We start from the raw sequence: 71,705 nt of genomic DNA, 5'->3' as shown, positions 1-71,705 counted from the left end.
TTGTTTTCTCAAGAGTTTATTTGACCAGACATTGATTTGAATAGGGCAGTGCCAAACCAAAGTGGTTAGGAACGCTCCAGACAGGGGCCAGGGTTTTTTAGAGAGAACATGCTGAAGCTGAGCAAAGCAATTATTTGATGGGTTATAGCTTAAGCAGTTGCCTTATTTAGGGAAGCCTAGTTGGCTGTGTATGATTGGTTGTTCTTAAGTTTCACTCTCTTGGACTCAAGTGCATTGACTCTGGCTTAGGTCTGGTTTGCTTACATAGGCTACCGAGGTATCAGAGTCACACCAGTCTACTTGCCTCCTCATTTAATTATTTTAAGAGTTGACTTTGGTTTTTGCTGCCTCCACTTCTGCTGCTCCTGCCTCTGACAACCACCTTCTCTCAACTCTGCTTTTCTTTGTCTTATTGCTTCTGATTACTCACAGCATCTGCTTCCTCTCAGCTGCTGCTTATTAATTACTCTCACTGCCCCATGACTTCTGCTTATTGATTTTTTCTCTCTGTGAGTATTTTGGCTTCTGCCCCATGCCACCAGCCACTCACTCTGTATGTCTTCAGTTCGGATTGTCTGAAGCCAAATGCAGGTCTAGGGTCAAGAGCACAGCTAGATGTTGAGATTTGAATTGGATGAGGGGAAACATCATCCTTTTGAGACTGAAGGGAAAAGGTGAGTTAGATACTTCTATAGGCAGGGAACAGGAAGTTGAGAGAGGTCATATCCAACGACTTATGTCTCCTTACTGGAGTAAGAGCACTGTCTGCTGAGAGTGAGGGAGAGGGTTTGCATAAGGCGCTTGTAGAGCAGTGGAGGGCTGGACTAGCTTTACAGGGCAATGGGAGAGGAACTGAACAGAAACAAGTGAAAACATTGAGAGGTGGAGCTGAGAACTGAGATTCTGAAACTAGGCAGGGAAAATCTGCAAATATCTGTGGGTTGTGTGATTTCTTCCTGATTGCATGATTTCTGCCTTGCCCAACTCTCCCACCCTCTGAGCAGGAATGATGTGAGCAGGTGAGAGGAGAGCTCAGGAGATCAACCACTTGTGCTGAGAGAGAAGAAAGGTTAGGAGGAGACTGAGAAGCTCAGGAGGTCAGGGACTAGAAGTCTTGAAGAAGCTGATGTAAATGCAGAAAGAAGGGGTGGTTGAGGTTAGAAAGTAGGACATTTGAATGACAAAAGCTGGATTTCAGAGGTGATGCCATAGAGTGGCACATGTGGTGGATTAACTCTGGCCACAACTTCTTTATCCACTCTGAATCTGCGCTGGCCTTTGGACTTGCTTTAATCAATAGAACGTAGAAGAAGTGACATAGGTGCAAGTTCTGGAATCTAGGCCTCAAGAGGCTTTAGTTTTTCTGCCTTTTCCTTCTTGAAACACTGCCTCAGGTCTGCAATGGCATGAAAAAGCCCAGATGAAAGACCATGCTCGGAACGAAAGGCCCAGATAGCTCAGCTGTCTCAGCTGAGCTCATCCTTACTTCTGCTGCCCGAATGCAGCCACAGGAGTGAGCCCAGGGGAGACCAGCAGCCGAACTGCCCAATTAGCCTATAGACTCACAAAAAATGACAAATCATTGTTTAAGCCACTAAGTTTTAGAGTGATTTATTCTAGAAATGGGTAACTGATACCCTATGGGAGTGCCATAGTGGTGTATTGCTTCCTCTGCCTAGAACGTTCTCCCCCCATCCTGGCATTCCATTCCCTTGCATTCACTCTTCATTTGGCCAACTTCTTATTTTATAAGGCTCAGGTCAGGTGTCATCTTCTCCCACCAAAGTGTATCAAGGAGGACGCAAACGAGTTGTTAGAAGCGCCTTCTCAGTCTCCAATAGTCAAGGTCAGGTGTTCTTTATGTTCTCAAGGCATCCTGTGTGTGCCCACTATAGTACTTCTACCGCATTATAAATGTTTGTATTCTTCACTAAACTGTGGTATTTTGAGAGCAGGGATTTCCTACTCTCAGTGCCTTGCACTGTGCCTGGAACATTCACATGTTTGTTGAAGGGATGACACAATATTTTACCCTTCAGCTGAAACCCTGCTTCTTCACTTACAGAGAACTGGCCCTGCCAATAATATAACATGACCATAATCACACTATCCGTACCCAAGAAGACACTCATATAGTAATGGCAGAGATGACTGCTCATAAATGCCTTTCCCCTTCTCCTTGCTCATCTAAGTCTTGTTGGTGCAGCTTAAATCTCACTCCTCCATGAAGTCTTGCCTACTATTGCTACCCCACACTGATTTCTCACTCACTCTGTTGCACTCCCATAGCGCTTACCAGCTGCCTGGTTTAGTAGTTTAGCACATGGGTTTTGAAATCAGAGAGTCTTAGGTTCAAATCCCAGCTGGGTTATTTACTAATTGGACATATCACTTGAACCCTCTAACACCCAGTTTCCTGAATCTGTAAAATGATCATAAGAATCCCTATCTCACAGGGTTGTTGTATTATATGATAAAGTATTTAGTACTTGGCACAGGCAAGTTCTTAGTAAGGGTGGCTATTATTAGTAATCCATAAAAAAAATAAAGAGTATAAGCAAAAAAGAGTATAAGCAACACTCCTCCTGGAAGGATTTAGAGAGAGGTCTGTCTATTCCATGGCTCTGAGCAGAAGCACATTCATGCCATCCTGTAGAGCTGTCTTCAGCATCTCAGAGAGGATTCTTGGCAAGATGGCACAGTTTCAGAATCCATCTCATGGGAAGTCCTTCCTAATGCATGAATAATAACGAGCCTGGGTTTGTCATTGGTTGAAGAGGTGATTCTTTAGGGACATTTACCTGGATTTCTTTAGTAGCTGCTTTGAGGAAGGGCTTCTTCTGTGCAGCTCAACAGCTATTCTCTGCTGATGTTCCATTCTGGGCTCTCATGGCTAGGAACATGGATAGCTCAATCAGTTCACATTTGCTGGTTCTAACAGCTCACATCACACCATGCTTCCATGGGGGAATGTGTGGAAATGGAGGTGAAGTGTAGTGAAAAGTAGGTCAGCCTGTACTCTCAGAGGAAGAAGCCATCATCATGAGGTCATCTGTGAGATTGAAAGGTACAGGGACTGAGGTGATAGAATGAGGGGCTCTAAGTTTTCCTTTATGAATCAAGAGGGGGAACTGAGAAGCAGAGTAGCTCTTTCCTGAATGGATTAGCCTCAATCTTTCAGATAAAGAAGAGAAAGGGCTGGGGATGGGGGACAAAGAGGAAGGATAAAGGCAAAGGAGGAGGGGAGGAGGAGAAGTTGACTAGTTGATTAAATGCTGGGCATTTTTGAGAAGGGTAATGCAGAATGATGTGGTGATGTGTCTGCAATAGAGATTCTGTGTGCTTTTATTGTTGGTGCACCTTTAAAAGGGAATGATGGGCCTGAGGAAGATCTGAGTAATAGTTCTCAACCTCAGCTGCACCAAAGAGACACCTGGGGAGCTTAAAACAACTCTGATGCCCAGGCTGCACTCCAGACCAATCAGATTAGTCTCTGCTGGTGAAACTTTCCGAGGTGATTCCAACGTGCAGTGAATAAGGGAACCACTGGCCTGGACATACAACTAAAATGATTAGGCATCATGAGGGCTACAAACAAATGTAACCCAAATAAGATATGAATAAGATATGGATCATTACCATCATCCCAGGAAGTTCTGTCTTGTCGTTTCCCAGTTAATCTTTACCTCTACTCTCCCAGAGATGACTACTGTTGTGATTTTTACCCTGTATTTATTGGTTGAAACCATTCTAAATTGTCAAATAATTACAGCATATACTCTTATGTAGGACTTCTTTCATTCAGCAAAATGCTTTTGAGATTCTCCCATGTTATTGTATGCATCATTAATTCATTTCTTTATATAGCTAATATTTCATCATATGAATATACCACAATTTAAAAATCCATTCTCATACTGATGGACACCTCGGCTGTATTCAGTTCTTTGTTATTATGAATAAAGCTGCTATGAACACTCTTGTACCAGTCTTTGTGTACATATTTTTCATTTCTCTTAGATAAATACCTATGAGTGGAAGTTCTTTGTCATAGGGTAAGTATATATTTAGTTTTTTTTTTTTCTGCGTTGGGTCTTTTTTGTTGCGCACGGGCTTTCTCTAGTTGCTGTGAGTGCGGGCTACTCTTCGTTGCAGTGCACAGGCTTCTCATTGTGGTGGCTTCTCTTTGTTGCAGAGCACAGGTTCTAGGCACTCGGGCTTCAGTAGTTGCAGCACATGGGCTCAGTAGTTGCTGTGTGGGCTTCAGTAGTTGTGCACGGGCTTAGTTCCTCTGTGGCATGTGGGATCTTTCAGGACCAGGGATTGAACCCGTGTCCCCTGCATTGCCAGGTGGATTCTTAACCGTTGAGCCACCGGGGAAGTCCTATATTTAGTTTTATAAGAAACTGCCAGACCTTTTCCTAAAGAGTTTATATCATTTTACATTCACATCAACAATGTATGAGAACTCCAGTTGCTCCACAACCTTGTCAACATTTGATGTTGTCAGTCTTTTAAAATTATAGTCATTCTGGTGGGTGTGTAGTGGTATCTCATGGTTTTAATTTGCATATCTTGATGATTAATGGTGTTGATCACTTTTTCATATGTTTCTATTTAGTGAGCAAATATTTTCATCACTCAAAAGAAAACCCTGTACCTATTAAGCAGTCTCTACCAATTCTCCCTTCCCCCTGGCCCCTAGAAGCCACCAATCCGATTTTTGTCTCTATGGGTTTGCCTATTCTAGGAATAGCATATAAATGGAATCATGCACTATGTGACCTTTTATGTCTGGCTTCTGTCACTTAACATAATGTTTTCAAGGCTCATCCATGTTGTAGCATGTGTCAGTAATTCATTTCTTCTTATGGGTGAACAATATTCCATTGTACGCTTATACCCCACTTTGTCTAATCATTCATCTGTTGATGGGCATTTGGGTTGTTTCTACCTTTTGACTATTGTAAATAGTGCTACTATGAACATTCATATACAAATATTTAAATACCTGTTTTCAATACCTTTCAGTTTACACCTAAAAGTGGAATTGACGAGTGATATGGTATTCCTATGTTTAATTTTTTGAGGAACTGCCAAACTGTTTTCCACAGTGGCTGTACCATTTTACATCCCTACCAGCACTGTACAAGAGCTCCAATTTTCCCCACATCTTCACCAACACTGTTATTTTTTAAGATTTATTTATTTTTATTTTTTTGGCTGTGTCGGTTCTTAGTTGTGGCATGCAGGATCTTCACTGAGGCATGTGGGCTCCTCTCCAGCTGTGGCGTGCAGGTTTTCTCTTCTCTAGTTGTGGCGTGTGGGCTCCAGAGCGCGTGGGCTCTATAGTTTGTGGCACACAGGCTCTCTAGTTGAGGCACCTAGGTTCAGTGGTTGTGGTGCGGAGGCCCAGTTGCCCCGCGGCGTGTGGGATCTTAGTTCCCCGACCAGGGATCGAACCCGCATCCCCTGCATTGGAAGGCAGATTTTCTACCTCGGAAGTCCACCAGGACCACCAGTTCCCGGGGACCACCAGGGAAGTCCCTCACCAACACTGTTATTGTCTGTCTTTTTGATAAGTCATCCAAGTGGGTGTGAAATGGATTTGAAGTGAATTGAGTTCATTGTGGTTTTGATTTGCATTTCCCTGTTGACTCATGATGTTGTGCCTCTTTTCTTGTGTTTATTGTGCATTTGTATATCTTCTCTGGAGAAATGTCTATTCAAATCCTTTTCTCATTTCTTTTTTTTTTTCCCCACTGTGTTTACATTTTAATGCACCCCCCCCCACCCCACCCATGATATCCCATGATATCTCAACAAGATCCACCCAACCCTTACCCCCTACCACAAAAAGGATCATCTGTAAGGTAAAGATAATCCACAACCATGCATTTCTCGAAGTCTGAGTTACTCAGTTAGAAATAATGCCATGTAGTTAGATGATGCCCAGAACAATCCAAGGGAGGTTTCATTTCTCCAGTTCTTGTTCTCTTCAGGGTCCCTCTGCCAGATGTAGTCAAGATACCCCTCCTCATTCTTCCTGTGGTCTTCTGATTGCCTGAGTAACTCTCAGATATCTCTCTCTCTCACACGTACACACACACACACACACACACACCCAAAGACAAACCATTAGTCTCAGTCCAAACCCATATTAAGGAAGGGAGGGGAGAATCTTCCTACACATAGTCCAATCTTCCAACATATTCTCCCCAACTAAATCTAAATGGGGGCATGCCTTACTTTTGTTATGCAAAGCAGCTCCAAGTCCCCTTTTCTCAGCTCCCACCTGTAGACTATGCCCGTGCACTAGAAATGCTGCCCATCATGGTGCCTTTCTAAACAGAAAGACCTCTACTCCTTACGTCATCCCCTGCTACCCAGAAACTCGGTAGATGTGCCTTTTTGATACATTGAGCCACATCACATTCCTACCTATGACTTCCTCCACTAACAGATTCCATTAGGATGTGAATCTGCACCCTCTGTCCCCCATCCATAGCAAGCCCTCAAGAGTTGAGATTTTCCTTCTAGTTATAGAAAGGAACCCCAAACTTTCCTATTTCTTATTTGGGTTATTTGTCTTTTTATTGTTGAATTGTAAGAGTGCTTCATATATTCTGGATAATCCCTTATTAGGTACATGATTTGCAAATATTTTCTCCCATTCTGTAAGCTATTTTAATTTAATTTTTTTAAACTTTTTTGATGGTATTGTCTGCAGCACAAAAGTTTGTAATTTCGATGAAGTCCAATTTACCTGTTTTTTCTTTTGTCTCTTGTGCTTTTGGTGTTGTATCCAAGGAACCATTGCCTACCCCAAGGTCATAAAGATTTACTTCTGTTTTCTTTTAAGAATTTTATTATTTTAGCTCTTTGACAGGCCACACTTCAAGTAGCACTGTCTTAGAGTACCTATCTTTCCAGGAACGTATAATACCTTAGTCAAAAGAATCACGCTAATGGTGGAATTTCATCTTCAAGTGAGGTTGGAGAGGGGAGATATTTTTGTTTAAGAGAGGTCTCCAACACCCTTCAAATTATGTCAGTCAGAGGACTCCCAATTCACCCATGTGTACAGGGGGCTCTTGCTTGGCTTACTTGGCACTGAGCAGTGGAGTTTAGTGGTTAAAAGCAGAGGTTCTAAAGTCACAATGGCAGAAAGTTCAAATTCCTGATTTTCCACTTATCAGCTGAGTGATTTAACTCCTTCCAGTTTCAATTAAATAGTTAAATACTGTAGTCCCTGCCTCGTAGGGTTGTGGAGAGAATTAAATGAAATAACGCATTAAGACACTTAGCACAATGTTCGGCTTATTGTCATCACTCCCTGAAAGTTGGCTGCTGTTATTATTATTGGCTGCCAAGTAATTGGATGATAGTGCCATGTAAGTAGAGGGATGAGAAAGCAACCACATATAAAATCACAGTTTCACCAATGATTGTTTAGTACTGAATTCAAACAGTATTTAACCATGTTTTAAAGCACACTATTTGGGGGAAATGTTGATTCTTTATAAAGTCAATCTCTAGAGGGCCATAAAAGCTATTTTAATCACTACAGCTAATTACAAGGAAGTATAAATTAATAAACTTTGCTAAATGGTCTAAAATATAATAAAGCAAGCCATCATTAACAATCATCCAGGAAGCCACTGTTCGTAATAGTGAGATGATATAAAAGTTGGATGAGAAGAATGAATTTTATTATTTGAAAACTTCAGATATTACCAATGCTTTCAGGGAAGTTCTTAATTTAGTACAGAGTCGTGAATTTTCAGAATGATTATTTACTTTAGGTAACTTGAGTTTATTACTTCTAAATTATATGTATATTAGGCCTGGTCTGGAAATTTGCAGAAAGGTAGTCTCAGCTCTTAGTGTTCTTCCCATACTTTCTCAGCTCAAAACAAGCCCTCTTTCCATTCCCCCTCCCAAAGCCGCAGCACTGTTTCAAAGCCCGAATCAAAACTGGAGTCAAGGGGCATTTAGAATGCTTTAGCTCTCTTCTAGTTTTGTGTGGCAGTTTCTGACCCATGTCCGGGAGTCCCAGGGCTACCACCTCATCTCCCAAGCTTACCTTGCTGCTCTCTGACTGGGAGAGCCAATGCCCATATGGGTTCCTGAGCCAAATTCCTCTCTGCCTGTCACATCCCTGAGTCAAGGACTGAGCTTGCTTTTTGCCACACTATTTATTCTTAGTGGTGTGTTTCCCTGAGGATGGAACCTGCCCATGAAGGCCAAGTGAGTATCAGGAGCCTGTTATCACGGATAATGATGATTGACAGCCTCCTGCTCTGGAAATGCCTGTGCTGCAGAGCTCTATTCCCTTGTGGGGTCCCAGCTACACACCTGGTCGTGGCTTTGCTCGCCTTTTGGACAGCGTACCTTTCCAACCCAGTTTCTTTCCTACTCTGGGGAGCAGACCAAATTCAGGTCCAGCCCCTCCCCCCATCTTCACCTGTCTATATTGTAGTTGGGGATATCAGAGAAGTCATAGACCTGCTCAGCTGTGATGATGAGGCCATGAGATTAAGTAGGAAAAGCTTGCCACGGCAGTAAGAACTGGATTTGAGGCTTGACTCAGCAATGAAATAGACTTCATAATCACTGACCTCCTTTAGCTAAATCAAAGGGCTAATGAGAAGGTAAGATGATGTAACCAGCATAAATATGCATTGGAAAGTTGTCACACAAATAGGAAGTTGTGTTCCTGTTGGCTGATCACAGCCCCCACATAGAGAAAAGGGTTTTGTAATGAGTTAACAGAATATCTAAAGTAACAGTGGTTAAACAAGGTAGAACCTCATTTCTCTCCTATATAAAGGCAGCTTGGAAGTGGGCACTCCAGAGTTGGCATGGGGGCTCAGTAGCTGTCAGGGACCCGGGCTTCTATTACCTTTCTGTGCCACGCTAGCATATGGTTTCTACCTTAAAAGTCACCTAACGGTTCAAGAAGATTTCTGAGGCTCCCTCCACCTTACAGACATCAGAAAAGAGGGAAAGGGAAGAGAAAAGAGAAACCCTACCTAACGAAGCCAAGCTCTTTTGAAGTGATCTTCCTGAAAGTTCTACATATTTTTACATACATCTTCTTGGCCAGAACACAGTCACACAGCCACATCTAACAGCACGTATGCCTGGGAGATGTAGTCTGATTTTTATCTAGGTGTATTGTCACCTGAGAATGGTCTGTTGGAGGGCAACCAGCAATTTGCCACATATAGTCATTGGAAACCAAATGAAATATCAACATTCTTTGAGAGAGAGTTTAAAGTGATAACAGTGAAATGAGCCGCTCTTATGATTGACCCAAATAAAATAAATGAGACTCACTCACTTATTCAATGAAAAATGTTTTGTGTAGCTACTGCATGCCAGGGACTATTCTCAGCATGAGGAAGGTGGTAGTGGGCTGAAACAAAGGTCCTTGCCCTCATAATGTTTACAGTGTATATCTTCCCACAAAGGAGTGTATAATTACAAACTGTGATGTAGGTTGTGTGTGGGGAATCTTGTAAGATGGTCACACTTGAACTCTGTGCACTCAACTCTGTAGAGGGAGACAGAGGAGCTCTCCTCATTGGGCCTGGAATTGGCTGGAAATACCCCACTGAATGACGTGGTTACACATTCTCAGCATGGCGATTGTGTCCCTCTTCTCTGACCTTCCTCACTGCTGACCAAGGCTGCTTTAAACTCTTACCCTTGAATGAAAGTGACCTTCTCTGCTTGATTATATCTCCTGTAGCTAGGAGAGAATTCTTCTCTATTTTCCAAAGAGCTGAGGCTACACTTTTTGTACAATCAAAGGAAATTGGGATATGATGTCCCACTCTCCTTGCCTGTGGCAAATAGATGAGCAATTATTCAGGCATTCTGAGGATCAAAAGCATCCGTCTGAAATGTCTAGTCTACCCCAATAGGATAGGCCTGGATTTCTGCTTTGATTTGCTATGGCCCTTTCTGATCTTATAATTTCATTTGGAATTAAAACAGAACCTTTTATTTGCATTGCTTGTATTCTTCATTAGCTAATATTTGGTTTGACCTTGGAATGATAAAATAGTCGAAGAAAAGAACACAGCATTTTTTGGCTGTCATTTTATTTGCCAAGAATTTTATTTGTCCTTCTGAAGAGTGGCTTTATTTTTAGCCTCATGCAGCACTCTAGATGGATGTCCTGTCTGTTTCCACAAGGCAGCTCAGATAACCCAATCACATCCAGTTTTAGGGACAAATTCTTTTTGTTCCAACTTTGAAGCATCAAGCATTGCTAGAATAGAGAGGAGGTATTCACTCACCTCAATGAGAAAATACATGGGTTAATGATGTTTCCATATTATATGTTGGATTTCCTCCTGAAGGTTTTGGCTTTTAGTGTATAACTTCATGGTTGCATGGAGAATTGATAGTCTCTAGTGTTTGAAAGGAATAGACTCAGTCTGATAAAATACCTCAAGAAATGGAGAGACTCTAAGGCCATGAGGGAAAGGACAACAGGAGTCTCCTAGTGCTCAGGGAAAGATGCACAGCTGGGCTTCCATGGAGCCTGGAATTTAGGTGGAGAACCAGAAGGCACTAATGTAGTTTCAGCATCCTAGCAGCAGAGGCCAACGGACTTCCACACTGAGCTCGGCTATTAACTCAATTCAGAGCTACGCCACGATGAACTCCTCTGGGGTCTAAGACATACCTGTCAAGTTATCTCGTTCTAATTTTTCTTTTGCTACAAGACCATTTGCTGATATTTTAGCACTAATAACTCTGAGACATTTAAAGTTGCAATTGGAAAGAAAAGAGCGATGTTTCAGGCTCGTTTACATGGACAGATGATGTAGCTGCAGGACAAAGACCTTAAATTCATCCACAAATCTTTAGCTCTCTCTGGAGCTGCTGCCCTTGTTCTGAGAAGCTATCTGGTCCCTGAGTTTGCGTTGGGTTCTGCAGAAAATGACCTCTGCTGTCCCCTGGTGGCTGGTCATGAAGCCAGGTTTGTGTCCTCCCTGGTCATTTTCTGTCACTTCTGGTATCACTGGCTGAGAGTACAAAGCTAAGGATGCTAGGCTTCCATCCCTATGTGTAATTTAAAGCTTGCATAGGAGAAAAAGCTCCACCAACTTGAATGACCAGCTACTCACCCCGTGCCAAGCACAGCCGTCAGTTTCAGAAGCGTGTGCCACATCTGAAGGGCTGTGTGAGCCCCATGCCCAGGCTCCTGGAAGAACGTCCTTCTCTCCGCGGTTAGTTGCAGCATCTTCACATTATTTTTTTTTCTAGTGGTCACTGGGAACCTGTCCTCAGACTCCAGGACTTGGTTTATAACCCTTCTCTGACCCATTGTCCCATCCTTCATGGGCTGGGAAGAAAATCACTAATGAGTATCCCTCTTTCGGTTTCTTAATGTGGCAGCTAAGGATAAGAAAATTTATCTCAAGGGAGAATTGTCAAAGTTTTTTTGATAGTTTATGATAATGAAGATGGTGGGTAAAAGTATCAAATATCATGGCAATGCATTTTAAACTTCTTTTGAAATCTGTCGAGGGATGCCATTGGGGAGATGCCTCTTCAGTTAGGATGGTCTTTGGCAATTCCAGGGCCGGAGATCATCCACAGCAGGCTTCTGTTCAACCCAGCATTACTCTAGAAATCCTGGCTCCAAAGGGTCACCATTTGGCCCTTCTATCTCTCTCATCTGAGAGGCAGAATTTTTGGCATACAATGATCTCATGGACTTTGATTCAACATCACAGTAAGGAGGAAGGCACACTATCGACTTCCTCACTAATGCTGTTAGAAGACCTAGCTGGAATTTAAAACCTTCCTTTTCCCATACAAAGATCCTATCATGCTGGGGAGGACTCCAGCTGCTGACAAGGGCCAAAGGCTAATTTAGACTTTAATAACCATTTTTGAAGGAATTTCATTTTCAAAAATAATTTATTCAAATATTTTATGCCAAAATAATTCTAAAAAGTATTAGTTTCTACTAGTTGCCCCCAAGCAAATGTGCATTTAACTACATGAACACAACCATTACTTCATAGTTTTTTTATTATAGACTTTTTTTATCCACATGAATGTTACTACAACAGAGTTAAATACCATTTTTGATAACATGATTATATTCTTAATTACACTCAATATTAAACTGTAAAATATTTCCAAAGGAATACAATCTTCATTCATATAGCAGGCAAAATACCAGAGAGGAAGGGGCCACACATAAGTCTGTCCACTTTGCTGGGAAAAGCAGGTTTGTACGGCTGATGCCATCCTAGCTGTCGAAACGTGATCCCCCCTCCTAGGACAGGTCTTGTGTTGTCTTTTCACCAAGAATCACTTCTTCAAACGTAAAAGATGATCTCATAGGGCTGCTTTCTCCAAGTATGTAGCACAGAGATTCCCTGGGACCGTCCATGGGTTTCCCACCCCGGTTGGCTAACAGCACTCCCGCGCTCTGGGTTCGGTTGGCCTTTAAAAACACAGACTCAAACTTTGGTTCCACCAAAAGATGCAACAAGCGTTGACTGCTCTGGTTGGCTCCCCCCTCCCCCAACTAATGAATGGCTGCTACAGTCTATTTTACATGGTTGTCCATGCTGCTTTGAGGTCACTTGTCCTTGGGTTCTCCCGAACCTAATTTTATATTTGATTCCCAAGCCCTTTCAATTTGCAGTCTCTGTGCGGGTCGGAAGTGCTCAGGGGCAGTCTGTATCTTACAAGAGAACAAGAGTAAGTGGTTCTGTGCACCTGGGATAAGACAAAAAGCACAGAATGACAACCTCAGTGTGATACAATCAGATAATTTAAAAACATTTAAAGTAATATTTAGTATATCCTTAAGAGAAGACATTTTTAGTACAGTTTGAATAAAAATGTTTAAACAGTGACCATGAAAGCATCTTCCTTTTCCCATATATTTGCCTGCTACCTTACATGATGCATCTCTGCTGACACTGAGCCAAACTAGAACTATTACATCAGAGCGTGCTGGTTTGCTATGCCTTCTTTACAGTAAAGTCATTTTGCTGGGTTCCAGAAGCTCCAATTTGTTGTTGAGCAAACATTAAGACAGCCTGTGGTAAAAGGGGCAGACCGAATTTCATGCACTGGTGCCCTGCTGGCTTTGGCTGAATGGTCCAAGTTACATCCATTTTTCTTGTCCTGGGGTGTTAGGGCAGCTACAGAGGTTTTGCGATTCAACATCAATGAAACCACTGGATTGGTTATTAACTGCATATTTATAACTGATAATGGAAGATGTGAATTAGGCCACGATTTCAGGTCACAAGTCAGGGGAGAGCAGATGAAGTGTGGGCTGCAGAGCCAGGCGGCCTGGTTCAAATTCTGCCACTTGTTAGCAGTGAGACCACACAACTTACTCATCTACGCGTTTCTGTTTGCTCAGCTGTAGAATGGTGAGAGTAGCAGTACTTCTCTCAATGGGTTGTTTTGAAGATTAAATAAGATAATTGACGTAAAGCCCTTAGAAGTGTGGCAGCACACTGTCATTCTCAACGGAGATTCTTGAAAGAACCTGGTTCTCTTTTGTTTGACAACAGAGGCTAGAAATGGACATGCCCCCCCGCCCCCCCATCTTTGATTGTTACAAAAGGAAGACACAGAATGTTCAATTACAATCCCTCCACATCCCTTTAAGACCTTTTTCTTGCTATTCTTTTCGTAGCAATTATCCCAGAATTAAAATAAAAATAACAAAATAAAAATAACCGTTTACTGAAGAGTTAGATGTTGTTAGGATAGGGGAAAAAATGATATTTTCAAACTCTCTAGAAGGACGCAAAGTAGCAATTAGTGATGAAGAAAATGAAGACCTAAGGCAAAAAGTAGGTGGGTTACACCCTCAGGTGTTATATAGGGTTTTGTATGAACAGATTTTAATAAAAGCAGGCCCTTTGTGAGAGAGAATCTGGCAGAAGACTGGCATGCAAGAGTGATAGTCAAAATTTAGAGCTGGCAGAGACTTTGATCAGGTTTGGCCATCCACAGTTCATAGATAAGAGTGAGCCTCGAAGAGATTAAGTGATATTACTTCAGATGACATAGGGAAGTAGTGTCAGGTTTAGAAACCAGACTCTCAAAACCAGCCCAATGATCCTAGAAAGACAGAGAAGGGGCTTAGAGTCAAATAGAGCTGTATTGAATCCTGGCTTTGTCACTTTCTGGCTAAGTGACTTCACTGATCCTCTGAGTTCTCATGTATAAAATGGAGATAGTAATAGGATCAACCTTATGGACTTGTAAAGATCAAAAGAGAGAATGTGGCAGCTTAACCCAGTATCTGGCATGGGTAGTGCTCAATGAATGACAGTTATCATTATCTCCAGCTTGTTCAGCAGGTTTCTGTATGACTATGAATGAGCCATATCCTATGATTCACTTTCCACTTACGTAAAATAATTGAGTTCTCTGAAAGACATAAGTATTTCACTGAGTCACAGGGACGACGTTTGCATAATGTTAAAAGGAGCTTGGGGAAAAAAGAATGTAAAGTAATATTAAACTGGTGTTAATATCATGACATTTTTATTTGGGGTGCAGATTTCACACAGATTATCCTGGAGCGTCTGTGTAGGAACTGGGGCACATTAATGACCAAAGGTAAGGAAGACCATCAGGAATAATTCTGGTGTTCAAAACAGTTCCAGATGAAAGGATAATACACGCAGCATATTGAAATATTTTTTCAAATCACTTCCATTGTACTCGTGAGCTCACGATAAAGCAAATATGCAGAGCTGCACCACGTCTAATCTACAAGGGCTTGTTTTAGAAAGTAGTTTGAAGATAAATAAAACAAACTACAATTTACACAGCTGGTAGCTAAACAAATAGAATTCATTGCCCCAAAGGGGACTATGCCTAGGTTGAAGAAAGGTTTAGATAAATCCATGGATAATGGATCTTTAAGGAGTTATCAAGGGAAAGTTAAGAGTTATTCAGTGTACACGCCTAAAGTTTGAGGTTGGTGTTGTTAAGAACAACAATTTGGCTCTTCTAACGGAATTGCACTGTTACTCCCCTGGTATGGGTGGACTTTTATTTTGATTCGACATGGAATTTCTTGTGTCCTAACGTAGGGCAAAAATGATTTGTAGAGCAGTGATACGTGGCAATACTTGCTCAGCTTATTAAGTGGATTGCCTGTGGTTTTGAAAAGCTTCCTCCTCTTAATAGTCATATTGGAATTCACTGGGTGGCAAGAACACAGCACACTACCTTAAGGGTCACTCTTGCATAAGACATTAATGTATCAGTCCCTAATTTGGAAACCTGTGGTCACTCAGCAAGACAGAACTTGTTTCTCTCCCTTGGTGTAATGATTTTTATTTTGTCATCTCTCTTGGGGTAATTCCTTGCAGGCTTGGCATGTTGAGAATCGAATACTGCCTCTCACAATATGGTTGTGATTCTCTGCTTGGCTGATTTAGCTCAGCATTTAAGTAACCACTAATCTTCTGAAAGCACCAGGGTCTACTTAGAGAAATCCCTGTTGTCTGCAAGGATGGAAACAAAATCAGCATGGAGGAAGCATTAGTTACTAAACACAAATCAATCTTTTTTTTTTTCCCACCTCACTGTACACTATGTCACCATCAAAGGCGTGGTTTCTGGGCAGTAAGTCTTCATTTCGTAGGTGCAAGAGCAGCTCATGTCTGACAAGCAGAGAAGATGAGTCAGGGAAGTGGAAGGGTAGAAAGAGAGTTTATTGAAGTTCCTAAGTATAAATCAAACTACATTCTAATGGATGAATCACAAACATGGAGTGAAAGAAGCCAGATACAAGAGAACATTCTATAAAATGTCCTTTACTAAAGTTCAAAAACAGGTAAAACCAATCTTTTGTAACTGGGTAGGGGCACAAGGTAGCTATCTGGGTGCTAGAAACCTAAGCAAGTTCACTGAGCTCTGATTTGTAGACTTCATGACTTGTATGACTTGACGATTTATAGGCTTTGGAGAATGTGTGTTATATTTCAATAAAAAGGTTACTTAAAAAAACACATCCCAATATATACTTTTTGATTTGAAAGGAAAGTAGTTTGACATTTTCAAACTTTTATACATATGGGTTTATCAGCGTTAATTTGGATGATTCTTGCTTTGATTACCTGGATATTCTGCGTTAAGATTTATTAGACTCTGAATGTTCTAAAATTATTCCTTTCACACTGCTGGGACAAATCTGGTCTACAATGATGAGAAAGAAATCACCCAAAGTCAACTTCAGACGTAAGAAACATACTTGAAGATATAGAATGAAACCAAACTCACAGGTCCATTTGTGTATGACTTCATGGGATGGAAACAGAATGACATTATCTGAGCATCCCAAAACAGAATGACTTATTATCTGAGCAACTCTGTTGCTAAACATCTGCTCACAGAAGACAAGAAGTCCCTATTTAAGGAGCAAGCAGGCAATGCATTTAAAATCAGGAGCTCTAGAATCTCTTCCTGGCTTTGTAACAGAGACATAATACATCACATCTCTCTTCACTGTACCTTGGTTCCCTGTGCGTAAAATTAAGGGAAAGCATGTGAATGAGAGACTGTCTTGGAAAGAATTTTGAGCTCCTAATGAAATGTGACATACATATAACTGTTTAAGACAAATACTGAAGATTATCACTAATAAAGATAATGGCAAGAAGTAGAACTGTCATGTGCACATAGTAGAGGAGGCTTGTGATATGCAGAAAAGAGGCATGAAGGAAAGAATAGGAACCATGACCCTGCATTGCACAGAGTTTTTTGGCCAGTAAATTCTATTGAATTGAAAATATGTTCCAGAGGGAAGGAGTGGGAAGAATCACTCTGATGGGAGCAAATAAAACTGATAAATGACCACAATCCTAGTTAGCCATGAGCACTTATAAATACCACCTCTGACATCTGAGTTTTTCCCTGATTTAGCAGTTCCAATTGCTAGGTCATCCTAACGTATTGTTAGAGAAACAACAATATCCTAGTTTTTGCATTCCTTCAATTCTAACAATTATTTATATCTTCTGCCATATAATCAAAATTTGCTTTTGAAATGTTTAGGTATATTCTGATTATAGTCATTGAATGTTTACTGTCTTCTTTTCCTTAGGAGTCCAGAATATTTGTCTTTTAAATTGCTGCCAGGTATGTGACATTGGATCTGGCTTCAGCTGTAGAGAAACAAGGATTGTTTTAGAGAAAGAATGAATGACTAATCCTGCAGCAGAAGTTCTCAAAGGTCTATGTCGCACGCAGTTATTCACAGCACCATCTGTCAGTAACTCACTGAAAGTCGGGTTTCAGGAAGACATTTTGGAAGCAAAGGAGAGACAGAGAAGAAAAAACATAATAAGCATGGCTTCTGACACTCCGGTTTCCTTCAGAGGACCAGGAATCAGGGTGTCAGGAGGAACCGGAAGGAGTAGAAAACCTCAAAACAGAATGAAGATCACATCTGCAAGACTGAATTGAGAATTTCCTTCGTTTTAGAAATTTTCCACAGAATTTATAAGATGCACTTAGCCATTTATTTAGGAAGCCCCATGCCTAGAATGAAGTTCAGCAGTGTATCGGCTTAAACAACATCATCAATCCCCTGGGCTATTTCAAGTACGTCAGTAAAGAACACAGCCAAGCAATAACAATTCAGGGAGTTAAGGAAAATCTGTTTCCTCTGGTAAGCTCACCTTTTAGCTTTTGCTGAGATGGGCACCTAGCTTTTCTTTCCTGATCAAGCTTGCTGCATAGGGAATCTGTAAGATAAAAACAAGCAAAACTATCCAGGTGAGCAAAATTTGGAGACATGTATAATGGAGAACCTTCATTGTGCCTAAATTTGAATGCTGGTGGATCTGCCCTGAGGACAAAAGGTCTCCATCTGCCCAGCAGTATGGGGCTTCTGGGGTATAGCATTTCTAAGGCCTGTTAAAAAGCATATCAGGACAGAACAGGTGATCACACTAGGTTGTTGCTACAGCTAGTCTCTGAGGTTCCTATGTGACATTTCACTTAAGAAATTTTCAAAAATTTGCACTTAGTAATATGGTATTCTTATTTTTATTTAGGTATGAAAATTAAGTTATTATGTTATAACGTATGTCCAAGGTCACAAAACAAGAGTGTGATTACAAACTAGTTCACTGTAATTTTTCATTTAATTAGAGTGAGGAAATATGCTATCATTATAAATCACAAATAAGATTAACTAAACACAAACTATTACTCTGGGTAATTTCCCAATAACTACTAAGAAGCATCAGAAATAATTGCACTGAATGGAAAATATGACCCTTGAGAATTCTACCTGGATAAACTTGAAAAGTACTTTTCAGTACTGGGGTTTTGAATGAAAGTCTATCGCATTTGATATGCTACTTTTCATTAGAGAATTCAGATTGTTGAAATTGGACTACATGTATTATTTAGATTTGCCTCTCTACTAACCCTAGTTATGTTACTTACCTTCATCATTATAAGGCTAAATTCAGGACTCTAATGATATAAATCTGTTTTACATTTAAAGAAATATTCAGCCTTCTAGAATGTAACATGAACTATGGCTGATATTATGTAAAAGCAGTGAAGGAAAGAAAATTATAGTCATTCAAGTAGGTAATATTTTGAACACTATTATATACATTCCCCATATCCCCAGCATATTTATGTTTTGCTCTCCTGATCTAGCAGTCCATAGACATGAACCTTTATTAATGGGAAGGAACTACAAATCTATAGTGATGCTTGTGGCTAAGACCAGCTGGACCATTTTGCCATAATAACTGGTTAGTTGAATCAAACTGTCTTTTTTAAAAAAAATTTATTTATTTATTTTTGGCTGCGTTGGGTCTTCATTGCTGCGCACAGGCTTTCTCTAGTTGTGGTGAGTGGGGGCTACTCTCTGTTGCGGTGAGCGGGCTTCTCATTGCGGTGGCTTCCCTTGTTGCGGAGCACAGGCTCTAGGAGCGTGGGCTTTGGTAGTTGTGGCACGCGGGCTCAGTAGTTGTAGCTCACAGGCTCTAGAGCGCAGGTTCAGTAGTTGTGGCACACGGGCTTAGTTGCTCCGCGGCATGTGGGATCTTCCTGGACCAGGGCTCGAACCCGTGTCCCCTGCACTGGCAGGCGGATTCTTAACTACTGTGTCACCAGGGAAGCCCTCAAACAGTCTTTTTAATGAAAAAAAGAGAGAAGACTAAAATAACCACCTCACTATCTTGATACACAGCCACAACATGGATGTATACGATAGAGACATATCTGATAAAGGCCTTAATAGCAGCATCGAAATTAATGGTTCATATAGGACCATAAATAGTTGTCCTAATCTCATATTTAGGATGAGAGCTGAGATTAGCTAGATAACTATGACAAGAATAGTTACACAGGGACCTACTCTAGTTACCTCTTCTTTCCACTCTGGGTTATGCTATACCTGCTATGAACAGAGACATACTTGAATCCTGATTTTCCATTATGGTGTATGAAACAATATGCCAAGACACATGGATCACCTCTTTCTTTAGATGCATGATATCAGAGAGCTTTGAATGGAATTCTATTATTTAGGATAACAAGCAGAAATGATGTAAACCTTGGCGTATACGGATTACCTAATAAAATGTATTTGTGTCACTCTCGCATTTAGAAAGCATTCTCAACATCAAGATTAGATGCCACGAAGATTTAGTAAGTGTCTGTTCTGTGCCAGGCACTGCACGAGATAAGTTAATATCACCATGCACCATCTCATCAAAGCCAGTAAACTATTCATCCTAACCCAAAGAAAACTGCCTGAAGGGCACTACTTTCAGATCTAAGTCTGAATGCCTTTTTCTTTTTTTCAGAAACAACAATGCAGCATTTCATTAAGATGGGAAGCTGATAAGGAAATTTAAGAAAAGGACTCAGGAAAAAAAGGACATTTCCAAATAAGCACATTTGATCCCCAAATCTCCAGACTGAAATTTAAGTCTGTGTGAAGAATTATTAATCTCAGGTTGTGAGCTGACAGTCATTAATTCCAAGTCTAAAATCATGAATGATTAATAAAGAATATATTAGCATATGGCCCGATTGTTCATGGAAACTATCCTATTTCATTGATTCTAAGATGCAGTGTTTTCCCTCACATTTTAACATTTCTGAAGTTGGATGTACTATAATTGATGGTATCTGAGAATAATAGTTGGAAATTTCTTTTCTTATGATACATCAAGTAATGGGCACCTTTATGATTGATGGTACTTCAGGTTCTATACTCCCCAACTGCGGGAGCTCAGGATCTTAGAGGCTCCATTAAAGATAATTATGCCATGTAAATCTCCTATAATAGAACTTATAAGAGCTTTCTTTTCATTCTGACCAGCTTGGAAATCACCAAGATTGGCATGGACAAAACTCCTCAAAGTTGCTATATAACTTCTAAGTCACCTAGTTGGCTCTAGTCTATCAAAAGTATTGAGATTTTACCAAAAAAGATAATTTCCTAGATTGTGCCGAGAGAGTTAGCCTGAGCTCAGACATTAAGGTGGGTCAACATCTCAAAAGGAGAAAGACGAGAAAAAGGATATATAATTAAGAAACGAGTCATTGCATTGTCAAGATGCAAGGCAATAGATCAATAATTGGAAAAGGACCCACTGTAGTCAAAGTCTGTCTCCTGGAGAATCTTAAGGCAGCTTCCAAGGAAGTTCAGACTTAACGTCAAGTCCTCTACTTGTTACATATTTAGTCACAAAATCAAAATCTTCTAGGGGTCCAGGGATCTTTTTCTAAAAATAAAGTGCTCTATCTACCTTTTAAAAATATGTAAAACATATTTTAAAAAGCTCTCCGTGTTCAGACGGTAGAAATCTGGGCAAGTTCCCATCCTAATGAATACTGGAGAACCTCCAAGAAAAGACCACACAGAAGAGCTGTGCCCTTGCCAAAGAGGGAGCACTCCTCCAGAAACGATAAAGACCTGTCACCGCTCCTTTCCCTGCAAGGAAGCACAGCGCTTACACCATCAGAAAGTTGTAAACTGACTCTTTACAAGTCCACGGTGAACGAAACATTAATACTAAATCTATTGGTTGAACGTTAATTTTAATTGAGGCTTTAATGAGGAACTTTGAGACTGGTTCCCTCTGGCTGCGTGTGACTGCAGTGTTCTGGAAAAACAGCAGAGGGCACTTCAAGACTAGCATATTTTAAAAGCACTTTTTCCCAATCTACGCGCCCCTTGGTAGCGATCCAGCAAGTTCAAAGGATGTGAGTCTGGGTCTAGCCATTTATCATGCGTTTTCTGTTGCAGCTTCACAGCGTCCTTCAAGAGCTATGACTAATGTCTTCAACAACTATGTCTTCAACTATGACATGCCTTCAACAAACCTACGGTAGTACCTTATATATACATGTACTTGCTTTAAAAAATTGTTGCCAAATTAGCAATAAAAGATAAAAAAAAGGTTATCAAGGCATCACAGTAGTCTCGGCTCATGTTGTAAACTACATTATATTCCAGTCCTTGGAAAAACTTTAATCAAAAGGTTATACACTGTTATAGATGTAGAAAACAAACTTATGGCTACCAGGGGATAAGGGGGGAGGGATAAATTGGGAGATTGGAATTGATATATACATACTACTATATATAAAATAGATAACTAATAAGGACCTACTATATAGCACAGGGAACTCTACTCAATATTCTGTAATGGTCTATATGGGAAAAGAATCTAAAAAAGAGTGGATATATGTATATGTATAACTGACTCACTTTGCTGTACACTTGAAACTAACACAACATTGTAAATCAACTACAGTCTAATAAAAATCTTTTAAGAATGGTTATACACTTAGTAAAATGCCTTCACTTTCTTCTTTAAAAATGTTTTAAAAATTGAGATATAATTTACATATAACATTGTAATGTTTTCTTCACCTTCTTCTCAATCCTAAGGGATGATGGTTTTGTTTTAAAAATTGAACACTTTTTTCCTAAAATCAGAGCTCACTTGTGAATGAGAAATCTTTTGCTCTTTATTATACTAAACAGTAACATCTTCATGAACGTGCTAAATTCTAAAACCTTTGTATTTGGCTCATATTGAGAGGAACATATTTCTTCGCTTGTATAAATAAATCTGGTTTGGTAATGAAAACATTTTAAGCATTTGAAAACCCAGAGCAGAGGTGGGGGACTATAACACAAACTGTGTTAAGGACTGTAAAACTCTCATTTTAAACTATTTGTAAAAAAAATATTAGCTTGTGGCCCATGTATAAATGTTAAATAAACTGCATATGCTTTAAATCTCACATTAGGTAAATGCACATTTATTTATAAACACACAAAGAGAATCAATCATTTGAGTCTATGGTCATCACAACTTTGCATTTAACAAACTGTAAAAGGAAGCAATGGTGTAGAAATTACAGTCAGCGGAGAATCTAAAAATGCAGGAACCAAAGAAATTCATAAGTTTTCTTTCTATGGCAATGATACCCAAGATGATTTCGATATCATCTTGAATAAGAACACTGTGCAACAGCATAGGATAAATGCGTTGTGGGTCTATGGGAATTGTTACAAAATATGATGGTTTTAATATATTTGAATTCTCCATGACTGCAGAATAGAGTGGGTTTTTATTTCACCTAAAGGAAAAGATGCCTATTCTGTAAGCACATGACTATTCTGTAATACATGCTTTGTAAACTTTAAATATAAAATAATTTAAACATAAAAGAATAAAATAATTTTTGGTGAATTGTTCTGTTCTCAAGGAGCAAAGCACGTAACTATATTTACTGATGAATTAGAGCATTCAACTAAAAATATTGAGAAAGTCAATAATTGTGATACCTAGCAACTTCTTGATAATCTTTAGGTATAATTTTCTAAAGACATTTTTCTCCAGTTACTTTAGCAAATACAACAAGCTGAATAAGGGACAGGATAAGTTTCTGTTCAAGTAAACTTGAGCTTGCTGCCTCAGTTCTAAAGCAGATGGTATAGTGTGAACACAGGTCCTTCCCGCACAAATATATCTCTAGCCACCAGGGCTCAAATAGTTCCACTAATAGAGGTACTACTTTGAGAAGGGGCATGCCATTAAATTGATTACTTGTATCGGCACACCATTTTATGTTTATATGTGCATTTCATGTTTATTAAACACTTGTGCCTTATCATGTCCCTATCAGGGTACTAGGTTGGACCTTACAACAGGTCCCTTTGGTTTAGAAACTGATACAATGAACTATATAGGATGAATCTTGAACTCAAGTTTGCAGACCTTAAAGCTTGTATCTGTTAGTCACAAGGACGGTGCTGTAATACATAAGTTCCCAGCAATTCACTTGTATGCCTTCTTTTAGTAGTTTTGGTAGTAGTTACCCAGCACAAAAAAAATTTGAGGAAATCAGGACCAAGCCAGGAAAATTTGGAAAAGAATTAAGAGGATTGCTACATGACAGTATCAGAGTTGGGTCAGGGGACATCCATGGGTGGTGATTAATTCAACAAATGTCTACTGATCCTTATTTGATGTTAGACACCATGCTAGGCGTTGAAGGTAGCACGAAGACCCGGGCATCTAAGGATAGGGGACACAAAAGAAGGGGGAGGAGCAGAAGGGACAAATCATGTCTATTTCACCAATTTTCATGTTGGTAGTCTGGATGTACCTTTGTGGATTTCAGGAATTATACGGTACCTACAAGGCTGGGGGAAAACATTCCAGCTCCTCCCAAAGAATTTAATTTGCAACCAGGAAAATTTACTATCTAGAGGAATATGAATTAATAACACTTGTCTAGATAAATAAATATACAAGGATAAAATATTTTGCAATACAATATAATAAAGATATTTTGTAATACCAATTTGTATCTTCCATGTATCAAATATCTCAAAAGATGAGATATTTTTTTATTAATACGGCCTGCTTATTACATGGATGCAATATCATTTCCTCTTTTACTAAAGAAACCAAATGTCAAAGAAAATTAAGACATTAAAATTACATAACTGGCCTTAAATAACTGGCACTGAAATAATTATTTAGTTTCCTTTCCTAATGCCCATTTTGCTATGCTCATCACCACCCAGCAGTCACACATTTTTGGTTGCATGTGTGGCAATTTTTGTTTTAAGAGTCTGAAAACGATATCCTAAGTAAAATAAGTAAGGTCTTAAAATTTTATATCCTTCTACCTCTGATTCTATCTTTACATTCTTCCTTTGGACAAATAAAACAATACATAAATTCACAGCAAGTAATGAGTAGCTCTTATTATCTAGGTATCAAAAGCTAAGAAGAGTAGATACTTTTTTTTAACCTCTGTGGGGGATCAGTTTTCAATTGATTAAGAAAATCCTTCTGTTGGCCAGTGAAGTTAGGTGCAAATAAAACTAACACAAACAAAACCAAAACAAGAAGAAAGATCCTGTTTAAGAGGGTCTTATGTTGAGGTGGTTTTCAGAACTGAGAGTTGTTAACCAGCACTTGAGATCCAGGAAAACCTCAGAAGGAGGGTTAAAGTTAGAAGCAGTACTTTTAATGGAGCCCCTAGAATGGGGGAAAACATCATGAAATACAAGGCTGCTTTCAAAATGACTCTCAGCAATCTCCATTAACGCAAGCATGATTTCTCCCATGCAGAAAGGAAACATCAATAACCACCTTTCTTAAATAATCCTGACAGAAAGCTAGATGCCTGGCTCTCTAGACAAGACAGGCGGGTCTGCATAGATACATGTTTCATGGTATAAGGATAACGTGGACCAGCTCAGAAACACCAAGCAACCCAAATTATAATAATCATGCTGTGAAGAACACTAAGGATCAATGTATGTCTTTACCCAGGTGATTAAAAATATCTTATAAATGGACTTCTCTTGTGGCGCAGTGGTTAAGAATCCACCTGCCAATGCAGGGGACACAAGTTCGAGCTCTGGTCAGGGAAGATCCCACATGCCGTGAAGCAACTAAGCCCGCGAGCCACAACTACTGAGCCAGCGTGCCACAACTACTGAAGCCCGCGCGCCTAGAGCTCGTGCTCCCCAACAAAGAGAAGCCACTGCAATGAGAAGCCCGGGCACCGCAACGAAGAGTAACCCTCGCTCACCGCAACTAGAGAAAGTCCGTGCACAGCAACGAAGACCCAACACAGCCGTCAAGGAATAAATAAATAAATAAAAACTCTTACAAAAACTAAGCAGAAATTATTTCCCCATTGTACTCATGAAAATGAGGAAGCTTGGGAGACTGCTTTCAAAGCACTAATAAATAATACCAGATGTATCTGCATGGGGACAAAGGGTGAGGAATTCAGGAAAAAGAAAAAAACAACTCAAAAAACGAAAAACATAAAACCTCACAACATTTATTTATCAGACATTTTCCTGTTTCCCTGTTTCTGTATAAATAGATCTTTGTCAGTGTCAACTTTCAGACATGATTAGGATAGAGTAACACACTTCATTTGGAAAGAATTCGTTTCTTTCCATCGTCCTTCAAGTGAATTTAATTGATTAATTGTATTTATACTAAGTTCTATTGACAGCAGAGGGCCTGCTCAGGTCTGGGTGGTGGAAGGAGGGGGAAGACAAAGACAATGGCCCTTCCCTGAGCTTCTGGTGCAGCCCAGCGCTGTGTTTGGAAGTTTGCACAGTGGAAGACAATGCAGGTACCTCTGGTTCGCCCTCAGAGACAATGTACACATCTGTCTATTAACACATGGTAGGTAGTTACATTTAGAGGAAATGTACTGACACATCTGTTTATCCTGCATCTAAGTAAATCTCTTGGCAATTAGCATCTAAACCAGCGGAGAGGGAAGTGGACCAAAGGATTTCAAGGCAAAAACATAAACAGCTTCATACATATTGGGTGGTTTGAAAACAAACCCATCACCTTGCATTTATTTTTAAGTAGAAATGCATCTTACAATTTGTAACTGTTGCACCATTTCTTCTCGGTAGGCTAGTTCCCGTTTCATTTGATCCTGAAAATTATCTGGTAGGAGTGAGAAACAGAGAAATAAATTAATTAAAGTGCAAAATCTACTATCGGTATATTTAGTAAAAATATTACTGACAGTCCCATAGAACCGCCTCCCCGCCCTTTGGTATTTTTAAAAGTAAATACTATAGTTGTTTGAAGAGATGTTTTCTTCAAGACTGTGATTTAATCAGAATAGACAGTAAATCCTGAGAGGCTAAGGTCTACCTCTTATATTTCACAGTATCACATAGCCCATCTAGTATAATCCCTTGCACATAATAACTACTCAGGAATGTCGAGGGCAAGCATGTTCTCTAGTCTTTGAACACTTGAGCCAGTCACAGTACTGAGAGTTTCCACTGTCTTCAGAAGTCTAGTGCTGGTGAGGGGGTGAAGCTCAGACAAAGCTGATCATAGGGAACGTGGACCCTTGTGAACGCGAATCCTTGGGTGATAAGACGTAGGTCTGTTAGATGTGCTTGCCTGGCTTCACTGCAGCTCATCTCACGTCTAAGAGAGTGAGTGATAAATGTATTCTGACTGGACTCTCCCAACCTGCAAACTCTCCCACCCGGTAGCAGCCTTATCTTACATCCTCCTTGGGCCTATGTGGTTCTACAGACCTTGCCTCAATCTGAGAAGGAAGGAACTTTAAGACATATTGTGCAAAATATCTTTGCCATTCTACATATTGATCATTTTTATTGTATTTCCAGAAAGGAATGACTTCCTAATGTGCATCTTGTTCTTTCATCCTTTCCATTGATCTTTTTTAAAGTGTGGACTTGGTTAACTTCAGCTTTTTCTGCTTTAAATGAGAAATTAGCATGATTTCATATGAATCTGTGGTGGATGGTCAGGGCAGTGGCTTGAAGAAACCAGAAACTCTGTCATCATCTCTTCTCTCCCTTTCATCTCTACAGCCAACTGGTGTGTGAGTCCTGTATATTCTACCTCCATTCTCTCCTCTCTTTGCCATTGTTACCTCCCGAATACAGACACCTCTTCCCTGAAAAGTTTCCCAACTGACCATCTGGCCTCCAAATCCCTTTCATTCTCCTGCTTAGAACTCCGTGATGGTTTCCCATCGCTTTCAAGGTAATAAACCCTTTACCACTCATGAGATTCTGGATACTTAGAAACTACAAACATTGTTCTTTTTATTTTTTTGATCTATCTTTCTACACTATTTGCATTCCTTCCCCAACTTCAAGCATGTATTTTTAACTAATTAATTTTAAAAGACCTTTTTAAAAGAGCAGTTTTAGGTTCACAACAAAATTAAGAAGAAGGTACAGAGATTTTCCATATACACTCTGTGCCTCCCCCCCACCCCACACAGCCTCCCCCATTATCAACATCACTCACCAGAATTTGTTTCCACGGATAAACCTACATTGACACCTCATTATCACCCAAAGTCCATAGTTTACCTTAGGACTCACTCTTAGCGTTGGACATTCTATGGGTTTGCACAAATATATAATAACATATGTCTGTCATCACAATATCGTACAGAGTATTTTCACTTCCCTGAAATCCTCTGTGCTCTGCTTATTCATTCCTCCCATCCACTCCACCCCTAGCAGTCATTGATCTTTTTACTGTCTCCATAGTTTTGTCTTTTATAATATACATATTTTTAAAAAGACCCATTTCCTACTCTCACCTCAGAATTTGATGTGAAAGTTACTGTAATAGAGGTAAGCCTGTGGTACTATGCAAGGATCAGGGAAGGAGCCCTCATTCCCTTGGAGGGTTAAGCAGGAGGAAAAGCTTGAGGAGGTGTGATCAACGTTCTTCGCTAAGATGTGGGGGCGGGAGTAGGGAACAGCAAGTGGCTCAGCTGGTTGCAGCAAAGGGGGCACAGGAAACTCCTTCCACCACATTGCCCACCAAACCACTCTCCAGTCCGCACATGCGTTGCACTCCCAGCCACTCTGTGTTTGCCACTGCTGTGGCCTGGCCCTTACAGCAAACATCTCCCTTTTCTTTAAAGTCCAGCTCAAACGCTCTGTCTTCTGAAATGTTCTCTCCAATTCTCCTGCCCTCTCCTGCCAGAACTAGCCACGTTTCTCTTGTACTCCTCCAGCACTCTGTACATACCTCTGTGAATGCATCCATAATCCGTACTATGATTAGTTGTTATACATCTGTCTCTCAGTGAAACAGTGAGGACAGGAAGATAAGTTTTAGACACTTTTAAAATTTCCAAAGCCCACCACAGGGCCTGGCACACAGCAGGGGCTAGTTAATGAATGAGGAATGAATAGAACAATGAAGTACCCACCAGAAGGTCTGGATTCTGCCTTGGACAGTAATTACCCCCCTCTGGAGGCTCAGACCCTTATCTGAACAAACAGGGTGTGGAACGATGTGCTCTGTAAGGTCCTTTCTTGCTCTACTGCTTTAAGATTTGATGACAAGGTAAACTGATTTGGTTGGGCTCCACACACCCAGTTCTGTCTTTCCTGTGCTGGAAAATGGGGAGTGGGTAATTTTGACTTACACTGATAAAAATTAGAAGTCAGGTACTGTATGAGGGGCTGCCACCCACCTGCCACCTCAGGATGCCCTGGAGGTGGGTCAAAGCCCATAGGCTGGGTACAAGCCCACAGGAGCCAGTGCTCCACAAACTGCCCTGGTTCCAGTGCCCTTGGCCCCGTACCTGGGCCAGAATACCTTCAGAAGATCAGTGTGTTTTCCAGACACCAGAGCACATTCCAAGCAGGTCTCCCTCTGTGAAGGAGAGAACTGCCCTCTGAACCTCAGCAGCTTCTTCTGGCCCTCTCGGGCTCCGCAGTGCCTCTGATCAGGGTGATGCTGAGGTGGGTGGGAGAGGAAGGGCTGCCTGAAGCTGGTTGTGGCACCTCCCTGGCATCCCGGGAGAGTCTGATGTTGGAGAAGGAAATAGCTAAGGGTAACCTGGAGTGGACTGCTGATAACTGGTCCTTACTTAATCCATGCTCATTGCTCTACGATGGCACACAGCACAATTCTTTACGTTAAAGTGGAAAAAAAATGAAGCTGTTAAAGTGCCGGAAAAATGGTGAATATTTTTATAAAATTGGAGTGAGGAAGGGCATCAAAGACAAAAAGCAAACAGGAAAGACTTACAGATTTGATTGGGTAAAAATTGAAAACTTTGGTATGACAATAAACACAAACACAAAACACCATAGTCAACGTTTAAAAATGGACAGAGACAAAAGAATATTTGCAACATGACAAAGAATTAATATTTTAGTATATAAAGAGTTCACATAAACCAGAAGAAAATGAACATGTCAAAAGAAATATGGGGAGAGAATACGTGGGCATTCACAAAACATACAAATGGATGACAGACATGTGCAAAGTGTTCAATATCCCTAGCAATGAAAGAAAAGGAAATAATATGAGGAACCACTTTTTCCATTTAAGTTCGCAAAGATCTAAAGAAAAGATGATACGTGGTGTTCCAAGGATGGAAGTATAAATTAGTACAACCTTTCTGGAAAGCAGCATAAAATTATGTATCAGGAGCTTTGAAAAGTTCATACTCTAACAGAAATTCTTTTAGGAGTTTATCCTAAGGAGATGATCATGGATTTGTATAAAGATTCAGTAACAACGATGCCTAAAACTTGGATAAACTTTAATGTCCAATATAAGAGTGCATTTATAGACTGCTAGGTAGTCTTGAAAAGAAGCTCATGTTAAGTGAAAAAAAGGAGGGTAAAAACTGGTGTGTATAATATTTCATTTTGTTTAAAAAATGATTTAATATGCACTAGAAAGGCTGAAACTCCAAAATGTTAACACTGGTTTCCTCTAGGTGACAGGATTATGGGTGATTTTTATTTTCTTTCCTTTATATTTCTGTATATTTAAACTTTTCTACAAGAAGTATGTGTATAACTTTAGAGATATAAAGATTGTTAATTGGCAAGAGAAAAAAAAACCTAAAAGTTTTGCTATGTTCTGAGGTTGATGAAGACACAATTTAACTGGAGATGAAAAAATCATTAAGCTGTTTTCTCTAATGAGAATCACTTGAAACCCAACTATTTTTGGAAGACGATAGCATAAGAGGAGGTGGCAGAGAAAAGCACTGAAGGCTGTGCTCTGCAAACGTGGACAGTTTGAAAAGCCAAAGAGTTTTTCAAACAGAAACGAAAAGTATCCAGCCTACATACCCGGCACTAGAAATAAGAAGAGAACTCATATGGTAGATCTAGTTCCCCTGGTACAGCCTACTCATCAAGCAATAGGCTTTGGGGCTTATTTCATTTACATAGTCTTTATTTTGTTATCACTGCTTTTAAACAACGACAGAGACTTTTGATCTGTACCATGTTTTAGAATCCCCATCCCTCCTTCTCCAGAGGATGCTACGACAAAGAGAGAGGAAGGAAGGATGGAAACCACTGAACATAGAATGAATCTAGTAACAACCACAGGTGAAAGATGGGACAACCATATTCGGGTAGATGAAATGTAGTTTGTTTTTAATAAGAAGTAACCTTAAAAGTAACTTGGAAAAGAAATTTTTTATAAAAATCTAAAATGATGACATGATCAAAATCTACCAGTTAAGTTTTTCACAAAACCCCAGTCATTAGGTCTTCCCTGTTGTAAACCACTGGCGTTTCCACTTGTTTCTCTCAAGTGCCATGAATTTGTCATCATACCTGCAAATCCAAGGACTCAACTCATGAGTCCTTGCTAATCTCCTTTATCAGTGACCCAATCTCATCTTCATTGTCAGCTTTAATCTCTTCGAATACGACTCCAATATTTATATCAACCATTGATTGCGAGTACGTCATGTTCCCACAATTTGCTGCATGTGCAGCAACAGAAGACTCTTTCCTGAAATTATTTACAACACTGTCGGGTAGAGGGTGAAAGAATCAGAGAGGAGTGAACACAAAACACCCACGGAACTAGAAATAAACACAGGAGGACTTCAGCACAGAGTGCATACTGCAAGAGTGGGAAGGCTTCCTGGAGGTGGCAGAGCTTGAGCTGTATCCCAAATGATGAGGAGCACCTAGACAAGGTAGGCATTTGGACTAGAGAAATGCAGGGCGCAGAGGTGGAAAGGGAGGGGCGAGGGCGGTCCGCAGGGTAAATGGAACTGAGTAGGGGGAGAAGTGGAAATAAGCCTGGGTGGGCCGATTATGGAGGGTTGTAAAAGTCAGTCAGGAGTTAGATTAGACGCGATATGGTCAGCAACAGGGAATCACTATAGTGAGTGGAAGACGTGGTGCCAAAGGCAGATTTTTAGGAAGGCAGGGCTAATAGCAGCGAGCAGAAAGGGCTGGAGCGGGGAAGGGAGGTGAGGACCCAGGGCACTCCGCAGCAGCGACACAGGAGAGGGAGAAGGTGAGGGCCTTCTCCATTCATGGCCTCATCCAGCAACCCTTTGGCAGGTCCCAGTCAGGCCTAGGCTCCGAAGTTATACTGATGGCCAGTGGCAAGAGAGTAAAATGGATGAAAAACTACAGCAAAGGCCTGAATACTGTAATAAAGGAAGGTGCAGGGTGTTGGAGGAGAAGGGAGGAAGGAGAGATTCACTAGGGAAGGCAGATACAATGTGATGGCTAAAATGACTTCTGGATTTGCAGCCGCAAAAATGATCAGACCAGTCCTTAGTGGGAGAGCTCGGAATGGTGGCATCTTGGGGGCAGGGTCTCCAACCATTTATTCCTGTCCAATTAAACATGACTGTCATTACAGGATGTGGGACCAGCTGTCCTACTGTCATTTCAGTGACCTTGATAAAGATGAAGCTCCTCCTCATCCATTTCCTCCAAACTCTTATTTCTACCCAATCTAGATTACATTTCTCCCACCTTCCCTCAGGATCCCCTCCTGAGCTCTCTTCTCATGTTCTACCCAGTGGGTCAACTAAACGGATTGTCTCATATCAAAATAAGTTTCACTGCCTGTTTCATCCTCTATAACTACAGCCCGGGAAAGCTCTAGAAGTTCTGATTTCTAATATCAGATGGTTTACAATAAAGCCCCTGCAAGAACATACATATTACCCTTAAAATGGTAACAGTAGCAGCAACTCACATTACTATGGATCAGTCACTAGTCACTATGCGAAACACTTTATACATTTCTCTGCAATGCCACGAGATGGGTAGTAGTATTGTTCTACAGTTGAACAGGGGGTTAGGTAACTTGCCTAAGGTTACTCAGTGGGGGAGTCAGTGTCCAAACCTGGAGACCCCGCTACTAGCCGCCAGGCTCTCTGCTGCCTCCACCTGAATGGTAAATGCCTGCTTGCTCTGCGGTGTGAGCTCCTTTCCTCCTCCCTGCATTTCCCCAACAGTCTTGCAGCTCTGGAAGCCTCTGTCCAGCAAGTGGAGAGACTCGCTTGTCCTTCCTCCTCCTCCCAACCTCTGCCCACAGAGTATGGAGGCTTGCTTTCTCCCCCTCCTCCTCTTCCACTTTCCTCCCTCCCCCACCTCCTCCTTCTCTTCCTCCTCCTCCTCCCTCTCATCTTTATCCTCACTATTCTGTGCCACAGGTCATCACTCACTCCCAAAGCACAACAAGAGAAGCTCAGAAGTTTGGACCCATTCTAGAAATGCTTTTCGAGAGCTCGATGCTAATAGTTTCCTCTTCCTCCTCCTGCTTCGTCATCACCATCACCATCACTGCTGATGTTATCGAGCACTTATCCTGTGCTAGGGATGTGCTCAGACCTTCAGGTGGATCCTCGCATTTGGTCCTCATCTTCCTGTGGGACAGGAATGATCTGGCCCACTTTACAGTTTCCAGGGTCCTACAGCCATGAGGTAGCAGAGCCACAAAGTATCTCAGGGTATTTTAAGCCTGGGTTCCTAAGTGCCACAGGTGACAGCTTCGCTTAGGTCCCCAGTGCTCTAAGTGAGCTGGGTTTGAAGTGTTGTGACTGTGAGTCCGCCTCCTAGTAAAAAGCTCTTGCTGGGATTCCTCTCTGCTTCCTTCTGATGCAGCTTTACAAAGTTCCGTCCTCCCCTTTCCATCTGAGCGAATCTAAATCTGTCTGCCAGCCTCACGGCCTCTCACATTTAGTTAACAAGCACATAATGTGCATTTGCTATTTTCACTGGTGTGAAATTAACTGCCTCTTGTGGTGTGTCTAAACCACGCATTATTCAAACTTGGGCACCACTTCCTTGGTCAGTGGAGTACACTGTAGATAAAAAAGGGCAAAACTTTTCTGTTGTTTAATTGAAGTGTTTCACATATGTGGCAATCACAGAGGATTCATTTTAATTCACACCAAAAGGATGAGTGATGGGTCTGAATGGGAACTGGACAGTTGTACTACAACATCCTAACTTTTTAAGAAGCAGAAACATGTACATGTTGTATGGTAGAGTAATTAGTAAGAAAATGTATAAATTACTTAATTCCTTAAAATGATTGATCAGCTTTTATTAATGGGATAAATTATGGCTACACTGGTTTCACATGGAGTTAGGTGGATACTTTGGGGATTCAGTGGTATTTGGACTCACTCTGCTGGGTCTGCAAACTCAACAATTAGATAAACATCAGCTTAGAAGGGACACAAATCACTCAGTGTCTGCTCATCACTGCAAGGAACTGTGCAGTCTTTTTTAAGACGTGGTTTTAGAAATGAGAGAATCCTGGATCCCTTGGAAGCACCTGTTTTTCAAGGTTTCAAAGATATTTTTAATATGTTTCTCTTTTTCTTGAAGCTACAAATGTCATGATGATCCCAACACACTATCAAAAGCTACTGGCCATTCTCCTCCCTTCCATCTTGTTCTAAGCCTCAGCAAGCATTCTCCAAATTCAAAATACTGAAGCATCGTGAGCTCCAAACCTCCCTTGCGGATACTGACAGATCACAAACTTGACCGACCCTATCACTCCTTGGGGCCAGAACTCTCTTCCATCATGAGTCCTCTTCATTTTTATCCCTGCTAAGCAGTCTGGTGGAACTTAGTTTGACATGTTACCAGGAACCCAGTACTATTCAAAAATGCTACCTGAGAGGGCATGTCTTTCAGTTTGTGCTGATGATTACATTTGAGAAGCTCTGGCGAGTGCAGACCTTTGTGCTCATACTATTAAAATTGTCACAATTACTGAAAAATCTTTTTCTGGATATTTGCCTATGGCTCTACCACAGGAATTACCAACATGAGTTTTGTGATGCCTGGATTAAAAAACAAAGGGCACTGACATTCTAAAAAAGTGTCCCTGAAAAAATTAATATTAAATGTATATAATTTAAAATATGACTAAATGAAACTTCAAAAAGCTTGAAAAATACTCCTGTGATGTATTTGTCCAAATGTGATTCAGAACACGACAGGTGAATTTTAGAAATCTGGACACCTATCATAGGTCTTTCTGAAATTCCAGGACTCTGGGAGTAGAACCAATAGTTTTTATGCTACAGTTTCTCTTGCCACCAAATTTGGAATGGAATTTTAATGCTAAATATGGATGGAGAATCCCAAACTACTAAAATTATACTAATTTTAATTAATAAAATATGTGTACATTGAATTGTTAAATTTTAAATCTTCATATCTCAAGCACCAGGCAGCTCTCTAGCACTATCTGAGAATAAGAATTAATTGTTCTTTTGTTTTTCCTACCTTAGAGAAAAAAATACCTGAGTAATTCTTTTGTTTTAAAAAATATTAATATTTCTGACTATTTAACTATATCTACATATATAATGGTATATTCACATACATGTTTTAAATGTACACAATACATATGCACAGATACACATATACCAATAGAATAAACACCAAAAGGTTCTTATAAGAAATTTTATCTGTCAGCTGATTCAAAGCATAAATAACAGGCTAAAATTTCCAAATACTCTGAGACCACCGGAAGACCCTGTGGTACTTTGTGTAATCACTTAATATTTAGAAGCCTATCCTTATGCCTAACAATAGAAATGTCATCAAATATCATAAGGCAATGAAATAAAAGTGATTTCTTACTGAATACTGGGAAAGATGTATTTCCTTTTAACACCTGGAATTCTTGTTCTAGTCGTCTCCGCAAATCTATTTGTTCAAATAAAACCTTCTGAAGTTCTTCTAATAAAGAAAAAAAGAAGAGTCATTTTACTAATCTTTACAAATAACTCTCCAGAGAACTGTTATATATGGCAATCTATTATTATAAGACAAAATATTTTACCAGTTTAAAAAGTGTCGCATAGACATAGGATAGATTTTGTGCAGAAATCCATGAATATAAATCAATGTAATGTATTATTTTAAAGTATTATTTTACAGTGTCATGTATTGATTGATATGTATGCATTAATCTCAATTATATCCACCCCATGGTCCATATATTATTCATATGTTGCTTGTCAAGCTTAAAATATAGTGTAGAACAAAAATATCCTCCTAGTATCTCTTTAGTCTTTTAAAGCTAAGAGAAGTTCTACAGAATTAAAACTTTTCTTTACCTTTCCCCATATTTTCTACATCCTTTCTGAGTGAATGAGGTGAATTCGTCTCTTGTGTGTGTTCACCTTTAAAAAAAAAAGGAGAAAAACATATTAGTTTTGTGTAGGCTATTTTCTGCAAGTTGTTATTTTCACTTTCTATTAATATCTACAAAAGAGTTTTTTTAATATAACTTCAAGGTGGAAGTCCTCGGAGCCAAATGTTGTCCTCATTTACTCGTGTATCATTCCCCTGAACCATGGAGGCGAGTGACAGAAAATGAGGGCGGAGTCCATCTAGACTGTGACGACAGCTCCATGAAAGCAGACTCCTGATGTCAGCCTCCCTCCCAGCCTCTACCACTGCCCAGCCTTTACAACCCAGCTAACTGCTAGAAGGGCAAAAGAGGAGGTTGAACAGCTGACATTTCTGGGAGAAATCTGATCAGACTCCCTCTCCTTCTAGAAGTGAAGATTTTATTGGGAAGGCGCCCAAGACCATGGAAGCAGAAGCCTCCAGCCTTCTTGGGCCACCAAAATGTGGGGTGGTGAAAAAGAAGTGGGAGGAGGCTTTAGCTGTCCCTGGGAGAGAAGTTATGAGCCTGGAGTGGTTTCCTAATAATTGATAATTTTTTAAAAAGAAATCAACCTAAAAGAAAGAAGTGAAATAAGTTATGTTACTTTGTAATAGTCATATGCTTGCTGATGATAGTTTCTTAACTACTTGTCTTCAACCAGTATAAACTGTATTGTGGATAGAAGTTAGATTGCTGTTCTTACCTATTTTGCTTCTGTGCTAACTAGAATGATGACAAGCTAAGAAAATGTATATATCTACAGTCATAAATTGAGTCTATATAATCCAGAAAACATAAACAAAGCAAAGAAATGCAATCATTCAGCTATCAGAATTTTAAGAAGTTTCAACTTGTTATCTGCAATTACCCACATAATTTAATTAAGCTTTCCGTTTTCATCTATAGAGATATGGCAGTGCAGACAAAGGTGCTCTGAGAAAGTTCCCTCTATCCCCCTCCCCTGCCCCCCAGGTTAGCTAGTCCATGTCCTTGGTGCTGTTTGCTTCCAGCCTTCTCCACCTACTAGGCAGGCTACCTGGAGGCGGGGCTCTGTCTTTTCTGCATGGCCAGTGCCTTGCACAGTGCTAGACACATACTCATATTCAATAAAGTGTCTTCAGCTGTCACTGAAAGGGACCCTAGGAGGTCGCAAATTCTAAATCATAGCACAAGTTAGATGCATCGTTTCAATTCTGTTCTCATATCTTTTCATTTCCCTTCCTCAGCAAGAAATGGAGTGAAATGGTCCCAGGCACTTCCAGGAATACTGGGGAATTTCATTGTCAAGGGAAAAATTTCTGCCAAGAGGGAAACAGAATTTCTTCCCAAAGTGGCAGCCTACAATATCAAGGATGGACAGAAAAGTCCTCAACATGATATTATAAATGGCGATTCTGCAGTCCACATGATGACTGTCAGGCGTATGTGTGTGCAGGTATGCATGTGTGCATATGTGTGTATGAAAATACAAATGTACAAATATTCCCAAGTATGTGCACAGTTATGGGAAGGCACTTCCTCTGGCTCCCCATCATCAGCACAACAATATCCAGGGCATCCTGAGTTCCTTAATGGCAGCCATTTTCTGTACTATCTAGATCATATTTGCACAAACTTATTCTCATTTTCATCTTGGACATGACCTTTCTCTGTAGGATTTGAACATTAATACCTTGGCTTTCTTCTCCATATAATAAGTAATGAGGAAATACCGGTGAAGCATTTTAAATACAGACCTCAACGTAATTCCTATAAACTACTATTATCTAAAAGAAGAGTAACACAAAGGTTGATAACAAATTGTAAATGTATAAACCAAGAACAATGATATTTTTAAATGAAGATAAATGCATATTATGTGCAGTTTTACCTATGTTTACTTTAGTCTCAGTTAACCAGATGTTAAATGCATAGATGTTTCATACCCAGATATAATATTGAGGTTGAACAAGAAAAGAGATGAGCATGCACACATCTCTGAATCTATCTACAGAGCATGATGAGATTTTATCATTCTACAACTTTCCCAACCCCTCAAGACATGATTTAAATGAGATAGTTAGTTTCTGAATAGGCAACTCTAGAAGCCATTTCCTTATCACATTATAGACCAGCTTCTTTTTGACCTACTAGTGTATTTTGTGGACTGTTTACCTTATATTACATTTCAACTAGATAATTAACTTAAAAAATTAAAATAATATGTGTAAAATTGCATTTCTTTTCTACTTCACAGTTAGGAGGTTTACATTGGTATGAAGCATTAAACAAATAGCTAGTAAATAAAACTATATTAACCACAGGCGAATCTACCAATGACATTAATAATACGCTTTTCATCCACTTTGTGAAGGATTAATTAATATTTTACATGTGTCTATTTTAAACAGGTATTTTGCTGCAGCTTCTCAGAAAAATCTGTCAGTTTTGAGCTTAGAAGATTCAAATTTCTCACTTGCAAAGGGTTTTAAAAAGTGGTTCAATGTTAGGTAAATAAGGAGCACAGAAGCTTCAGCTGCCCTTTGTGTATCTTTCACTGGACCGTTGCCTTTTGCATATTACTAATCTGTGAAAACCAGATTGTTAATGGTGGTTAAAAATGACCTCTGGGAGCCTGGATATGTTTGTTCACTATTACTGCTAATGTTTTCCATCTGGTTTAAAAAAAAAAAAAGGCAGTCTAATACTAGATTAAATAAATGAGATTTAGTTGACAATGAGCTTTCCATTTTTATAAATATTCCATCAGGTTAAATGCATTTTACTTTTCCAAAATTAATGAATGCATTTGGAGAAATCCCCAAACTAAAATTCTTACTTTCCTTCCCATTATATTCCCCCTTTAAAAAAAAGTGACAAAAAGGCCAGGGATGGTGCGAAGCTACCAACAGTGTCTGCCCGCAGTTCCCAGGGCACTGTCATGCCCTCAGGGCTGGGCTGAGGGCCTGCCCTCTGCCTCCCAACAGCCTCAGCACAGGCTTGGCCTCTGTTGATCAAGAGAGACTCCTCTTATATACGTTTAACTCCCAAACAAACACTGAATTTTAATAATTAATCTTAGTTTTATAATCTGACTTAATTTAAAATTTCTAGAAGTTTAATTTTCTCTTTCCCTAACAATCTACCTTAGAGGTACAAGTTGGATGGGGTCAAAGTTAATCTACATTTTGTATAACTAGTACATTGAACAAGAACCAAAATTTAGCACAACGTATGGTTTAGAGAGGTTTTTAAGAACATTTTGCATTAAGGCATTAAAAAATCAATTACACAGAAAGCAAAGTTAAGTAATTTTCTCCTCTATCAGTGGGACATGGACTTCTGTTAATTTCTTGGTGTTAAATTCTACATTAAACTCTTCCCCTGTGATGTCTGGCACAGTAGTGAGGTCATAGAACAGAAAAGAAAATCAATATCACTGGAGAGGGTATGCTACAAAATGAACTAACTAAATATTAACTCCATTAGCCAAAAAAGGGAACAAGAGCAAGATTAATATTTGTGGGTTTATAGTTAACTAAGAATTACAACAAAATTTACAGTTCACGATCAGAATTTATCGTGAGTTGCATACATGTTGCTTCTTGAATCAGTATATCAAATTTCGTTGATTAGTGAATTGTGAGTTCATTTAGAATTCTCTTAAGTTTTAGAACTTGTGTTGTCAATTAATGCTATTTTTTATTTTTTTCTGAAGAGTTTTTTATTGTCCTTCTCTATCGCCTTGATTTTCATATAAATTATTAAAAACCACAAGAAGGAAAATGTTTCCATAAATAAAAAGAAATTTATATTTGAAATATGGGGATTAGTTAATTTTGAATACATATATTTAAATACCTCAAAATTCGTTGTTCATAAAAATGTCGGTAGTAATTTAGAGGTGGATAAACTGAGGCCAAAGTACTTAAAGGGCTTACCCAAAGTCATCTAGTAAGTGAGAGAATTAAAACTCAGATCTACTAGTCTGTGCTTTTTAGAATTTTTCTTCTTCTTCTTTTACTTTTTTTAAAAAAAAAATCATAAGCATGTTCTAAAATAGAATGGAATAATAAATCAGAGCGCCTCATCTGCTATATATTCATGAGAAGTGTAACTGCTTCTTACTATTCTCAGAAATCCATCCATAGCATATTAAGTACACTAGAGAATCATACCAGTGAAAATCAAATTGATTTTAAAACTTCTATACATATAACAAGATGCAGCCACTCTCAGAGTCCAATGGTTCTGGCGTTTCTACAATGAAAGGGATTGGAATTGAGGATGACTCCACTTTACGTGATTTCCTTGACCTGCAATAGCTTTCAGCTGTCTCACCAGCTTACCCCACTGCATTCAATTTCAAATCACTTAACTTCAGTAAAGTTATTCAAAACGGATATGCAAAGCCTTACTCTGGGATTGCAAGCAAAATGCTGTCATTTATATTTTTGAGCAGGTAATATTTTGACCAAACTGCCATCCTCCTAATCTATATTACTTGGCTTTAAAGCAATGGGTCTTATTTTAAAGAGACCTACAGATAAAAGTTCTGGCTTCTGGGGGATTTTGGCTGCTTGAAACTTTAGGTTTGATCCCTCTAATTATAAAGAAGTATAATATCTGCTATGAGTAAGGTTAATGACCATTAACAGGGAGGTTTTTAAAAAAATCATTAAAAAATGTAATCTTTTTGAAATCACTGAAAAGTAACAGTTACCAATAGGGCTGAAAGGTTGAAGAAAGGCCAAACTTAATTAAAATGATGAACTAAAAAAATGAACTGGAACTAAATATTGTTGCTAAACTGAATTTGTGTTAGGGATAAATTAAAGCAAGTACCTATCATTTAAAGGTAAGTCTGTATCTTTACTTGTTTAGAGAAAGGTCAGAAATTTCCTGATAAACTATATTTATGATTGTCATGGGAGTGAAAAATTCATGTAAAAATCAAAAATTGCATACTGACTTATTAGGTAGTTTGAAAAGACATTTCATTCTTCTATGTTATACTGTATATGCACAGAAATAAAACACTGATATTTTCCAATAATGATGATTGAATTAAACGTTGGCTAAAGGGACATATGGTTATATAAACCTTTTTGGATGTTATATTGTGTAGACTGCTATTATAGTATTCATACTGCCTTACACCTTATCTGTGCCCTCCTTTGGATTGGAAGCAACTTGAGAGCAGGGACTGGCGTTGTTTCTATCTCTGAATCTCCAGAGCCTAGCAAAATACCTAGCATACAGTAGGTATACTGAAATATTTGGGGAGTAATTGAGTAAATAAACAAATGAATGCTATCATGTACATGTGCAAGTTAACAGTTGTTACATGGGGAGAAGTAGCTCCATTCACCAGCAAGGTGTTCCAGATAAAGCATTCTACTGCTACCACTACAAAGCAGTTCATCACAAGGCTTCACAATCTCTTTGGCTCATCTGGATTTTTGACACTTTGCTAAATGAACGGATTCTTAGTGTCTGATCACAAGTAAATACATTAATACCAAAACATAGGCCAATTGGGTGACCATTTTGGGATTTTCTCAAATGTGTATTCCAGTGTGAAGACCATGAGCTGATCTTTCCTACAAGCAAGGACAGTTGAAGGTACAGCGAGTCCTACAACAACCAAATCTCCTTAACACTTTCTGGTGTTTAAAATATCTTCTCTGCAGGCTCAGCAAAGGAACCATGAGGGTGAAATTCTTGTGACCCAAGATTCCAAGATAAATTTAACAAAATATACTCTTTACCCAAACATTTGTTCATGTCAATAATATATTTTCATCCTTTCCACGTCCCACCTGTCTCACATTCAATACAGGATAATAATAATATGATATAACCTACTACCTACATACTTCTCTGAATAATGTGAGAATGAAATTGTAATACGGAATATCAATGTGGAGCAAGTTTCTCTGGGAATCTGTATCAAATTAATTATTGTGAGGGAGGGACTAGTAATACATCAATAGCATGACTAGGTGTTATTACCAACATAACTATTGACTGTACTGCCCTGAGCTCCGGACACCGTGGAATTTTTATGTGAACACTGATCCTGACTATACTTTTATTTACATACTTTTGACATTTGTATTTCCATCTGAACATCAGACAACAGTGGATTCTGTGGTTTTTGACCCACTCTGGCTATCATGCTTGGGGTTCTAATGACTTTTTTAGGGTTTATTGAACTTACTAAGTATGGGGGAACCAAATCCCTTCCAAGGCCAGGAGGAACTTGTTTTCAAATGGAAACAGCCCAGCCATCCAAATCGGAGGAAGATGAAGAAGAGAAATTCAGTTTTTAACAAATCTATAGAGACAATTCATGTACACGAAATGAAGAGAATATAATTCAGTAAAGAAATCAGTATGTTCTAATACATTTAGATTTCTAATGGGTATACACATTTGTTGAAACGTTAACTTAAATTTTTTATGATAATTATGAATACTAGCTGTTAAGTGCAAAGTAGGAAATTAAAGTTCCTAAAAAGATGATTTCAGATTGTGAAGTTTGGATGTTCTCATTAAATCTATGGAAACTATTTTAAATTTAAAAACTTAAACATCAAATTGTCCCCTAGTTTTGTACAAATCATTGATACCCCTTAAAAAACTACATACATTTTACATCTTTTATAGAATATTTATAAAACTTTATTTTTATTTTCTTTAAAATTTGCACCCAAATAGAGTAAGAGTTTAGCCCAAGGAGACTTCTAATGAGTTATGCTTTAGCGAAATGAAGTCTGGTGTGAATTATTCTCTAAATGTGCTATTTTATATTAAATACATGTATAGTATAATTTGAACTTTAATATCAGCAATAGCCAACTGAAAAATAAAAACTTCCAAATTTAGGCAGTCAAAAACAACCTTAAAATTAATGCATATAAATTACAAAGTACTAATTTTAACAAGCAACAGTAAATTAAAACCTGTCTTGAGATGAGTAAATGAAAAGTGGGGTCCCTGTCCTGCTCTGAATGGCTTACATTATTTAAAAAATACAAGTCATTGCTACATGCAAGTTTTCTTATTTTATTGGACTTCGAGCTTCATGGGGCTGCTCACAAAATAGGGTTGTACATAAAATAAAATAAAAACAAATAAAAATTCCTCCCAAATTAAGTTATTGACAATGCCACTAGGATGTGACACTGCTTTTAAACTCTCTTTCCAATCTGTGTCTATTTTGGTTAGAGAGGAATCGGAATTCTCTAAGTGCTCACTGGTTGTACAACACACACCCAGCAAAGGTCTCCATCCACTTCGGCTGTTGAAACAGCCCGATTAATTTGCATTCACTAGAGTACATATAGACTCCCATCTGTGGTTTCTAGGCATGGGAGAAATTGGGCTACTTTTAAATCTGTTTTTAGCTCTACAGAGCTGCTAAATATCATTTGATATGGGGCTGAGAAATGTTTCCAAAACTGTTTTTTTTATATTCATAAATGTGTTGTTTCCAGTGGCTGTTAATTTCTACACATATCAAACAAAGAAAAGCAATCGACTATCCAGAAATGTCTGGGAAATGGTTAGATATTACAGAATCAATCAAATAGAATTATAAACCTTTGTGTGTGTGTGTGTGTGTGTGTGTGTGTGTGTGCAAACCCATTAGAAATGTGTTGGTACCAATCCTTTCTATTTCAAGCCTCAATTTTGTGAAATATAGTACTAGGGAAGAGGTAGTTCCTGGGCAAATATCATTGCCTTTGTGACTTTATTTTGTACACTTTAGATTGTAACAGAAAAATCCACATTTAACAACTTTATCATATTAGACACAGAGCAAATTTGTGAAAGGTGATTTTTTTGAATTTTCAAAGCGTTATGCTTTAATGTGAAAGTGATAATAATAAAAACACTTAAAACATGCTAACAAACAGGTAAAGCCAGAATGCACAATTTTATGGAGACTTGATACGGCCAAGGATACACCACCAAATTATTCTTAGTAACTCCTTAGCATTGTCAGCCCAAACTGGCTGTTGATCAATATTTATAGCAAATACTCATGAAATAACTTGGAAATAACTCACAATATATAAAGCTTTCTTCCCATGATATATAAAGCTATTTTTTCATTAAAATAGGTGTTTGCCTTTTGCCATTTAAAGTATTGAGAAGTTTCCTTTATAGAAAAATAAAAACAAAGGTTTGGAGACCTTTTTCATTGTACTTTGCTGTTATATAAGATTCCTTTAAGATCCTATTTTCTTTATTTCTGCTCCCCACACCACTCTTTCTCCCTCTCCCTCACTTCCTAGCTTGCTCTCTCTGTCTCATTTGACAGGCAAATTTGCAGACATTGCCGCAGGATAACAACCTCGTTTGACAGTCAATTAACCGTGAATAGTCAAAGCCAAGGCAGTTTGCATTACATAAATGGAAAATTAGATTCCTTTTTCCCAAGAAACAAAACCCTCTCCTTAAGACACTGCAATAGACAACTTAGTATCAAAACTTCTAATCACGTCTTTCCCAAACCCCTTGGAGACATTTAGCAATCAGTAAAAGGTGGTTTCATTTAATTTGTATAATGTAATTTTTGTAAATGTATTATACATTTTGTGTAGAGATCATTATCATGGAGATAATATAAATGTTGGCATAGATGTCATAAAACACCTTTAATGTCTTTCTGACAGATATTAAAAGCAATAAGCTGTGATCCTTTTTAATGGAAGGTTTCTAAGAGAACATTTCAATTATTGTCATTTTATGCTTTTCCAGCCCGTTTCATTGTGTAACCTGATATATTTCTGAATTGTCTTCTGAAATATGCCCAGCAATTAATAATCTTATTGCTATTAATGTCACTGCTTTCCCATTTGTGTTTTTTCTTAGTTATATCTACTAGGAATTGTTCTTTATCTTTACCCTTGTACTAAATATTCAGTCTTCTGATTATGAATTTCAGCCCTTCTCTCTGTCATCTGACTCTTCGTTCCTTCTATTTGTCCCAGCCTACCTGATCTTTCTCTCCAAAAATCTCCTCCGGAAGCATCAGAGTCTGTGATGAAAAAGCTATGCTCCTTGTTCTTATCTAGAATCAAACAAAACACAAAATCTACAAGTGAATCTGTACTGACAGGTGGGAAACAAAGACATGCAAGAATTTTAACATGTATTTATGTATCTGTGTATGTTTAGAGTACTGATGCCATTTAAATGCAAAGGCGTATGTTGAGATTGGGGCTAACAGTGCTGTTATCTGGAAAATTGCCATTGCTTGGAAACTACAGAAAGGCTGCCCATTAAAATATAAACTGTAGTATGAAAAAACTCCCACAAAATTCAATGGATGAAAACCCACAGAATGGTGGTAGGGGCAGGAGATGCTGGGTGTAAGTCTCACAGAAATGGTTAAATGCAGGAAAGAAAACTGGGGGGTTATTTTACCTGAAAAGTTGTTGTCATCCTTTGTAGATAAAATAACTTGGTTATTTTCCTTAGTTTTCTGATTCTGTATGGAGAAGAATTAGAGACACAAATCAATGCCTGGATGAAACCATATGCTAATGTCAACAGTCAGCAGGAAGAAGCATCAATAAAAGTGACTCCATGAGCCTCAGGAGACTTCATTTTTTGATGATTATCTTCTCTGAATAGTTGTTGTGCTTAAATACAAGTGTACGACTGCACGTACCTGCACTATCCTTTACGAAATAGTATGTTAAATATGCACCTATTATACGCTCTGTAAATCAACATGCCACATTATTTGTCACATCTACACTACATTAGGACAGAGTCACTTCACTCTGAAGTCCTTGAGAGTGTTTTCTATGCACACTTGAACCTATGCACACAATGCTGAGCCACTTAAATTTCACTTTGGTCTTTAGGGGTCCCAGGTAGCACTTTCATGTGGGTGGAGATTGGTTTGGGAGAAGCCAGTCTTGCTAAAGAGTCTGCCTTTTGTTTTACTGGACACAATATCTTACAGAAGTGTCCATTCTGGCTAGAGCTCTGGGGTTCAAGTCTTGATTAAAGCAGTTCAAATAAAACTGAATCTAACTTTTGAAGTCAATGTATTTTTGATCTTTTCTGGGTCATGGTTCGGGGAGGCACTGAATTACAGAGAAGAAATATGATAGGATCATTCAGACTGCACCAGTTTTGTGGTCCCACTGCTTCTGGGGGAACAATTGTGCTCAGCTGGGTGCAGGGAGTTGGGCAAAGGAGATTGGTAGATTAGAGGAAGGACTTGGTCAATTTAGGGGTCTTTCCCAACTTCTATAAGCAGCCAACTTAAATATAGGAGGGAATAGAGGCCCCAAGGCCTTCGAGAGGCTTTGTAACAGAGACCAGAAACCACATTTTTATGGAGGACAGTTGGTAGGAAAGAAGCCCTCCCAAACACACTGAATATTTCATTTCTGTGGGGAAATCTGGTGATTCATCTTTCCTGCGCATATGTAACCGATTCAGCCTAAAGGTGCATTTAAATAATAATAATTAGCTTGAAGGCGCCTAAAGGGAATATTTACATCTTTGTAGGAGGGCTGCTCCTCCAGTGATGGATGGTGGACCGGGCTGCCCGGGCTGCTGCTAAGGCCGCCGCTTGATTTCTGGGAGGCCAGCGGCGGGGGCGGGGGCGGGGGCGGGGGCAGGTCCCCGCCGCCCGGGTCACCCAGTTTCCTGTCCTCCTGCAGCAGCCTGGAGGAGTTCAGGGCCAGTGGGAAAGCGCCCGCGGCAGCCGGCGGGCGGTCCCGGCTGCTCCCCTTCTCCGACAGCCCTCTGCCCTGGAGGAATCGGCCGCCCCCGACTAAAGGGTCCCCTAGCAGGACCCCTGTCTCCTCGTCTTCCTCCTCGTCGTCCTCGGGGTCTCGACTTTCCTCCTCCTCTTCCTCGCCCTCGGGGGGCTTGTGGCCCTCCACGTCCACCTCCTGCTCTTCTTCCTCGTCGTCCTCGTCCTCGGAGGTGTCCTCGCTGGGGTAGCTGCAGCTGGTGCCACTGGGGGACAGAAGGCCTCGGTGGTGCGGCTGCGGGGCCAGCGGAGGCGGCGGGGGCGGGGGCGGGGGCGGGGGCGGCGGCGGGGCTGGGTGGTGGCGCTCGGAACCCTGCTCGTCGGGCTGCGGGGGCAGCAGCAACAGCGGTGACGGCGGCTGCGGGGGATGATGGTGGTGGTGGTGTTGGTGCGGGTGGTGGTGGTGGTGGTGGTGATGCGCTTGGGCCGAGTGTGGCGCGCCCGCGGACGCCCCGTGCAGTTTGGCCAGGCTCTCTGCGTCGTCCTTGCCGCCCACCGGCCGGAAGGCGCTGGAATGGTGATAGCTGCCTCCGCCGGCTTTGCGCCCCTCCAGGAGGTGCGGGTGGTGGGGCGCGGGCACTCGGGCACCCATGGGGCACGCTCCGGCGGCCGCGGCCCCAGCCCCAGACACGGAGCCCGGGTCGGCCGGAGGCGTGGAGCCCGCACTGCAGTCCCCGCCGCTGCCGCCCGGGGGCGACTCGAAGAGCGCGTCGCGAGCGCCCGCCCCGCCCGCAGGAGGCGGCGGGCCGGAGCCCGGGCCGTTGGCGACGACCGGAGGGGGCTGACCCGGCGTGGGGGCCGCTTCGGCGCTCCCGCCCGCGCCGCCGGGCTCGGCCAGGTCCAGGAAGGCCTGACGCAGCAGGGCCGGGCTTTCTCCCAGCGCGCAGCCGAGCGCCGAGGGCGGCTGCGGCGGGGGCTGTAGGTATGTGGGCACGGGAAGCCCGCCCGGGGTCCGCGGAGGCCAGAACATGCAGAAGGGAGGGTAAAAGGCGTCCTTGCGGCCCGCGGGCCAGAAGAGGCCCGACAGGCCGGCCTTGGGCGCCGCGCCCGCGCCGCCCGCACCCCCCAGGGCCTCGGCCGCGGCGCCCGCGTCCTCCTTCTTGTGGCACAGGCCGAAGGCGGCGGCTGCAGCCGGGAAGGTGTAAGGATGCGGGAAGAGCCCCCCGCAGCCTGGGAACTTCTGCAGCACGCCCCCGAACGAGCCCTTGCTGGGCACCGGGATGACCGGATAGCTGCGTGGCCCTTTGGCGCCAGCCACCGCGCCCGCGCCGGCGCCAACGCCCGTCACGCAGCCGCCCCCCGCGCCACCCCCGCCCGCTCCGGCGCCGCCGGAGGCCGCGGCCACCGAGAGGCTGGCGGCGGCGGCCGAAAGACTGGCGGCGGCCACGACAGCCGCCTCCTGCAGCGAGTCGTCGTCGTCTTCGAAGCGCGGCCTCTTGTGATGCGCGTGCGGCGCGCCCGCCAACTCGGCCAGAGGTGGCGGGGGCGGCGGCGGGGGCGCCCCCAGCAGGTGCGGGCCCAGCAGTCCCCCACCTCCCGCCACCGCCGCCGCCGCTGCCACAGCGGCCGCCTTGACCGAGCTGAGCGGGTGGCAGGCGGGATGCGCGCCCGGCTGGGGCAGCGCGCGCTTCCGGCTCCCGCCGTTGAACATGGCCTTGACGTCCTCCCAGGCGAATACTAGCTCGTCCTGGGGGCTCTTGTCAGTGAGTTTGAGATGACGGCGCCACGAATTGAAGTTGGCTGCGTCCGGCTGCGTGTACTTGGCGTCGGGCGTACGGTGGGAGTGGAAGATGAACTTGTTGGGCGAGAAGTACATGTTGCAATAGCTGCATTTGATGCACTTGGCGCGGGAGCTGTTGTAGCGCGCGGGGATGAAGCTGCCGCGGCAGCCCCAGGCGCATTCGTGCGAAACGTCGAAGGCGAAGTTGTCAGGCAGCTTGGGGGGCCTGTTTTCGCCTAGGAACGACTTGCACAAACGCTCAGCCTCACGCTTAGTGATCATGCCGCAGCGGCGCGATGAGATGGGCATGGCCCCGGCGCGTCGCAGGATCTCCAGCTGCACCGGCGTGCACTGCACGCACGTGATGCCCAGCGCCACGCGGCGGTTGTGAATCTCGTTGTAGCTGAAGTTCTTGAGGAGGGTGTTGGAGATCTGCGCCAGGCATAGGCGCTCCTGCCCGTCGATCACCAACGACACGATGGGAATGCCGTAGAGGATCACCTGGCCCACCTGGTTGGGTTTCAGGTTGGCGTGGCCCGGCCGCGGCTGGTTCAGCGCGTCGGGCTGGAAGGCGCTCGACGGTGATGCCAGCAGGATATCGTTGGGCCCCGGCAGCGGGCTGGAAGCCATCTCCTCCGCCGCGGAAACCCGGGCCGAGCCCTCCGGGTCGGCCTTGGAGACTGGAAGGGAAAGGAGAAAGCGTTGACTAGAGCTTTTTCAGTTTACAAAGAGAGGGGTGGGTTGAGTCGCTAACTGAAGAATTATAATCACTTCCTTGCTTTGGTTAAGATATAATTATCACTGGGCAAAGGAACCAAGTTTCAGACACAAGGAAGTCATCTCTCTTAAATTTCCTCAAGGTCATCCTTTGGAAATGCAGGAATTTGCAATTGCTTTTCTTCGGTTCTAAATATCCAAAGTAAATTTAAAAAAAGTCAGTTCCTAAGAAACTCAAGACCTAATCCCCAATTTATAGAAGCTGTTAGAATAAAATGGCACTCCTGCTATAAATTAGGAAGTAATGATGACAGTTGTAACTAGTACAGGTTATAAAAGTTATGGAAAACTGAGGCTTAGCCATTGAAGCCCGAATTTTAAAAGAGAGACCAGTCGCATTTGCTTGAAAATAGATTGATTTTGGTTTAAAAAAAAAAAAAACCCAAACCTTTTAAAAAGTAATTTTTGTGGCATCTGTGGTTTCCTTGAGGGAAATTCACTACTCGTTGAGACACAGCTCATTAAAGCAAAACGAAATCCCTTCTCCCTTATCTTTGCCATTAGATATTTTGATACTTTAATTAGAAATTTTGGGGGAAAATGTACAAACCTATATGCAAGATTGCACCAAAACAGGCGTTTCACTTTCAAGGGTTCAAAAAGCCGCTTGCTAAAATTGAGTGGTTCCGGTTCCAATAGGTGGCTTTAAAAGATGAAGTTGTACACTTGAAGATATTCAAAAACTGTTTGCCTGTCATTTCCATGACAATGAGCAAATAAGTACAGGCAAGAGTGTTAAGCCCAGAAACAGTGCAAAGAAACTGAACAATTCTTGGGGGTCATTATTGATGGGCTTTAAAAGGCAAATTTAGTTGAAAGGTGAACCACTTTCTGTGACATTTCTTTTTCTGATCTATGTAGATATCTCTTTACCTTATTGGGAGTGGGGGGAAGTGCCCCACGGTAGGAATAATCCTTGGACTAGGTAATCTGCGGGAGCGCTGAAAGCGGAAGCCCAGGGTTGGGCCTGCGGTAAAATTCCTGTCATCTCTGGTCAACGGGATACTTAATGGGGGAAAACAGCTAGTAAATTGAAAATACAGAAAAAGCAAGCTAAAGAAACCTTTGTGACAACACTGCTAAGTCAAAACAAGCAAAGTGGCTCATTCCCTGCGAAACTGACAGTGACCTTTGCACAGCTACTTGTCCAGGGCAGCTGCTAAGACTATCGTTTGCCCTGGAAAATCACCAGTGGCCGTCGCATCACCACTTTCCGCCAAGGACACTGGAGTTTGTTATTACAGAGATTTCAGTGAATACACTAGTGTACCCCTTTACCCAAATTGTCATATCCTGGTCCTCTCTGGGCCCCTGTGACCTCTATCCCGACAACCTTTGCCCTTCTGACCCCTGGATCCTCAGCTCTCATTACGTTCTGTGGCCTCCAGGAAGGGTGAACAAACCTCAATGCGATCAACGAGACGAAAGCCAGGCTTGTCACTTCGGATGGATCAAAGACAATATTTCCAGGGGACGGGGTGTTAAATGGCACAGTGATATCTGGGCCTGATATAACCAGCCCTAACTTTGCCAGATGGTCCTTCAATCCTCATTCCCCTCCCAAACAAGATTCTTATTATCTTCATAAGACCCTGGGATAACGGCAATGCGCGCAGCGGGCCTGGCCTAGCGGGGAGCTGGCTAGAGACCCGCAGCCTGAGCAGCTGTAGACTGGGCAGAAGTGTCTCCTACTGGGTTGCTCCACTTTCACCCCAAGCTCTCCCAGAGACTCCTGTCAGAGCAGAGACACAAATAAAAGGATTTAGGTTGGGGGATTTTTAAAAGGGAGTGAGGGAAGAAGAGACAATTAAAAGTTAGTTGAACTGAGAAAGAAAGCTGGCGAACTTCCCTATCTGACTGACGAGCCAACGACTCTCAACTTAACGCCCCAGGCTCCCAAACCAACCACTACCGAAGCCCTCCGCTGCCCCTCAACCTAACCGGAAAAATCCCACCGCTCGGGATCCCAAATAATGAACCGCGAGCTGTGCGCCGAGTGGGGGCCGGCTGGTTCCGGCAGTACCTGGTAACCCCTAGCTGCCTTTATGCGCGTGGCTGCCGGCCCATCTTCCGAGGTCGCTCGGAGGCGAAGCATCCAAGCGGGTCCTGGAATCCAGCGGGCGGGACTTCAGAGGGCTCCGCGTGAAGATCCTGGCGCTCGTCGGCTCTAATGGCGCTTGTACCCCGGCCCGCGGAGAATGACCGCCTGAATTGCTGCGGGGCGTCCCCTCGACCGCAGAAAGTGTGGGCGCGCGGAAACCTGCGGCAGGCGAGCCCCAGGTGGAGTGCAGTCTGACAGCGCCTTTCTCTGTCTCTGAACTCGTGTCGGACCGAGGGGACGCCACCCAGCGGGCAAGGTGACGTCACCGTCTCCCTGACACTCCACATTAAAGGGCTGGCATGTTACAGGGAGGGAGGGGGGAGAGCGAAAGGGAGAGCGAGCAGCTTCGAGATCCTTTCTCAGCAGGCACGAAAGCTAACACCTAACCAACCCGCAATTGCCAACAACCTCTCCATTGAGCAAACGCAGCAATGGTGCTGGAGCCGTAGATCTGATTTAGGAGTGGAAAGCGTGATCCCAGGGACCTGGATCCTGGAGGCCCCGGATTCTAGAAGGACCCCTCTAAATTGACTGTATCCCTGCCAGTTATTGTCTCCTCCCCTCATTTCTCTGAGCCACCCTCCTTCGCGAATGATCTCTCAGGTACGCGGTGCAAATCAGTAGCCTCACTGTGTCTCCGAAGATATAGGAATCACAGTTCACAGTTAGCCGGAGAATAGAATAGTTTCAGTGCTCCTTTTAAACTGTGAAATAAGAAAAGCGGGGCGGGGCGGGGCGGGGCGGGGCGGGGGGGGGGCGTTCTGCAAAGTGTGCTGAATCTAAGAACTTGGAAGGAAGCGTGGAGAATGTCTTCATTTTTGGATACACATTTGCCTTTTTAGGACAAGATACAGAGTGGCATTCTCTATTTTGGAAAGTGTGCAATTAAGTGAGGACCCCAATGAGTGCATGTGTGCACTCATCAGTCAACTTCATTCAGAATAGTTCTCCATCCCATTTTATAAAACACATGCAGGCCACTTCAGCACAAGGAAAAGGTGAGACAGGAAAGCAGGGAGGCCCCCAGCCTTGACCCGCACTTGAGCAAGTTGCCAGTGTTCCCAGAGAAGTAAATTTCTCAGGGAACTATGTAGAAACATGCCCTTAAAAAAAGGGAAATAATAATAATACTAATGAGAAGAAGAAGTAGAAGTAGGATGGGAAAAGACCATTTCCTATAGCTTCCCAAAGTAAGGCACACATACAATATAGTGAAGTGTCAGTATATTACTTCCTAATTGATCAGCTATTAGGAGTCAAAATGACCACCTCTCGTTTATCAGAAATGGAAGAAGCTGCTTATTTAGAGGACGTTCTAAGAAGAATACCTACACGGGGTGGGATTGGAAGATCTTTTAAGTTTTTCCCTTACTATCAGAGCTGAATTTTCGATTGCTGCCTGGTGAAACACATAGCCTTTAGAGTTGGGCAGTCGTATTGTAGAAATGGTTGAAAGAACAACCTCCACTAACCCGGAAGCCCAACGGGGACTACATCATAGTATCAACAACAAACCATCACTAAATTCAAGTGTGAAAGTGTGAAATCTTAACACTTCATTAAAGGTCAGTAAAACAAAAGGGAGTCAATTGAACAAAAAGTGAGGGATACAGGAATGGTGGCTATTTTAAATTAATATGCAGAAAACATAGTTTCAGAGCCATGAAAATTGTAACATTTGTGTGGGCATAAGTTTCAAACGGCAGTGAAATTATATTTCACCCAACTCCTAGTTTCTGAAGTCACCATCGGCACTAATTAGGCTCTGTTCTAAGGGGCTGAAGTCAACTGAATGCTCCCTCCCTAGTGCCCTAGAAGCCTCCCATCCTAGAAGAAGGGAAACTCACACTATGCCTGACTGGCTCATTTGCCGAAAGAGCGTCATTTTCATTCACGAATCCATTCCTGCGGAAGGCTGAAGGCCGCCTGCACGCCTGCTCTTCTGAAGGTTCCCGGGCCCGGACTGGTTATTCCTCCTCTCTGAGGTCAGGAGCTCCCACAAAGGGAGGTCTCGGCTTGCTTACACTTCCTAGAGCCCAGGCTGCTACAAAGAAAGCCTGAAAATGGGGCAGATTTTAAGACCGAAAATGGGGAGAAATGAAAAGTCCTATCACCTCATTAATGTACCACAGGAAAATGCGTGGTCGCTGCCAAGAAGGAAGATCATGTGGTGCTTTTATTCCCTTTTATTTCGCTCTTTCCATCTTTGCCCCCAAAAGGCTCCTCTTCCCCTACAGATCCCTACTTAAAAAAAAAAAGTCTGTAAAAACATATTTTTTTTGAAAAGAGAAACTGGATGAATCTTTGCCTTCCCTCCCATCCTTGTTTACCCTGAGGACTGAATCCATGCCTGAGTGGTACCTGTAGCCACCCCCTTACCTCATCTTTCAACATAAACATTTATACATTAGCTTCGTGGCTTACTGCCATACAAACCTGTGACTTTATTTTAATGCAAAGAAGTTTCACTGGAAAGAGAAACGTGTGATATTAGGTTAAGTACTTTTGCACAAATAATTCTAAAAATAGCATTTTTATTTTATTTCCCCAGTGAGTCTGGGGTGCCTGTTTGAGCTGTCAGGCCAAGTATAGTTTTGGAAGGTGAAGGTGGAGAACAATTGTTCAGAGCCAGACTCCGTGCTCCAGCAAATCCTCACCATGAGTCTGGAGCTGGACTTCGGAATTACAGTCTTTTTATACGTTTTTGAGTCTGTGAGCAACTTTCTGTCACTCACTATCTCTCTGATTCTTTGCTGTCCCCTAAGTTTGAACAGGTCTCCTGATGGTTCCCCACTGCCCTTCAGTTTTCCTTTTCCAGACCAGGGGCGCCTGATCCTTGTCAGTCCCTGTCCTGGCCCCCGAGACCTTGGCAGGCGGGGAGCAGGGAGGAGCAGGCGGTGGCGGGAGGCAGCGGGTAGGGGCCGAGTTAATCAATGCTTTCCTGTTCGAGCAGACATGCATTTTACACGTCGGGACTCTCCTCAGCCGGCTAATTGATTCAAATTGTTTTATTGGTTAAACTGGTGTCACCCGTTTGCATGATCTATCACCGCACGGAGGAGAGCATTTCCACTCTCATCTCCGTTCCGAGCGGCTGCGGTTTACCCAGGCCAGGGACAGGTAAAGGAGCCAGACACCGGACCCAAAGGAAAACCACAAACCGAGCTGGCTCCCTCGGAACTGGAGAAGTGCCGCCTCCAAGCAGGCGCACGCGGCGGGTGCAGCAGCGTGGATGGAGGTTTCTAGCTGCAGTTTTTTTAACAATTGGTTGAAGCGAACCCAAACCTGGCCAGAATGTCCTCCACTTTGGAAGCAGACTGTTCCGAGAGGCAGCGTGGGAATCCCGCCAGGTTCGAGTGGAAGGGCAAAGCCGAGGAGCTGTCCGCGGTGCTGACGCGAATGCAGAGCTCCGTGGCGCAGCAGATCCTACTGCGTTCAAGGCCCTCCCGGAAGAAGCCTCCCAGTCTGCAACCATCGGAGCCCTAGATTCGGCTCTGGGCTCCAGCATGGCCTTGCAGACTTAAGAGGCAAGGGGCGACACAGAAACACACCCCAGTACTTCTGCCACACCTGCTCCATCTACAAGGACTGAGAAATCCAGCCACTCCCCACCCCCACACCTGTGTTTTGCATTGACACGAAAGGAAGATAAAGGCCTTAATATAAATTCATTAAAATTAGAGACACCAGATATTCCCTCTCATTCTACTCCCAGCCTGGGTATTGGAGAACCCATGACAGTTACAGATCAAAGAAACAGCTTCTATCTCTCTCACTCATTCCCTCTTACCCCATTCTCAGCTCTTAGGCAAGAATATTACTGCTTCTGTGTCCCTGAAATAGGTGTCCTTGGCATTGGTATTTCTGCATCAGGTAGGGCAAGAAATGGTTTCCCTATTAGTTCCAAGTCTGCAAAAGTAGACCTGCATGGCCCGGAAAGAAACTGGAAGGCTGGCAAAAGTACCAGGGACAGAAGAATTCTCATATATCAGAAAGTACAGGAGATTCAGTTAGACTGAAACTGGGTACAAATTCCTCCTCAGTCACTTACTAGTTGTGGAATTTTGCTTTGATACCTAACCTCCCCAAGCCCTAGTTTCTTCATCTGCAAAATGAGGAGGTTGATATGTAGCCCACAGGGGTATTATGAGAATTAAATAAGATAATATATGTAAAATGCTTGGCACACAGTAGTCATTTAATACATGCTAGCTTTAAAAGCACCTTCCTCGGAGAATGGAGACAAGCTTAGGCCTGTACTGTTACAAGATATGTTTGAAGTCTTTAATAGCTCCAGAGTAAAAGATTTCAAAGGCAGTTTAGTTTCATGGTGAGCAGAGAGGGAACCAAATTCCCCGGAGGAATCTTAGTCCTTTTCATTAAAATTTTATCCTGTCCCCTAATTGGTCTAGTGTTTATTTTGTATACAGGTGGCCAGAACCTTAGCTACTATTTGCTTAACCAATTTAAAATAAGTTGATAACAAAAATTAGCAATAATGATAATAATTGCTGATAGCCCTCAGTTCCCTCTTTCTACCCAAAAGAGCTTTCTGCAGCCTGGCAAGCCCAGCTTAGACTCCCCGGTTTTTCCTCCATTGCTCTGGCTGGAGTTATATGAAGGAAACCAAGGACCAGGAGCAAACCAAAACTCATCCATTATGGAAAACATAGAAGAAATGAGAAAGGCCTCTGAGCCTTTTTTAAATAAATACTGTCCATAAACGGGAACCCTTTTCCTGGGACCAGAGTATCCCTGGAGAAGTACAATGAGAGCACAAACCTAAAAAATCTAAACCATAATTGAGGAAGGGAAGAGAAAATGAGCACATTTTGCACTGTATCCCTGCCCCAGTGATCCCTTGAGTTCCTCATGCACCAATGACTATGGGAATCAGTAGTTTCTTTCTTACCTTTCAAACAAACACCTTTAGAAGAAAATAAAGACTGTAGGAGAAGGAACCAAGGCTTAACTCCCCTTAATCAGAGGAAACCATTCTCATAAGAAAACTTGCCCTTGGGTCAGTGGCAGAGAAAGCTCTTACCCTACCAGTTCACAGAGGCCAGGGACTAATGGAAACATTTGCTGTTGGACTTTCTTTTTTTATAACAAAAATTCACATTTCTTCACAAGTCCTCACAAACTTGTAAACACAGCAAAGTACTCACATGTGCACATAGTTTACATGAAGTAATAAAATCCAGAATGGAACATGAACTTGGTATACTTGATGGTTACTTAGCAAATATTAGTTGAGCAAGATAAAATTCAAAGGAACACAAAATACCTGAGGACACACATAGGCTATGGATGCATGCTCCCTGAACACACCTGCGAATGTGCATCAAAGAGGGACATTGGCATAAGGAATAGCCCACTAGGCTCTCTCCCTTCCCTGTCTTCTCCTTTCTCTCTTTCTGTGCATGCATACACATATGTACCAGCCCCCTCCACTTCCCTCCTCCCCATGTTGGGGGGGAGGGGGTCCTTTGAAATGGAGGTGGTCCCAGCTGGAAAACCCCAGAGCTCATTTAGATCACATCACTTCAGGCTTTTGTCTCTGCTCCTGAATAACCTAGGCCGCCACAACAAAAGGATAGGCATCTACATGGAGTTTTCATTGGCAAAGATGCGTCTAAAAGATGCTGCTGTAATAATGAATAAGAAGGAAAGATGCTTGCCTTTTTTGATTGCCACTCCTAAAGAAGGGAGAGGAGAAAAGGAAGAAAAGGAAAAGGAGACAGTGGAGCAAGAAATAGAGATTGTGGGAGAGAAAACTAAGGCAAGTATTTCAGTGGATTTATGCAAAAGAGTCTTTAATTGTATGAAGATTCCAACTACCACCAAGAACAAGAAATGTGGTTTGAGGCTTAAAAAAAAAAAACAAAAAACAAAACCTGGCTCTTTTGTTTCAGGGAAGCAATTTAAGGTGTAACTGAGGCTGAGGATGCAGAAAGGGTGTGGAGCAGGATCTTTTAAAGCTTGGGGAGGGGAAGCAGAGGAGTAGAAGTAGGGGGAGGGGCTGTAGATTGTCTGTTGACATGTCACAAGAGAGAAAATGACATAGATATACATTTAACATCTCCCCAGCGACACTGGTGGAGGGAACACTGGATTTTATTTCCTGGGGAAATAAAGGCATTTTTCCCCCTTTCCTGTTCTCTTCCTTCTCACCCCTCCCCATGTGAAAATTTTCTACTTTGCCATCAAGCTTGATCCCATTAGCTAATACATTATTAAACTATCATGTGCTCTCAGGCTGCCCAATAAGCATCATGCCTTCAGCTTTCCTCCTGCCTGCAGTTGTTAGCTCAGTGGTAGCAAAAGGTGAAATTAGATAATAGCAAAATAAATCCCAGGGTAGAGGGGGGTAGAAATCTGAGTCACTGATTTTTTTTCCCCTGAAAAAATAGCAACCAGTGAAAATTCAGAGGGAATGTTCAGAGGAATTTTCTATTTTTGTGTATTTAAAAGTACTTTTTAAGCAAAAAGGCTTTCCCTCATGAGGTTCAAAGTGAAAGCATAGCTAACCAGATCAAAGACAATAACCAATCCCAAACTTTTTCAAGATGCATTATGATATCATCGACAAACTCTTAATGTTGGCAAATAATTAAAATTTCCATCTTTTAGAACTGTGTAACCTTGGGTGTCTTAGAAACAAATTGTACAAACAAACCATGGAGATGAGCACTGAGGGTTTCAGAGGAGATATAATGAACCAACTTTAATTACTAACTTGAAATTAAAAATGTAATATACAGATTTAAATTTATTTTCACCTAAATTGTGTATAAAATTACATGGCTTTTGCAGGCTAAGAAATGCTTTGTAACCAGCCATGCTACTAAAAAGTCTGAAGTACTTTCCAAAACCGAGTTCCCAGACTCACACAGTAATAATGATACATTTATCATTACTGATGACCACCTACTGGGTAATTATTGCTTTGTTACTACGATTACAATCAAGAGATTTCTTTATTTACTGTTAACATTCACTTAAAACTGAATGTTAATGACTGTTCTGAATTCACCAAAGAGAGTTTTCTGTTATATTTCAGAAGTACTTACATTCTGGTTCAGAAATGGAAAACCATATTGTAACAAAGTAGAAAGCTGGGTGAGCGCTTGGCTCTCACCCTCTCCTGAGAATGAAAACGGCATTCTGAGGAATTCTGGAGCAAGATTTTCCAGCTCAGAGTTGCAAAAGGTTAACATCATGCAACCACTTGACTTGTGCTAATTATGTAAGTATTTTATTACAGGAGATTCATTCATTATTGATACATGTTTGCAGTAACTTCCTGCTTGGGGGAGTTATATTTTATATGAGAAGTAAACAACCCATGGCTCCAGGGCTGGCCTCCTCTCCCCCAGATCTGATTTCCTCCCACCTCTTTGTCTAGTTTCACAACCCTACTGGGTTGTTGTATCCCCACTGAGGCAGAAAGACAATTCCCTAAAACTGTCCCTATTCTCTTGCCTTTTCCCGTCCCCATTCAGAACTTCCCAGTTCTTTAAAAGGTAAGAGCTCAGGGTGTGGAGAGTGTTGGGATGGGGATGAAGTGGGTGAGAAAATAAAACTGGTTTTAGTGTTTTCTTTCATATCACATAAAGACGAGATAATTTTCATTAAAAATCTAGACTCCTTGAGGCTTGGCCACCAACCTTCCTCTTCGGAAGCTACTCTCTGCTCCCACCCAGAAAAGCCAGGCTGGCCTTTGGTATATTCAGAGCTGGTCCTTAGGGAAGTGGGGGTGGTGGAAGCTGTTAACCAATGGAAAGGTTACAAAAAGGTTGGAACCCAACCTCACAGCCAGTGGTAGTTGCTACAGTCTACAATATTTTCTTCCCAGGGCCTATCCCAAGTTGCACTAGGAAAAGACAAGACATGGCTTTGCTTGTGGAATGGACTCAGTGAGGCCCTGTGAAGGATTGTGCTGGATGCTTGGCTTAAGGGCCCTCAGGAGTTTCACTCTGAAACCATGCACTGGCCATCTGAGGCTAGCCATCTGGTGAGAGGCCAGTGTCTCCTAAAGGGGCCAGAAGGCTCTGGAATGGGCCTCCAACCTAGGAGCAAGGGTTTCCTCTTAGGCTTTCTTCCAGATTCTGAGACCCCTGCCTAAGAGTCTCAGTTCAGAGCTGCGGCAAACACAAGGTGCCAGAGGTCAGCATGCTTAAGGCCCTCAAAGGAAGTCAGGAATTGGAGATGATGGAGGGGCAGGGGAAGAGCATGGAGCAGTGTGTGTGTGTGTGTGTGTGTGTGTGTGTGTGTGTGTATACTACCCTGTTCTTCAAGGTTTGGTGTAGGAAGATGAGAATGAACAAGCAAGAGGCTGAAGTCCCAAAATTTTGGACCAGTTTGAAAAGAATGAAATGGTATGGTCTGGGATGGAGTGAGGAGGTGGCTTTGGGGAGGTGCCTGCAAACTGGGACTGGGCAGGACTTGCCACAGGCTGGGGAAGAACTGACAGAGCGCAAAGCCTAGGTTCACCCCTGGGCCTCTACTGTCTAGCCCAGAACTTCTGCACCTTGGGTGTGGGCATGTGAATGACAGATGGCTAGAGGATGACTAGAGTTCAAAGGGCTCTGGGAAGATGAGTCCTGGATAGAGGAGAGGGAATGGGTAAAGTGCTGAGACTGGGTCTTGGGTAGGTGCTCCGGGCTTGGTCAGCACAACCCCAATCCCCTGGGTGCCTTGCTTCCCTGCTTTTACCCACGCCGGGGTGCCTGGGTGTAACCTCTCTGCGATCTACAGAGGAATACTGTTCCCAGCAAGGCTTTCTTAATGGTCCTTTAACAAACCCTTCGATCTCTTTGGCCGCCCTGGCTCTCGCCTGCCTCCTCCTTCTTCCTTTTCTCCACTGCCTCCATCAGTTATTTATGACCAGCGTTAATTATTCACGAAAAGAGAAAACTCCAGCTTTGGGAACTTTACTAGGAGCGTTTGGGGGTTTCTCCCTTTCCCGCCTCCAGGTGGGCTTGAGTCTTGAGGATTTTGGGGGACTGTATTTGGCCGGATCCTGCTTTGAAGTGGGGAAAGGGAAGCCCAGTGGTTGGGCAATGGCGAAGGGGGCGGGTGTACCCTTCTTCCTGGTCAGCTCCAGCCTCTGCCTGCGAAGTGTAAACTCCCGGTCAGCTCCTGCCTCTCCTTGCCAGGTGTGAACTCCAGGGACGGGACCCGGAAGTTACTAGGCGCGCTCTCGGGAGTCGCTGTCCGGCTTGGAAGTGCTGAAACCGCGCGTGGGCTCTGGGGCTGCGGCGTGTGGGAGCGAAGACGTGGCCGCAGTCCCGGGCAGGGTAGCCTCTTTCCACAGCGTCTCCAAAAAGTCTCGTTAGCCTTTTCTCTCTCTCTCTCTCTCTATACGGTCCCCCCCCCCCCCACGCACGCAAATGACACTAGAACATTGTAGCCAAAGATTAATTGCCTTAATCAAATCGACCTGCCCTCTGCAGTTAATCTTTTAGCAACAAATTAGAGACAGTTTACCTCAACCTCCCGGGTCAGGCGGAGAGAGGAGGAGGGATGGACAGGGTGGGAGAGTTTGACAAAATCCACAAACGGTGAGGGGTGGGGATTGGGAATGGGTGCGCGTTTAAAGCGGGAGGGGAGGGGAGGAGGTAGGGGTCAGCTGTGGGGTTGTGACGGCGGTCAGAAGTTCCTGGAGTCCCTTTCAACCCATTTTTCCCCAAAGGAGAGGAGGCCGAGCGCGGAGGACGAGGCCACTTACCTGTCTGCGCCGCCCTCGCGGTCTTCAGCCCTCCGCGCTCAGTCCACCCCGCCTGCCTCGCGCTCCGCGGCTCCACTGCCGCTCTCTGACTCCCGCGGCGCCGGCCGCCTCCCCCCGCGCGAGATCCGCTGCCGCGGCCCGTCGCCCGCGGTCCTCTGCACTCTCGCTCGCGGTCGGGATTTCCACTGCGACTCTGTCCCGTCCTGACTCTCCCCTTCTGTGTGGTCTTCCGCAGAAACCCAGCTCTTCCCACTCGCTTCCTGGGCAAGTTCGTAAGTTTGGGGTGAGGGTCGCTTTCCTCGAGCCCAGCTTCTCGGCTTAGCTTGCTCAGATCCGCACCCCCCACTCCCCAGCCCAGACGTAGGTCTCTGACGCCGCCTGTTGGTCAGGCAGGGCAGGGCAAGGAGAGGAGCCCTGCGCCAACCTCAGCCTCCCACCCATCACCCTTCCACGCCCAGGGGTACAAACAGAAGGGAAAGGAGGCGAGGGCTGGAGACCTGATAATTGGAGTGGGGCCAGGGGCAAGAGGGAACAATTTGCTCTGGGGGCATGCAGGCCGGGCAGGCAGCTTGGGCTCCCTGCCAGAAGTGTTATCCCAGGGCGCGCAGGTGCGCCTCTCTTGTGTTGCCCGAGGGCAGTGCACTAAAAGCCGGCACTCTCTCCCAGTCTTCTGGGGAAAGACCACCTGAGGTGAGGTCAGGCCCGGGGCGGGGGAGGGGACGGATTCGTAGGGGGCGCTGATCCTGGGCACCCAATGTGCATCTTCAGAACAGCGGGTGGGGAGGGGTGCTGGGAAAACTGGAGAAAGGAGAATGAGTCCTTCCCAGCACTACCAGGGAGGAAAGCTTTAGGGACAAACTCATATGCCGCTTTTAAAAGAAAAGTTAGCAGAATCCATCTCATTATGAGCGTCAGACGCTTGGAAGGGCGAGCACCAGTCAGGGAGTCCAGTCGAAGTCCAGCGCTTTGGCCGGGGATGGTGGGGATATAGGCCGAGTTTGGGAGTACTGTAGTGTTACAAAGGCAGCCTTTCTGGCTCAGGCCTGGTCCCTCCCTTGGCAGCTTCCCAAATGCCCGGGCGCTCATCGGATCATTCTACCCTTGGAACTTTGGGAAGCCTCGGTCTAGCCCTGACTCCACCGAGACATCCACGGAATAGAGGTTTTACCCTTCCCCCCATTCTCATCCTGTCTTTTACATTGAAAGAATTGATGGACTGTTTCTCCGCTACCCCCTCCTTCTCTAATAAACGCTTCCCATAGATTATTCGACGCAGAGAAGGAAGGCGGCTGCTTAAAAAACAAAAAGCCATAGCCCTAATGAGTTCAATTACAATGTGGTAAACACATTGCCTCTACGCTTTAATTAAGCCTGCTGCCCAATTTTAACTCATTAGTAATTCATTAAGAGAACAGCCCGGCGCTGGCGGGTGGGAGGCACCCAGACCGACTGTGCGTGGCAGAGTCGACACCCCCGCAAGCCGCAGCCGACCCTAGGGCTGCGTTTGAGCAAGTCAGGTTTGCGACCCAGTGACCTCACGCACTGGAGTCCCCTCTCCTAGATGCACGGGGATCAAGTTTCCTGGGCTTGAAACAGGGTTTGCAAACCTGTTGGGTGGCTGGTGGTGGTGTGGGGCTGGACCACAGTGGGGGAGAAAGTCTCCGGATTACATGGGCTTTTCACTCCCAAAGTCAAATCTAGTTTCCGGGTGTGGTGCCCCCCTTGCTTCTTCCACTTTGTACTAGCTAATGGAGAAAAATCTAAGTCTGGCCTTAGCGCCCAGCTCTGGCTACCCGCTGCAAGCCTCGGGACCCTCTCACCGGGAGAAGCTTCGATATAAATCAGACGGTGATATTTTTTTCGGGGATTGGGGTGGGAGAATTGGAGGTGGGGGGGAGGAGACTGCTGGCTAGAGAAGTGGATTTCTGAACGGGAAACTCAGACCTCTTCTTTTCCGTCTTTCGATCTCTACTCCACACCCGGGAGCAGGGCTGGGCTTATGGCCACATTTGGAACTTTGGCAGTTGAGACCGGCCCTCTTTATGGAAGAGAAATGGGGACAGAGGGTTGCAGAATGAGTCACGCACAGGCAACGAGAGAACCCTCCTAGTCTTTCCACTTAATAATCGAGGGACAGAGTGCAAACAGTTCAAGCTCGAATCGTTCCCCTCTCCTCCCGTCTCCATTCCGCGGCGGGTTCTTGGAAGAAAGTGCCTGCGTGTTCTGAGCGTCCCACGGTTCGGGTAGGAAGGAACTCGTCCCTAGGCTCCAGCGTGGAGTTTCCAAAGAGAAGGGAAGGGCCAGTGTTATGGGGTGAGGCTTTGGTTTAGAAAAGGGTCTTCCGCCCTCTTTGTAATCCTGCTCTGGGCGCGTTCTTTCGCTGGGAGGGGGAAGTTGGCACCGCCCGGCGGCCTACCGCGCCCCCCTAGGTAGGAACTTTTCCCCCTGGGGCAGCGGCTGGCCTGGCTCCGCCTCCCGCAGGCGCACCTGGACTCCCCTGGCTGTCTGTGCGGACCCCTTAGCCCTGCCCCCTGGGCCTCGAGGAAATGCCGGAGGCCTTTTGCCCTCCACATCCTGAAGCTTCTTCTAAGGGTTGCCAGTGCCTCTGCAGGCACCGGGCCGTTCTCGTCCCTGTCGTAAGCGGCAGCTCCTCTTGGAGGCCAGTGGATGGATTGGATTTCTTCTTCGCGGAGCGCATTGCATCCCGCAGTCCAGCCGGGTCGCGTCCAAGAAGCTCAGGGCGCGAGTCCGGGCTTCTCTGACTAGTTTCTGTGCGGTTCGGAAGCTTAGGAGGGGCGGAGGATAACTTTCAGTCCGCCCCACCCCTTCCTCTCTCAGCCTAGAGGCAGCAAATGCTGCGGGACCCAGCGTTCTCAGATTGGGTACTCTGAGAACAGGGGTCATGCCGGGCTTCGCTCTCCCTGGGTTCCCGGGAGTCGTCTGGGGAGAAACCGTGGCCCAGGGTGGTCTCCGCTCTGGAGATTCCCGGTGGACGGGGCACCGGAAGGCGGAGGCAGGGCGGGAGCTTCCTGGCGGGTGTGGCGCACAGGGGCGAGGACCTAGGTCCCTGATCCAAGGCTCAGCAGAAGGTTTCGTGTGTGTTGCTTGCTGCTACTTTTCACCGCACCGCGCGGCCCTGGCCCTGGGCTCTGCGGCAACGGCGCCTTCTCGCGCTCCGAGGATCGGCCGTGCGGGATTTGCCTGGAGAAGGGCCTCTTTCCAACCCTGAGTGCTTTGAAAGTATAAAAATTGGATCCCTACCTAGGCGATCAAGGCGCCTAAAATGAAGGAGGGCAGCAATGGGATCAGAAATGCGTGTAAGTTGAAAGCCTCGCAGGAAACAGGTCTCTTTCTTAGGATTTCCGGGTTTGCAGTCCAGTTAGATGTCTGAGGGGGGGACCTCCAAGGCTTTCACCCGATGAGGGCGTTTTTATACACTGTGGGGGGAGAGTTGCTGGGCCAAACATTTCGGAAAGGTCCCTCGTGCTCAGTGTTAATTACAACTGAAGTAGATTATCTTCCTTCGTTTCTTCCTTCCCTAATGCAAGGACAGGGAGGTAGGATATAATTTATTTCTGTTGACAGTGGGATAAATAAGTACGTTTTTGTATTACTAGGAATTGACTGCTGGGGGAGGATGGCTTCCTGACAGTATCAGATGGAGACTTTAGAATTGGCTTTGGGACAAGGAGGTGGCCTTGTTTATCAAGTGCTTTTGTCCAAGCTCCACTCCAAATAGCCCCTACCCTCTTCTTTTCTGACCTGCGATATTGAGAACAAAGGTAAAGGAGCCCCGTTTAAGGAGCATAGCTGCTAGGGATTTGCCTGGGTCAACTTAAGCTAACCTCGCTTCATGCAATTTGCCTACCTTTCATTTCTTTTGCAACCCTCCATAGTACCAGCTACTGTGAAGATATGCCCTTACATATCAACTGTCTGTTAATATGCTAAAAATATTTTTAGCTTTCTTGAAGGGTGTCTTCAGTGGCAGGACTATTCCCCCATAGTTTAGGTCTGTAAATTGAGGGAAGGGGGGAGAAATAGGAGAGAATCAACTCTTTGGAATGGCATAGAAAGCAAAGATATTTATTAGTCCTAAATAAACAGGCTAGTAACTATTTACAAGCCTGGCTTAACAGGACTGAGAGAGCCTGGGCACTTGCTTATGAAAGGCAAGACTTAAGACAGAGCTGGGAAGTTCTGTAGGAAGAGCATCGTGAGACTCACTGTACTAGTAAAACAGGAAGTATACTCTGACTCATGTTGGAGATAGTTTTTGAGGAGAAGGAAAAATGTGTCCATGATTAAAATACTTTCCATGTGCTAGGCATATATGAAGCATTTTACATATGTGCTTTCATTTAATCCTTATGTGATTCCCATGAGCTAGGCATTATTATCTACATTTATAGATTATGAAAACTGAGGCTCAGAGAGGATACTTTTTCTCAAGGCCACACGGCAGGTAAGTGGCAAAGCCAGACTTCAAGCACAGATCTGTTTGGATCCCAAATGTGCTCCTAATCAGTAAGCCAGACCATGTACTATTTTACATACACCACACCATTTTGATCCTTCTAAGAGTCTCATTAAGTATGTATGGCCCATGTTAGTCCCATTTGACAGGTAATAAAGTCAGAGCCCTTAGGCCCTGGTTCTCAAATGTGAGTGTGGCCCACTCCTAGAGACGGATTCTGCCAGCCAGCTTGGGATGGGGCCCAGATCTGCAGCAGGTAATTCTGAACCTGGCATTTGGTGAGTGCTATTTTGAGAAACACTGCCATAGAGGTTGGTAACTTGCTCAAGGTCATTAGGATTGGGCCAAACAGGTGTGAGACCCCTGTTTGCCTATCCTCTCCATCAGGGTCTCAGTGGAAGGTGGATGACTTCTTTATTGAAATCCTCATGGTTAGAACCCAGAGACTAGGGTGAGAAAGAAGTCTGTGGCATGGCAGCAGGTTGTCCTTCTCCATGACCTCCCAGAAACCACCAGCCTTCATGGAGGTCACTGTCCTGAAGTTCCTTAAGATCACTCACCCGGAAAGGTATCTTCAGCCCACCTGGAGAGGCAGACCCAGGCCCTCCAAGCAGTCATGGCTGCCCTACCTCTGGGACTTGGCAACACTCCACAGGAAATACTGAATAGAGAGGAATGAACCACAGACACAGACTTGTCTTTCTCCACCAGAGTGTGGCTTGGAAGGGGGTGGGAAACACAGTTAAGGAGGACAAATATCTGGACCTAGCCGACATATACAATTTAAGAGAAACTCTAAATCAGGGGCCGTAGGAATGTGCATCTGACCTGGTTTATCCTGAAAGGTTGGGACTTTCCCTCTAGATGTGCATAGGGCCTAAACTGTACCCAGAGCTATATGCATGGAAGCAGACGGACTCTGGCTCCACTGGGCACCAACAAACCTGTTGGCTGATGGCCCTTGTTTTCTTCTGTCACACTAAACTCTGTGAACATTTTAACAGAAACCTTCCACGAGCAAGTCCCCTGTTTCTCTCTGTTTTTAGGCCCAGGCAAATGTTTATCACCAAGATTAAACCAAATCACTCTCTTAACCCTTGAAAAATGGGATCTGTGAAAGCAGACAGTAGGAGATTTTTACCTGCCAAGTCATTCCTGGAAGGTTATGGGAGAAACCAAAATATTTTAGGCCCATAATCTAGCTTGGCCCTTGGGCATGTCAACACTGTCTTAGTCTTTTCTGGCTGTTATAACAAGTACCATAGACTGGGTAGCTTATAAACAATAGAAATTTAAGTCTCATAGTTCTGGAAGCTGGGAAGTCCAAGTTCAAGGCACCAGTATGGTCAGATGAGGGTCCTCTTCCTAGTTCACAGTTGACACATTTTTGTTCTGTCCTCAAGTGGTGGAAAGGGCTAAGGCTCTCTCTGGAGCCTCTTTTGTAAGACACTAATCCCATTCATAAGGGTTCTACCCTCATGACTTAAGCACCTTCCAAAGGTCTCACCTCCTGATATTATCACTTTTGGAGGGGTCAAGATTTCAACATGAATTTTGGGGGGACACAAACATTCAGACCATAACACTGTCCTAACTGTGATACACCTTATGTTTGCAGTATGCATGAAATAATTTGACACATGTAGTTTTTAAAAAAAATAAATTTATTTATTTATTTACTTTTGGCTCCATTGGGTCTTTTTGTTGCTGCATACGGGCTTTCTCTAGATTGTGGCGAGTGGGGGCTACTCTTCGTTGTGGTTCATGGGATTCTCATTGCGGTGGCTTCTCTTGTTGTGGAGCACGGGCTCTAGGTGCATGGGCTTCAGTAGCTGTGGTGCACGGGCTTAGTTGCTCCACATGTGGGATCTTCTCGGACCAGGGTTCTAACCGGTGTACCCTGCACTGGCAGGTGGATTCTTAACCACTGTGCCATGAGGGAAATCTGACACATGTAGTTTTAATAACACATTATTAACTCTAAATGCAGTACTCATCTGCCCTGCCTTTTGGATGACACATATTCTGTATTTATCTGGCCAACCCAGAAGTAGAAACAGAAATGTATTTAATATAACAAAAATGCCAGATTTCGTGCTTCCGTTTTTTTTTTTTTATACTTTATTTATTTATTTATTTATATTTTTGGCTGCATCAGGTCTTCATTGTGGCACGTGGGATCTTTTTTTTGTTGCAGTGGGCAGGCTCTTTGTTGTGGTCGTGAACTTCTCTCTAGTTGCGAAGCATGGGCTCCAGAGCACGTGGGCTCTGTAGTTTGTGGCTTGCATGGGCTCAGTAGTTGTGGCGCCTGGGCTTAGTTGCCCCATGGCATGTGGGGTCTTAGTTTCCTGACCAGGGATCAAACCTACGTCCCCTGCATTGGAAGGCAGATTCTTTACCACTGGACCACGAGGGAAGTCCCTCGCTCTTCCATTATTATATCATATGGTGTGAAATTACTTGATAGTCAAGCTATTCTACTGCAACAGGGCAGTTGAAGGAGGGGCTGATGTACTTTCTATCTCTTTTTTCTTGCCCAGGAATACAATAAATATCCCACAGATTTCTTTTGTAAAAAAGCTGGCTATAGGCAGGAAGTAGGAAGTAGTAAGAATTGATAGATAGGATTTTGTATAGGCCCAAAGTGTTAGACGCAGGAACCAGTGGAAATTCTGGAATTTCAGAGGTGCCAGCAAAACCTTCCACCCCTCAAAATAACTTCCTTGCTACCCTGCTAATACTTGATATTCTACTAATGGTGATTTGTTTCTTTGGACATTTCTTTAAACTCAAGCAACCATTTATAAATTAGGATAAATTAGTTTATCAGATTTTTCCCAAGATTATATATTTTGATTAGCTTGACGGTGTTAAAAAGTGTGACAATGGCAGGTACCTGGGATTAGAGAGGAAATGGTGCAATCCATAGAGGGAAAGAGAACAGGAAGAAAGGACCCTAAAAGAAGAAGCACTTACTTTCCAGTTTCACCAGGTTTAGCCCTTCCCAGCATTGGGGGATGTACTATGGGGGTTCAAGCATAGTGTCAGCAAGACTCCTTGTATTATACATAGGGGCCCAAGAGTAACTTGTGTGATTCAGAATAAAAACAATATAGGGGTACAGAGAAGACAAACCCTCTTCTTTGTATTGAAGGTTGGGGCAGAGAGTTGGGGGACTTTTGTGTTGCCAGCAGGACACGTGATACTAAAAATACCAAAACCCAAAACCAAACCAACATTTTCTAGATTCTACATTTCTTGTTACAGAAATCTCTTAAGAAATGAGTCTTCCCACTGTGGAACAGAAAGAAATGAGAAAGACACCTGCTGAAGACTAATATGGAAGCAAAGTGTTGACATTAGCAATCCATGCACCTACCATCAAGAGCCAATGAAGGCAGAGATTCATCAGTCCCTTCTTGCTGCCAAACCTGACCCTCATCTTTTAGTGGAAACCCCTTAGGACTCTGGTTACACTTAGTGATGGATGGTCCAATTGGTACTTAGTGCTCAGGAGTTCAACCTTATACTCCTTCCTGCTTCTTAAGGAAGAGGATTTCCAATCTAATTGGTCAGATTTCAGGAAGCTGATAGGGCCACATTTGCTAGAGGCCACATTTGCTTTGCCTTAAAAGGTCAGTACAAGGTGGATGGGCCTCACCCTGCCTTTTAGGACTTTAGTAAGATTTGGCATTTGCATATGGGCACTGGCGAAAGTGGAACTAAATGGGAGGCTATTTTAGTTGGAGGCTTGACCAATTTAGGGAAGAGAATGGGCCACCTGGCCTAGCCTCTTACTAGAGATTTTTTGTATTGTGATTTGGAGCCCAAACTGAGGAAGTGATAACTTGTTACTTTGCAGGACATTTCCTTCTGTTCCTTCCTATAGCCTATTCCTTGAGAACCTCCCAGGAAGAGTGGCTTGGTTCATGCTGTTCTCACATTTTAAAAAGGTTTTCCATCTCTCTCCAAGGATAATCTTGTGTTGTCATCTAAGGTTCAGCTCCGATTCCTCCTCCTATAATATGACAATTTCAGTCCTTGGCAATTTTTCCTTCCTCTGATCTTTTCTAGCACCCGGACTCTCTACTGCCTACTTTATCATTCACATGCTGCCTTGCTGTTTGCTATACTTTCCTGTGCCTTAAGTGTATTTTAAACTGCCAACAGAAGTACAGATATCTCAGTGGCACGTGGCCTGGGGAGCAGAAAGCAGACAGTAGCTATCTGTTATATATAAGCTTTTATGTTGATCTTTGTTTATTTAACATGCTTAGATCTTGTCTCCCTGACCTTTGAGGTTATCTTCTAGTTTGGCATTCACTACAGCACGTAGAGAGGAGATGGTCAGTAAATGGTCACTGACACTGACTTATCCTAACATTTTCCTGTACCTGTGACCGTCAGTGGAGTAGGCTGGATTTGAGGAAAGTTTTGGGGATTCCGGCACTGCAGTTTTATAACCGGAAGAGAAATCTTTCCATGGCAGAGGGGCACTTGGTGTGTGTTGAACACAGAAGTGACATAAGCCCTTTGAGACTCTAATAGCTTGGCATCTTGGGCGCGGGCTCCATAATAGCCCATAACTGTCAGTGTCAGTTAATTCTGTTAGCATCACATAAAATATTCTCTTGGAAGGTGATTCTTAGCATTGTATATTATCAAGGTATTTTGTGGCTTCCTTCTCTCTCCTCACCTAACTAGCTCACACTTCACTAACATTTCTAGTAATGATCTCTTTTAAGGTATCCTTATAATGCCAGCACACTCCAACAGGCTTGACCATGTAATTTGCTTTGGCCAATTACATATTTGGAAATATGAGCAAAGATCACTTTGTCTGGAAGCTTTAGGAGCCCTCATGTGGTTTACCATGATCTCTTCTCCCTTGACCTGACATTGGAAATATTTTGAGACTTTCATCAGTCCGGGTTGAAAACAACATGGAGTTGCCCTACAGTGGGCATGTTGCATGACTGAGAAATAAACTGGGTAGACTGTATGTCTGTGCTGCCCTTTCCTTGAATCTGGGCTGTCTTGTGATTTACTTTGACTGTTAGATTGTGGTGGAAGTGACATTGTACGAGCTCCAGAGTCTAGGCCACAAGATGCTTTCGCTCTCTTGGGACCCAACTGCAATGTAAAGAAGCTTGGGTTAGACCAGCGGTCCCCAACCTTTTTGGCACCAGGGACCAGTTTCGTGGAAGACAATTTTTCCATGGACCGGGGAGGGGGATGGGGGGGCGCGACGGGGCGGGGATGGTTCAGGTGGTGATGTGAGTGATGGGGAGCGAAAGGGAGTGGCAGATGAAGCTTCACTCATTCCCCCACCACTCACCTCCTGCTGTGTGGCCCGGTACTGGTCTGCTGGCCTAAGAGTTGGGGACCCGTGGGTTAGACCACTGGAAGATGAGAGACCTTACAGAGAAGTTCTGCCTTCTAGCTGTTTCTACCAAGGTGAGGCCTTGTTAGCCTGCAGTTCCCAATGACCCAGCAGATGGGTGCCTATGAGTGAGCACAGAACTGCCCAACCAAACCACAGCATCATGAGAAACAAGAGATTGTTGTGGTTTTAAGCCATTAAGATTTGGGGTGACTTGTATGAAGCAATTAATAACTAAAACAGAGATCCTTGTTGTGGTAAGCAGCTAAGATTTTGGGGTCACTTATTGTTAACCTCAGCATAACTTGGCCTATATTGATTAATAAAGCTAACAATGTGGTTTAAAATGTTTTAAATTACTTTTTTGATATTTCATACCTAATTTACTTTATTATTATTATTTTAAATTGAAATATAGTTGATTTACAGTGTTGTGTTAGTTTCTGGTGTACAGCAAACTGATTCGGATATATCCGAATCAGCTTGAATATACTTCTCTATCCTATACAGTAGGACCTTGTTGTTTATGTATTTTATTTATTTATTTATTTATTTTTTCACCCTAAATATTTAATTTTATTTCTTTTCTTCTTTTTTGTAATGTATTCTTTTTAACATCTTTATTGGAGTATAATTGCTTTACAATGGTGTGTTAGCTTCTGCTGCATAACAAAATGAGTCAGCTATACATATACATATATCCGCATATGTCCTCCCTCTTGTGTCTCCCTCCCACCTTCCCTATCCCACCCCTCTAGGTAGACACAAAGCACCCTGATCTCCCTGTGCTATGTAGCTGCTTCCCACTAGCTATCTATTTTACATTTGGTAGTGTATATATGTCCATGCCACTCTCTCACTTTGTCCCAGCTTACCCCTCCCCCTCCCCGTGTCCTCAAGTCCATTCTTTATGTCTGCGTCTTTATTCCTGTCCTGCCCCTAGGTTCTTCAGAACCATTTTTTTTCTTTTCTTTTTTTTTAGATTCCATATATATGTGTTAGAATACGGTATTTGTTTCTCTCTTTCTGACTTACTTTACTCTGTATGACAGTCTCTAGATCCATGTACCTCACTACAAATAACTCAATTTCGTTTCTTTTTATCGTTGAGTAATATTCCATTGTGTATATGTGCCACATCTTCTTTGTCCATTCATCTGTTGATGGACACTTAGGTTGCTTCTATATCCAGGCTATTATAGATAGAGCTGCAGTGAA

At 42.9% G+C, this 71,705-nt stretch overlaps 1 protein-coding gene across 1 annotated transcript; it reads right to left on the bottom strand.

The window, feature by feature from the left end:
• Positions 1-12,662: 12,662 nt before the first annotated feature.
• On the bottom strand, positions 12,663-48,646 carry SKOR2 (SKI family transcriptional corepressor 2). The gene is made up of 8 exons (XM_057527238.1): positions 46,037-48,646; positions 44,946-45,009; positions 44,515-44,589; positions 35,470-35,535; positions 34,991-35,089; positions 25,954-26,021; positions 17,706-17,771; positions 12,663-12,759 (listed from the first exon to the last, which is right to left on the bottom strand). The coding sequence occupies exons 1-7, from the start codon at positions 48,644-48,646 to the stop codon at positions 17,709-17,711; spliced, it is 3,045 nt and encodes a 1,014-aa protein (XP_057383221.1). The 3' UTR covers positions 12,663-12,759; positions 17,706-17,708.
• Between the last annotated feature and the right edge of the window lie 23,059 nt (positions 48,647-71,705).

This window comes from Balaenoptera acutorostrata, chromosome 13 (genome assembly GCF_949987535.1).
Source record: "Balaenoptera acutorostrata chromosome 13, mBalAcu1.1, whole genome shotgun sequence".
Lineage (NCBI taxonomy): Eukaryota > Metazoa > Chordata > Mammalia > Artiodactyla > Balaenopteridae > Balaenoptera > Balaenoptera acutorostrata.
Note: the sequence above shows the minus strand (reverse complement) of the source record. Positions and strands in the feature narration are given on the sequence as shown.

Excerpts from the sequence above, each read along its gene's own strand:
- SKOR2 (XM_057527238.1), bottom strand. The coding sequence starts at position 48,646 with ATGGCTTCCAGCCCGCTGCCGGGGCCCAACGATATCCTGCTGGCATCA. Across the intron at positions 35,090-35,469 it reads TGTAGAAAATATGGGGAAAG|AAGAACTTCAGAAGGTTTTA; the intron begins GTAAAGAAAAGT and ends TTTCTTTATTAG. Across the intron at positions 17,772-25,953 it reads TGGTGCAACAGTTACAAATT|ATTCCCTATGCAGCAAGCTT; the intron begins GTAAGATGCATT and ends TTTATCTTACAG.